The sequence below is a fragment of the Primulina eburnea genome, chromosome 14 (assembly GCF_022965805.1).
Source record: "Primulina eburnea isolate SZY01 chromosome 14, ASM2296580v1, whole genome shotgun sequence".
Taxonomy (NCBI): Eukaryota; Viridiplantae; Streptophyta; class Magnoliopsida; order Lamiales; family Gesneriaceae; genus Primulina; species Primulina eburnea.
This window is the reverse complement of record NC_133114.1, coordinates 2,631,542-2,703,630: the sequence shown is the minus strand read 5'-3', so window position 1 is coordinate 2,703,630 and position 72,089 is coordinate 2,631,542. Positions and strand designations below refer to the sequence as shown.

General features: G+C 37.2%; 2 protein-coding genes and 3 long non-coding RNA genes across 5 annotated transcripts; 4 read left to right on the top strand and 1 right to left on the bottom strand.

Annotated features, from left to right (window-relative positions):
• The first annotated feature begins 41,077 nt into the window (after positions 1-41,077).
• Positions 41,078-43,431, top strand: LOC140813064 (L-type lectin-domain containing receptor kinase IX.1-like). The gene has a single exon (XM_073171482.1). The coding sequence runs from the start codon at positions 41,190-41,192 to the stop codon at positions 43,281-43,283; it is 2,094 nt and encodes a 697-aa protein (XP_073027583.1). The 5' UTR covers positions 41,078-41,189; the 3' UTR covers positions 43,284-43,431.
• A 3,165-nt stretch (positions 43,432-46,596) lies between these two features.
• On the bottom strand, positions 46,597-54,636 carry LOC140812363 (uncharacterized). The gene is made up of 3 exons (XR_012113651.1): positions 53,587-54,636; positions 46,996-47,475; positions 46,597-46,819 (listed from the first exon to the last, which is right to left on the bottom strand). It is a non-coding gene; the product is annotated as an uncharacterized lncRNA (long non-coding RNA).
• A 4,184-nt stretch (positions 54,637-58,820) lies between these two features.
• Positions 58,821-59,414, top strand: LOC140813220 (uncharacterized). The gene is made up of 3 exons (XR_012113852.1): positions 58,821-59,060; positions 59,152-59,254; positions 59,390-59,414. It is a non-coding gene; the product is annotated as an uncharacterized lncRNA (long non-coding RNA).
• A 1,742-nt stretch (positions 59,415-61,156) lies between these two features.
• LOC140812467 (uncharacterized) lies at positions 61,157-64,348 on the top strand. Its single transcript, XM_073170733.1, has 3 exons — positions 61,157-62,708; positions 63,156-63,811; positions 63,923-64,348. The coding sequence occupies exons 1-3, from the start codon at positions 61,157-61,159 to the stop codon at positions 64,346-64,348; spliced, it is 2,634 nt and encodes an 877-aa protein (XP_073026834.1).
• Positions 64,349-65,787: 1,439 nt separating this feature from the next.
• LOC140812219 (uncharacterized) lies at positions 65,788-67,848 on the top strand. Its single transcript, XR_012113628.1, has 3 exons — positions 65,788-66,118; positions 66,212-66,721; positions 67,382-67,848. It is a non-coding gene; the product is annotated as an uncharacterized lncRNA (long non-coding RNA).
• The last annotated feature ends 4,241 nt before the right edge of the window (positions 67,849-72,089 follow it).

The window sequence follows — 72,089 nt, the reverse complement described above, 5'->3', positions numbered from 1 at the left end:
ATGTGAACCCACGGCTAGTTGTATCAATGAACCATTGAGGGCCACACAAGTACTGGCTTTCTAGAACCCGTTGAGAAGTTAAAATAGTTCAATGTGTTGAACGGCTTATAAATGAGTTTATAAGTGTAAATAAAATAGAAGTATGATTTCTATAAGGAGAATGTAACTTTTTATTTGAGTAAGTGTTCCTAAATTAAAAGTTGGTCAAACGAGTAATGTATTTGAAAATTGTGATTTTCATATACATTATGATGGACTAAATTAAATTAATTCAAGTGTTGAATTAATTAAACACTAATGGGCCTAGTAGAGTCCAAATAGAAATAATTAATTCAAGTGTTGAATTAAATTGCATTGGGCCTTGTAGAGTCTAATTAGAAATAATTATTAAACTAGTGTGTTGGAACATTTCATGTTCGTAATCTTGATTTTGATGTTAACAAAACTTGTTATTGTGTTTCTAACATATTTACTCAAGTGTGAAGTTGCAAACACAAGAAGCAAGCTGAAACTGAATTCTGCACAAACTAAATTTCTGGCAAGCTTCTGTATTTTGATGATATCTCTCAGCCGGATGATCCAAACGATAATCCGCCAACTGGACTGATCAGAAAACTCAATTTGGAACAAGTTGTATTTCACGTCAGTTGGACAAAATCGAATGTTATCAAGGGCTAACTGATCGCTGAAGTGACGAACTGACTGCACGAAAACAGCAATCAGTTGGGTTTGAGCAGCTGCGGTATTTTGGTCATATCTCTCAGCTCGGTTATCGAAACGAAGCGATTAAGAATGCGTTGGAAAGATAAGACAAAGATCTACAAATCATTCTTATAAGTCAAAGCCTGAATCGAAGCTTACGATGCTGATAAATGACGATGAAGCTACTGGTTCTGCACAAACTGAAATCAGCTAGACTGATTTCAGCACACCAGCTGAAACTGAACCAGCTGCTGACCAGTTGACCAACCAACTGAACTAGTTGAACTGAACCAGACCAGCTGAACTGAACCAGACCAGCTGAAATGAACCAGTTGAACTGAACCAGACCAGTTGAACCAGTCCAACTGAACCAGTTGAACTGAACCAGACCAACTGAACCAGTTGAACCGATTGACCAGTTGAGTTGACCAGAGTTGACCAGTTGGGAAATTTTCCAGCAAGACGAATTTGACCGTTGCACTTCCTGAAACAGTACAGAAACATTCCCAACGGTCATATTCTTGTGTCTAACGTATATATCATTGTTGGGGCTTATAAATACAACATATTGAAGATCAAACAAGAGCTTTTGAAGTGGATTCAAAGCATGGGCACTTAGCATGAATATATCAGCTAGTTGAGAGCACAAGCCCTTGTGTGAGGAAACATTTGAGATGTACACTGTAACTGATAAATTCCTCACATACAATCACTCACACATATACAGAGAGTTTGAGCTGAAAAGTTTAGTTGAGTGAGTCTTTACACAAAGACGTAAAACATTGTGTTTGAAGTCTTTGCATATGAGACATTAAACAATATGCTGATTGTGAGGTGCTGCCTACAATCTTGAGTGCTAGGAGTTCAGTTTTAGGCAGTGGGTAAGTCCTAGCTGAATGGGTTTGTACAATGAGTTGTATAAATCAAAGTCTTCTAGTGGATCCTTCCCAAGGGGAAGAAGGGGTGACGTAGGAGTGTTTGAAATCTCCGAACATCCATAAACAAATTCGTGTCTATTTCTTTATTGCATTTACTTATCATTTCATAGTTTTAAAGATGCATTGTTGAAGCATTTTATGTGTTCTTCAAATACCAAAATATTGTACACCAAGTGTTTGATAAAATGCTTCAACTGAATATTTTAACTCATTCAACGTGCATGTATTTTAAATGGTTTACAAAATATTTATTCGGTTTCTACGAAGGATTATTTCGAGTATTTTCTGCTTGGTTTGAACACCAAACTCGATTTAATTCATCGGTGTTCAATATTTCAAGAACCGAGCTATTTTAGCTCAACGATTACCCCCCTAATCGATCCTATCATAGTGGACTTGAGTAAAATCAAGTAAACTTTAAATGGGCTCAAATGTGTTTGAGACATTTAAATCAAAGTCCATGGGCCTTGTAATTGTTACAAGCCCAAGTCAACATTGCATGCATGGGAGGTGAAAGGTTGGGAGACAACTTTTGCAACATCCAAGGCATGGCATGCCTTTGGAATTCACAACACTTTTTACACTTCCAAGGCTAGTCTCCCTTCCCCCCCAAGATACATGAAATGGCCGAAATATTGAGAGGGGATTCTCCAAGTTTTTCTCTCATTTTTCTTCTTCAATAGTTGAGGAAAGAAAACTCTTCTCAAAGAAAAATGCTCTAATTTTTCTAGTGCAAAATTAGAGTGGTTCTATCTTGTTGGTGGTGGGCTTAATATTTGAGCAAGGTGGGCTTAAAGGGAAGCTTGTAGAAGGTCATCCTTTCAAGAGCCAAGTTGTTTACATCTTGGTTGGAGCCATCATCAACCTCAAGAGGTTGATAGGTATAATTTCTTAACACCCTATGTATGTCATAGTTTGTGTTTTTGTATATGCTACACCTAGTACATGTGGTGGCCGAAAATTCATGCTACATAAATATGATTTTCGAAAATTTTATTGCTTCCATTGCACTTTCGGTCACCTAAAATCGATCCCTTTCAAGTGGTATCAGAGCTAAGGGTACTAGTTTTTGTGTAGCATTTACATGATATTATATTGAGGTCAATTTCTAACCGCATGGGACAAATTTTTGCATCAAATCGTGGCCGGTTTTGGGGACGACTTTGGGCAGCAAGTTGCTGCCCATTTCGGGCACCTCGGGCGGCCCATTTCGGGCAGCAAGGGCAGCCCAAGGGGCTGCCCGAAACCCCCCTATGATTTAATAAAAAAAAATTTTTTTTGCTCAGTTGGCCGGAATCCGGCGACGGAGATCCGGCGACGGCGGTGACGACTAGGATTTTCAAAATGTGTTTTGAAATATCAAAGTGTCATGGGTCTTGAGTTGTTGGGCCATTGGATGGCTAACATATTTGTGAATTTTAAATGGGCCAAAATGTTTTTGGTGAAAAATGAGTTTTTGGGCCCTTAAGTTTAAAATTACGAAAGTTGCAAATATTTTCTCATGAAATAAATAATTGAAGTTGGACTTTAATTATTTATAGTAAATGGTGATTTACAAGAAATTCGGTTATAAATAAATTAATTTGAAAGTAGACAAAGGTGTTTGTATACTTTGTTAATTTAGTTTATAATCGTGGCGGTTAGTGATTGGATCAAGATATATAATATTGGATCAATTAATTATTGTGATAATTAATTGATGGTGTATGATATGTGATACTATGCATGAAGGATGATCAAAAGCCCAAGCCCAATTTGCTAGGTGTATGCTAGGATATTTTGTGTTGAATGATTGTAATACTTATCAATTTATAAAGTGTGCTTGGTTTATGGCCCGTTCTCACCCCCATGAGATGTATCCCTATTTGCCATGGATATTTATTTGTAAATATTAGTATAGTGGAAGATCAAGATTGGAAGATGGTGGCCTTGATGATTATGAAGATCGAAGACATGTAAATATTGGAAGCTAATGTAATAGTTGCATTTGCATCCCTTGCATTTCCCTAGGATTGGACCTAGGCCCGTGCTTAGCTCACACTGGCCATTAGTTTTGGGGCGATTGATCATCCTTGTTTTGTTTACTGTTTATAATATATGCATGATATGTTATAAATAATGAGTATGTGCGTTATTATTATGATAATAACAAAGTTGCATGAATCTGGCAAACATACGATCAAACATGGCGAGCTTTTAAATAAAATTAATGATGAGACCTTTCAAAATTAAAAACCCTCATTTTGAATAGGATTCAAAATTAATATCAAGCCCGAAAAGGGGAATTATAAATTTGTTTATAATTTCCATGTCTTCTCTCGACAATGGGTGCATGATGAACGCTACCCGTACTCGGGGCTCGGCTCATATTATTGGGGGGGCCCTGGGTGCCGGAAAGCTGTGACATCCATTGACATGGTGATGTGAACTACGTGGAACTCCCATGATTTCGGCTCATATTATTGGGGGAACTCATGGCGACCGTCCATTAAGGTTCAACATCGATGGGTAAGGCTTGACACATGAAGATGAACGACGTCATATTATTGGGTCCTAATCAAACGTGAGACAAAAGTTTACGTAGAGGGTTGCATGGAGATGCAATTGGAAACTACCTTTTAGGAATTGTGATTGGCTGATATTATTCGGGATCATAATTCGCTAATTGGACCTTACGTACCTACTGAGGAAAGGAGTTTCCCGTTTTCACTAGAGGGTAGTGAAAGATGTCAAAATAGTGGGAGTAAACATTTATAAAGTAAAAGTCCATACTTTATATCTTACTAAATATTTTAAAATAATCATCAGCATTTATATGTTCTTACTTATCAGTACAAATTGACAATGTCTTCGATACGCAAACCATTATCTGCAATACTCTAAAAACACATATTAACTGGACCTAATTACCTCACTTGGCTAAGAAACCTGAAAATCGTCTTGAATTCGGAAAGGATAGCATATACACTTACTGAGTCGCCCCCTGTTGAGGCTCCGACTGACTGCACTCCTGAGGAATTGCAGACTTACAAGGAATGGTGTGACCATGACTTGAAAGCCAAGTGTTATATGCACGCTTCTATGAATGATGGAAGACGGTTCTTTATGTGGGTTCTTCATCTGGTGCGAAGATTGATCCACGTGGGAAGGGAAAGAAGCGTTCTTTCCAACGTCCCAAGAAGAACGTGCCCTTGAAGAGGCAAGCTCCGAGTCCCGTTGTGGCAGCTACACCAGTTAAAGCTGACAAGACTGTTGACATATGTCATTACTGCAAGAAGCCTGGACATTGGAGGCGTAACTGCAAAGAATATCTTACCCAGAAAGGTTCTGGAAATGGTATGTTCTACATTTAAGTAAACATTTCAATTAACTCTACTTCTTGGGTATTAGATACCGGTTGTGGCTCACATCTCTGTAATGAGTTATAGGTGATGGGAAGAAGTAGAAGACTTAGTGAAGTTGTGACCTTCTTGAGGATGGGCAATGGAGCAAGAGTTGCTGCCAAGGCCGTAGGAGATGTTTACTTATTGTTGAACAATGATTTTAAGTTGATTTTAAGAGATTTTTTGTTTGTACCTGATTTGGTGAAAAACATTGTTTCCATTTCTATGCTAGATAAAGATGGATATTCTTGTTTATTTAGCAAAGGTGTTTGCAACATTTACAAGAATGAATGTTTAACTGGTACTGGAGAACTTGAAAACGATCTCTATAACTTAAAATTGAAAGATATTCCACTAAACAATGTCCAAGCTATAACAACAACAAACAAGCGAAAACAAGATACTCTAAATTCGGCACAATTATGGCATGCTCGATTAGGACATATTTCCCTAAGAAGCATGAACAAGCTAGTGGAAGTGGACATGTTTGATATGTCTGATATTAATGCTCTCACAACTTGTGAATCATGTCTAAAAAGAAAGATGACCAAAATTTCCTTTAAGGGCCATGTGGAGCGAGCCAAAGGGTTATTGGATTTGCTCCATACCGATGTGTGCGGTTCGCTTAGCATCACCACTAAGCATGGACATGCCTACTTCATCACCTTTACCGATGACTTTTCAAGGTATGGGTATGTGTATTTGATGAAATACAAGTCTGAAGCCTTTGAAAAGTTCAAAGAATTCAGAAGTGAAGTAGAGAAGCAGTTGGGACGAAGCATCAAGACACTTCGATCGGATCGAGGTGGTGAGTACTTGAGTGCCGAGTTCCAAGAGTATCTTAGGAAGAATGAGATTCTCTCGCAGTGGACTTTGCCTGCTACACCACAGTTGAATGGTGTTTCGGAGCGTCGCAACCGGACTTTGATGGACATGGTTCGGTCTATGATGGGGTTCACGGAGTTGCCGCCATCCTTTTGGGGATATGCGCTTGAGACAGCGGTACTGTTGTTGAACAATGTCCATTCAAAAGCAGTTGACAAGACTCCATATGAGATATGGATGGGTAAGCCACCCAAATATTCTTATCTTAGAATATGGGGATGCCCTGCTTATGTAAAGCATGTAGTGGGAGATAAATTGGATAATCGATCCATTTTATGTTACTTTGTGGGATATCCAAAGAATTCAGTTGGATATTACTTCTCTCATCCCCAAGAAACAAAGGTGTTTGTTTCTAGGAATGCAACCTTTTTGGAAAAGAAATTTCTATTGAATAGAAAAGGGGAGATGATAGAACTCGAAGAGGTTCGAGAGACACCCACCATTATAAAACCCATACCCGAAGAGCCAAGAGAGGAGATACAAGCTCCTAGAAGATCCGAGAGAGTCTCGAGACCACCTATGAGGTATGGTCTGCTTCTTGAAGAGGGCCATGATGAGCCTATCCATGGATGTGATCCAAGGACCTTCAAGGAAGCATTATCTGATGCCGATTCATCCAAGTGGCTTGAAGCGATAGAATCTGAGATGAATTCCATGCATTCGAACCAAGTGTGGAATCTTGTGGATCCACCTGAGGGAATTGTTCCCATAGGGTGTAAATAGATTTACAAGAGGAAACTTGGGGCGGATGGGAAGGTATTGACCTTCAAGGCGCGATTGGTCGCAAAAGGATATACTCAAAGACAAGGAGTTGACTTTGAGGAAACCTTTTTTCCAGTTGCAATGTTCAAGTCCATAAGGATATTGTTAGCCATAGCTGCATGGTATGACTATGAGATATGGCAGATGGATGTCAAGACAGCCTTTCTTAATGGGGATATTAAGGAAGAAATTTACATGTCTCAACCCGAAGGGTTTACATCTATCAGAAGTGAGCATATGGTATGCAAACTTCAAAGATCAATTTATGGTCTAAAGCAGGCATCTAGGAGTTGGAACCTTAGATTCGATAGTACAATCAAAGAGTTTGATTTTACTAAGAATCCTGAGGAACCCTGTGTGTATAAGAAGGTCAGTGGGAGTGCTGTGACATTCCTGGTGCTGTATGTTGATGACATTCTACTCATTAGGAATGTTACAATCAACTAAGGTATGGTTAGCAAGTAAGTTTTTGATGCAGGACTTGGGTGAAGCATCTTTTGTATTGGGAATACAGATCTATAGAGATAGATCAAAAAGATTGCTTGGTCTCACCCAGTCCACATGCATTGATACCATCCTGAAGCGGTTCTCGATGGATGAGTCCAAGAGAGGACATCTACCAATGTGTCATGGCGTGTCCCTATCCAAGTCTATGTCTCCCAAGACTGATGTAGAGATAGCGGCGATGACACGCATTCCATATGCATCTGCAATTGGTAGCATCATGTATGGGATGATATCTACACATCCTGACGTGGCTTTCGTACTAAGTATAGTGAGTAGATATCAATCGAACCCTGGTCTTCCACATTGGAAAGCTGTGAAAGACATCCTCAAGTACTTGAGGAGGACCGATAAATTGTTTTTGGTCTATGGGGGTGGAGAACTAAAATTGGAAGGCTATACCGACTCTAGCTTCCAAAGCGATATTGATGACTCAAAGTCAACCTCTGGATTCATATTCATGCTCAATGGTGCTGCTGTCTCTTGGAAGAGTTCCAAGCAAGACAGTACAGCGGATTCCACCACTGAGGCAGAATACATTGCTGCATCAGCTGCAGCAAAGGAGGCAGTTTGGATAAGGAATTTCGTCCAAGAGTTGGGCGTCATTCCTAATGGAGTTGCTCCTGTCCCGGTGTTTTGTGACAACACGGGAGCCATTGCTCAAGCAAAGGAGCCGAGGTCTCATCAGAAGTCCAAACACGTATTGAGAAAGTACCACATCCTAAGAGAGATCGTGGAAAGAGGAGATGTCATGATTGACAAAGTCGACTCCGCAGATAATGTTGCTGATCCGCTAACTAAGCCTTTACCTAGACCATTGTTCGAGAAGCATCGCGAATCGATGGGTTTGATGCATATGGGTAGTTGGCTCTAGTGCAAGTGGAAGATTGTTAGAGTAGGTGTCCGTCGAGCCAAGTGTTGGCCAAGTGTTCACAATGAAACTCTTTGTATGAATGATCTTTATTTTAATTGGTTATTTCCAATTACGTAAATCAATAGTTCAAACCGTAGGGAATTTACCATTTTTAGCTGTCCGTAGTGACCCTTGTTAGCTGTTGACAGCTCGGCGGTAGGATCCGTAGCTAGTGGCTCTCCTAAAACCCTTCATAAGGGATATGGCTATAATGAGAATCTCTTGCTTTCCGCATTTGAAATTATTTTTTGGCACTTCTTTATCTGTATACCCATGCTAGTTGCATAGATAAAGTCCATGAATATACAAATAGTAGAAAGAATATGAGATGCTCATATGATGAGTATCATGAAACTCATATTTGGAATACTGTATATTCTAAACAGTTCCTTATCGATTCAGCCGCCGCTAAGAAGGATACAGGCCGCTCGAGTTAGAGACTAGTTTCTGCGATGTGAGTACCATGTTTCATTGGTAAGGGACATTGTGATGTCCGAGCATGCAGATAGGTGCTCTGGTAGAATGCACTGAACAACCCTCCATGAAGGACTTTCCAAGTGGTTCTCACTTATCGAGTGGAAACGTCCTAGTTTATGGTTGTACACCATTAGTCCTTATGACCCGGGACAACATTGAGACTCTATGTGCTAGAATTACACTTTGACTTGTTTACCGACTCTCATGGGGTCATCTGGTGGCAAGGTTGGGTGTTCTGTCGAAACATATAGGAATCGATGCATTGTAGTCGGGGATTCACCGCTTACCTTCGGGTATGGATATCCTATGTGTTCTCATGTATATGTAGATTGAAATCTCTGATCAGAATATGGTGGTAATTATGAAAGGGGTTTCATAGATTACACCATCGATGCAACTACAACATGACACATAGCATCGATTCATTGACAACTCTCGGTAAACCAATGGTTGTCGAATCGGTCGGGATATATAAGTTGAAGGGACCGTACTGTACGCTAACCATAATTGAATGATTCTTGCAGGCACTATCATTTGATACCTAGGGAATCATGTAAGCGATGCTGCTAGGCGTTTAACATGATTCGTTGGGTACTATCAGACTTGAGTTCTGACGTTCTTGTTATCAAGGAGTTGATAATTAAGAATGAAGCAATTGGGGTATGCTCATATAAGGACATGTTTAGTCCGAATCACATGGAGATGTGAACCCACGGCTAGTTGTATCAATGAACCATTGAGGGCCACACAAGTACTGGCTTTCTAGAACCCGTTGAGAAGTTAAAATAGTTCAATGTGTTGAACGACTTATAAATGAGTTTATAAGTGTAAATAAAATAGAAGTATGATTTCTATAAGGAGAATGTAACTTTTTATTTGAGGAAGTGTTCCTAAATTAAAAGTTGGCCAAACGAGTAATGTATTTGAAAATTGTGATTTTCATATACATTATTATGGACTAAATTAAATTAATTCAAGTGTTGAATTAATTAAACACTAGTGGGCCTAGTAGAGTCCAAATAGAAATAATTAATTCAAGTGTTGAATTAAATTGCATTGGGCCTTGTAGAGTCCAATTAGAAATAATTATTAAATTGTGGACTTGAGTAAAATCAAGTAAACTTTAAATGGGCTCAAATGTGTTTGAGACATTTAAATCAAAGTCCATGGGCCTTGTAATTGTTACAAGCCCAAGCCAACATTGCATGCATGGGAGGTGAAAGGTTGGGAGACAACTTTTGCAACATCCAAGGCATGACATGCCTTTGGAATTCACAACACTTTTTACACTTCCAAGGCTAGTCTCCCTTCCCCCCAAGATACATGAAATGGCCGAAATATTGAGAGGGGATTCTCCAAGTTTTTCTCTCATTTTTCTTCTATAATAGTTGAGGAAAGAAAACTCTTCTCAAAGAAAAATGCTCTAATTTTTCTAGTGCAAAATTAGAGTGGTTCTAGCTTGTTGGTGGTGGGCTTAATATTTGAGCAAGGTGGGCTCAAAGGGAAGCTTGTAGAAGGTCATCCTTTCAAGAGCCAAGTTGTTTACATCTTGGTTGGAGCCATCATCAACCTCAAGAGGTTGATAGGTATAATTTCTTAACACCCTATGTATGTCATAGTTTGTGTTTTTGTATATGCTACACCTAGTACATGTGGTGGCCGAAAATTCATGCTACATAAATATGATTTTCGAAAATTTTATTGCTTCCGTTGCGCTTTCGGTCACCTAAAATCGATCCCTTTCATCAAAATGTTAGATCTCCAATATGTGAGCATAAAATCTTTAGTTCATTTTTATGCCGCATAACCCGATTAATGATCCAATATTGGGTCTCTTAAATATCTGCCCATCATTTCAATGATGTACACAATATCTAAATGGTGTTCTCTATAAATCCGAATGAGATTACCACATGATAAAATTTATACTACAACATACGTGGATATATACATCCATATATTCTTCTCAATGTTGACTTTCCAACTTACCCACTCCCACTAAAGTCAACATACGAAATCAATTTATATTTAATTTCATAATTTCATGCATGCATAATATCGATATCATTTAAAATATTGACGTTCAATTTATCAATCTTATCAATCAAAGAACTAATACTGAACATATTTGAATTTCGAAAAATTGAAAAGTTTCATTAGCACGTGGATAAAAGAAAAACTTGATTTGTCCAAACACGAAACTAAAATCGAATTTCGTCTAAAAAAATGTGTAACATAAGTGCTTTCCAAATTCAAATCAGAAAATAAAAAAAAATAGTTCCAAAACAAAGCTTTTAAAAAAAACACCAACAACCTTATTGTCAATTTCCATAAAATGTTTCTTTCACCATCAGTTGGCAATTGGCTCTTTAGGCAACCTTTTCTTTGCATGTCAATTGGCATATTTGAGACAATCATTCTTCACATGCATAATAATCAGCAGACTCATGCGATTTAATCGCTCCCATTTTCCCAAAGAACCATTTTGATCAGCAGTTCCTGAACTGGTCAAATGTGCGGGGCGATCTTCCCTTAGCGCATAATCCAAATCCATGCAACCGAACACTTTCATAACATGCTCTTTCCATTTCTTGAAGTTTGAGCCACTAAGCACTAGAATGTTGTTCAAATTGGCAGATACAGAAAATGCTATAACAAAAGAGTACAAAAAACTCACAATAAATTATAGTCCATGCATATGTTTGAATTAAATAAATCATAAAAAATATATTCATGCAGGTGGTGGGCCCATAAAGTACCTAGCACAACATTGATATTTAGTCTTTGAATTAAAATAACAACGTGTAAGTGGTACACTCAAATATCATAGTTATTAAATATTGATAATAAATCCGGCCAACAATATGCCTTTCTTTGGACCGAAAATTGCATGCATAGATAAATCCAAAATTATCGCATATTTAATAACTCATATTGTGCTAAAATTTGGCTAGAACATGACCTTCATTTGGGCCGATCATTTTCTGCATAAATTTAACACAATTTAATATCATATAATGTTTCTAAAATCTGGTAAAAAAATAATCTTCCTTTGGGCTGATTAATTTCTGCATAGTTTTGACATGCTTTAAGACCACATAATTATGTGCTTATAATCTGAAAAAAAATAACCTTCCTTTGAGCCGATTATTTTCTGCATAAATATAAACACATTTTTTTGTCACTTATTGTAAAGGCCCTAAACTCCTTGCTTGAAAATTTGCAGAAAATTTAAAATCTTCTTTTTAAAAAAAAATAAATGAAGTGCCCCATTCATAAAATCAACTGATAAATCAAGTTCAATGTTTAAAATATAGCAGCGGAAGAAAATAAAGTTTGCCAAAAACAACAATTTTAAAAAATATTCAACGACTGATAAAAATGTTTGCGGAATAAAATAACAACAGCTGCACTGAGGTCCTCGGGTGCCACTACTGCTGACCCAAGCTGGCTCACTGGTCCCCGCCCTCGGCCCTGGCCTCATCAGTACCTACAACAATCAAGTCTAGTGAGCCTAAAGACTCAGCATGCAAATATAGTAGGTAACGAGTAAATACTGAAGTAAAATGTGCATGGGATAAAATATCATGTCATGAGGCATGCTGAAAATAATCTGTACTGAGCAATTATATTACGTGCATAGCTGAACTGAAAATTATAGAAAAATGTTTGCTCCTCGGAGCCCTGTACTGAAATAACTGGTAAAAATTTTCTGTTGAGATTATGGTCTACGCCTGTGGTCCCTGCACTGAACTGAACTGATCGGTAACTGGCTATCAGGGAGTATAAAACTGAACTGAGCTGGCCGGTCACTGGAAACCGGGTGGTACCAAACTGAATTGATCGGTCACTGGTGACCGTATAAAATAATGCTCCCATAATAGTGAATTGACCACAAGCAATATCACATAAATCTCAAAAATAAGTATTTTCTAATTTCATGCACGTACTATAATTAAATGGCATAATGAAAAATCCTGTAATTTTACCAACTGGATTGGATCGTCCCCAGGCTCGCTGCAACCTAAATGCGTCATGAAAGAAATATGCAATTGCTTATACTTGTCCAACTATGCAATTTAAGTTCAAAAACGTGCGACTATGACGCCTAATGACTCCGTATTTAATCATGACTCCGAACCAACCTGAACCAACACTGAACCGACGTATAGTCATGATTAAAATACGCTGAAAATTATGAAATAATGCTCCTAAAATGATGAGGGTTGAAATCTAGGTGAAATGGAGGCCAAAACATGAAACGCTCTTTCGAGAGTCAATTTGGCACATCGCACCGTAAATTCTCGTACGACCTCAAAAATGATCCGAATCACGAACGGTCAAAAACATGACCTTTCCAACTCAAAGGGGCACTGTCCAGTCCAAGTCATAGGCTAAAACCCAACCGAGAACTCGAACGAGCCTCCGAACCGACACAGCAACTTGCTGTAAATTTCTAGCAGCTGCAACCTTGCTTGCATCGCGTCGTTTGCGAGACTTTTGTCCATTGGGGCTTGAACCACCGACCAAAGCCTCTCCACAACGTCCCAAGGAATGATTCGAACCATGGCTAAGGGCCCTAGGTCAGCCACAATCCGCATCACATCATAACTCAACCGAAGGTTCCAACCGAGAACACTTTGTATGCGTGAGGTGTTTATGCTTTGATCGATGTCTCATGTCGTTCCAGTGGCCATTTGATTGACCATGGCATGATCTAGACATCTAAGGGCATGGTATGAACCGTGGCTAAGGGCCATAGGCCAACCAAGATCCATACCAACCCAATAAAGCCGAAGCACAAGTGCTGTCCAACCGAAGGGGCCGCGAAGGGGAGGGGCTATTCTTGTTGTTTTGATTGAAAACCGATGAGCCATGGACCAAGCCACCAAAAGGGCAACTTAGTCACGTCTTAGACATGCTAGAGAAGTGATCTAACCATGGCTATAGGCCCTAGGGCAGCCAAGATCAGATCCAATCCCCTTGACATCAAAAACAGATTTTCGAAAAGCATAAATGGATAGAAGTGAAGTTGCTGTAAATTTCTGAATTTCCAGCAACAAGGGGCTTGAAAGAACGGACCAATATGATCCTAATGCATCCTATTACGTGTATAGATGTCACCTTGGGAGCCTGGAGTCGAACCAATCACCTGAAACCACAAAACTCAAAAAAACGTGAAGCTTGCCAAGGAAAGGGCCGAAATCTGCATGCTATAATTTTCTGAAAATTTCTGTCATGTTTCGGTTTTTTGCACATAAAAGATGATCATGTAATGTTAAATAGATGATAATAGGACTTGATTGAGGTTTTGAAAGAGTTCAGTTTTGTTACAAACTGAACTAGATATCCCAACGATAAAAAACAATCAGTTAAACTGAATATGCAGTTGCGGAAAATAAACTGACTGAATGATAGAGTATCTAACTGAAAATAAAAACTGAAGTAAAGATAACACGATATGTTTCTGGATGTTCGGAGATTTGAATAACTCCTACGTCACCCCTTCTATCACGAGGATATGATATTCACTAAAAGACTTTGATCAAATACAAGCAATGTACTGACCCACTTCAGTTATGGACTTATCACTTTGCCAAAACTGAAACTCTTAGTATACAACACTTTTCAAAGATCGTAACTGATCTTAGTACAACTTGAAAATCAAACAGCGATTACAAAGTGTTATGTAAGCTCGAAGATGTAGTCTGAATACTACTGATATGACTTGTGAGCGAGAGCTTTGATTTCTGATTGTGAGCAAGTATTTTCGCAGCGTAACAGCAAGTAGGATTTATAACTGAAGGTCTCTGCTTCTTCTCATGCTGTCTTCATCTATTTATAGTATTTCCTTGCAACGGTAACATTAAAGAATGTTTGAATATTCTAACCGTTGATTGCCACGTCGGTACGCTCTGACAGTCGTGCACTGCTCATTCTGAAATGCGGCGTTCCACTACCAGTTTGTAGATGACTGTACTATTTGTCGGTTGTCGTTTTCACTTGATGACGTGTACAGCTGAAGGATCAGCTGGTAACAAATCAGTTGGCGAGAATGAACTGGCGAGAATATCTGCTGAAATATCAGTTAAGTTTTGTTCAGTTACGTCGATTAGTTGGTTGCATTTAGTTGCTGAATTCAGTTGTGAGTCTTTTGTCAAACGCCGGAATTAAATTTCCAACAATTTCTCCCCTTTATGGTGTTTGACAAAACTTGGAATAAGAATCTCTAAGAAACTGAATTCTTCATAGTAGATAAAATAAGATGTAGGTAAACATCATCAACTGAATTAATAGATCAGATACAATCAATACTGCTACTAAGAATTCTTCTGCTGACTAAGAATTATTCTCTTCCCCCTTTTTGTCAAACTGCTCCATCTTGTCAGATAGCTTGCGAACGTGAGAAGAAAGAACCCTGACAGAGGATGACATATTTTCAATAGCAGTAGACATTGTGACTTGCAGTAGTTCAATTTTCCGAGACACAAGCGATTCCACACTGTTGACGCGTTGGTTAATTAGTTCTTGAGTGGCAGTCAGACTGGACATGATACCTCTATTTTTCTGAATGTCACCAACTGCAAAAGAAATAGCGGTAACAGCAGATTGGATATCCTTCAGTCTTTTCAAGGATTCCTGATTATCGTCCAACTTCAAACTGTGCGAAAGTTGTGTATTTTGAATCTTGGAAATGGCAGTAATGACTTGACTCATGCTGTCCTGCATATGTTGGACTTCTTCAAAATGAGATCAAAATATGCTGAAGATGGAGGATTGGATTGTCGAGAAGTGCTTGGTTCACTTGTCTTAAGTTCAGAAACGATTAAGGCTTGATCAGTGGAAATTGTTTCAGTAACATTGCGAACTGAAATATCAGCAGCAGAGATTTCTGCTTGATCCCGAGGTGGTGAGGAAGGATGTTGTTCAGTTGATGGTGACACAACCTGAACTGATGCCTCTAGTGAATGATCGATTGAGTCATCTTGCATATCAATTGGTATGAATTGATCAGCAGATTGGTCTGGTGGAACAATTTCGACTGAAGGAATAGTGACCTCTGGATTGGTTTGATCAGCAGAGTGATCAACTTTATAATTAACTGTTGCACTAAGATGGGATTCCTCTACCACGGCTTGAATCACTTCATCAATATGAGCGAAAGACAGCTCAGCTTCAGTATATAGTTGTTGTTCAACAGGCGGTGAAGGAAGCTTATCAGAAACTGGCTCTTCAGTTGGAACAAGAACTAAAGCTGATGATGGTTCTTTTTTGTCAGAGGATGCTTCTTCAACTAGTTCCTCATTGTCATCATCTGAATCTCCTTGGTAGACTACCAGTTCTTGATCCAATTCCCAAAATTTGATTCGAGACAGTAGTCCTATAAGGTCAGTGTCAAGCTGAGTAATTACAGCTTGATCAGCATATGCAGTAGGGTCAGTTGGCAAGTAGTTGTTTTTAAGCTTAGCAACAATTTGAGCCAACTTCTTCGCTCTCATCTGATCAAAGAAATAACTTTTCCTCTCCAAGGCTTGAGCAATAGAGGCAGCTTTGACAGTTCGGAGAACAAAGGCCTATAAATAAGAGTGAAGGGGTTAGCCAAAATTATCTCAGCAAGTAAGTTTCAAAGATAAGGAGAATGGCAGAAGCTGGAAGCTCAAGCGACGCTCAGTTTACTCTGCAGGCAAGGAAGCAGTTCATAGAGGATGAAGTCTTCTACGCTAGCCTTCGTTACTGGGAAGAGATGCAGGAACTGGAGTTCCTGTATTACTCTGGACGGGTCTCCACTTTCAGGTGGAAGGCCCAACTTCGAGAGGTGCGAGAGCTCTTAGAGGTTCCTGTGGGGGTGGACCTTTTTAAAGAAGGTTATCTCTACAAGCTCTTTCTTCTGAAGGAGCTGGAGATCCTCCGCCGCATCGCTGCCTCCCACAATTTCTGCAAAACCTCCTCCTCAGCACTAGCTGCATGGGTGAGTTTGTGGATAATTGCTGTGGAGGAAGAATATGAAATTGTAACCGGCTCCTCTTCTCTTCCTCAATAAAATATTTATTATGTTTTATCGTCGTTGTTCTTTTACTTCTGCCTGCAATGATCTGTTAGAGATATAAACATAAGAACAAACACTTGCTGACATCAGTTAAGAACTCATAAGAATAAGCAACTCACTTAAATATTCAGTAAAATAACAATAAAGCTTAACAACAAATTACGAACAATGATCATTAATTAAGATAAATCAATTAATCCAAGTATATTGCGAAAGTGAGAAAACTTAGTCTCAGCCAGTGGTTTGGTGAAAATGTCTGCTGCTTGTTGTTCCGTTGAGACATATTCCAATCTGATGTTCTTCTTTAGTGCATGATCCATGATGAAGTGATGTCTGACATCTATGTGCTTGGTTCTGGAGTGAAGAACTGGATTATACGTTATAGCGATTGTGCTCGTGTTGTCACAGAATATCGGTGATTCCTTTGCATCAACACCATAATCTTTCAGTTGTTGCTAAATCCAGAGCAGTTGGGCACAGCAGCTTCCAGCAGCAAGATATTCTGCTTCAGTTGTGGAAGTTGCTATGGATGTTTGCTTCTTACTGAACCAAGAGATCAGTCTGTCTCCTAGAAACTGACAAGATCCACTTGTGCTTTTCCAATCAAGCTTGCATCCTGCATAGTCTGCATCTGAATAGCCAACTAAACTGAAAGATGAGTCTTTAGGATACCAAAAACCAACATTTTGTGTGCATTTAAGATATTTAAGGATACGTTTGGCAGCTGCAAAATGTGATTGCATAGGATTTGCTTGGAATTTGGCACACATGCATACAGCAAATACGATATCAGGACGACTAGCAGTTAGGTACAATAATGAACCTATTAAACCTCTATAAAGTGTCGTCTCGACTGATGTTCCCCCTTGATCAGTGCCCAATTTAACTGATGAGCTCATTGGAGTGCTTGCTGCTGAACATGATTCCATGCCAAATTTCTTCAGCAGTTCCTTGGTATATTTGGTTTGACTGATAAAAGTTCCTGAATCCAATTGCTTCACTTGTAAACCCAGAAAGAATGTCAGCTCACCCATCATGCTCATTTCGAACTTATCATGCATCAACTTGGCAAATTTCTTACATAATTTGGGGTTAGTTGACCCAAAAATAATATCATCCACATAAATTTGAACAAGTAAGATATGATCATCCTTAGAAAATTTGAACAAAGTCTTATCGACTGATCCAACAGAAAAATCATGATCAGTTAGGAATTTTTGAAAGGGTTTCATACCAAGCTCTTGGAGCTTGTTTGAGGCCATACAATGCTTTGTTCAAATGATACACATGATCAGGAAGGTTATGGTTGATAAAACCTGGAGGTTGTTCGACGTAGACTTCTTCCTGCAACTGGCCGTTTAGAAAGGCACTTTTCACATCCATTTGGTAGACTTTAAAGTTCTTGAAGGATGCATAGGCAAGAAATATTATGATTGCCTCCAGTCTTGCAACTGGTGCATATGTCTCGTCATAATCAATCCCTTCTTCTTGCCTATAGCCTTGTGCTACTAGCCTTGCCTTGTTGCGCACAACTGAACCGTCTTCGTTCAGTTTGTTTCTGTACACCCACTTGGTACCTATAACAGTTTTAGAAATTGGTCTTGGAACTAAGTTCCAGACATTGTTATGGGTAAATTGGTTTAGCTCTTCTTGCATGGCATTTATCCAATTGGGATCAGCAAGAGCTTCGTCAGTTTTCTTTGGTTCTAATTGAGATACAAAAGCTGAATGAATGAATAAATTAAGCATCTGATTTCTGGTTCTTACTGGATCAGATGGGTTACCTATTACCAGGTCTGGAGGGTGTGATTTCTTCTATTTCAGTTCAGCATTTGGTGCTTCTTCATCAACAACTTCTTCGATGGGTAACTAAGTGTTCTCAGTTTCAGTTGGAGCTAATTCAGTTGGTAACGGATTCGCATTAGTTGGCTCCACTAACTGATTGTCAAAGTTTGCTTCCAATTCAGCTGATTGATCTAATATTTCAGGTTCAGGTGTTTGGAGGTTGCTTTGATTAACATGAACGTCTTCTTCTTCATCATCATCATCCAAGCTTATGTCTGTAAGTCTATCAGCTAGCTCAACTATATTAGTTGGCTTATCAGTTAGAGCAGATTCATCAAATACAACATGAATAGATTCCTCAACATTCAAGGTATTTTTGTTGAAGACTCTATACGCTTTACTCACTGAAGAATAACCAAGAAATATTCCCTCTGCAGATTTTGCATCAAAAGTTTTTAAATGGGTTTTACCATTGTCAAGTATAAAGCATCTGCAGCCGAATATTTTAAAATAAGAAACCACGCTTTTCTTTCCATGCCAGATCTCATAAGGTGTTTTCATATGATTCTTGTTAATCATATATCTGTTTTGAGTATAACACGAAGTGTTCACTGCTTCTGCCCAAAATCTTTGAGAGATACTAGAATCAGCAAGCATTGTTCTAGCAGCTTCTTTGAGGGTCCGATTTCTCCTTTCAGCTACACCATTTTGCTGAGGAGTTCTAGCTGCTGAAAGCTCATGCTTGATTCCGGTATTCTCTAAATAATTTGAAAGGGTTTTATTGATAAATTCAGTTCCTCGATCGGATCTGATTCTATCAATTCCAACTGATTTTTCATTTAATAATCTTTTGAAAAGTTTAATCAGTTGATCAGCAGTTTGGTCCTTGGATTTGAGAAATAAAACCCAAGTGAATCTTGAAAAATCATCAACCACCACCAGGGTGTATTTCATTCCCCCTAAGCTCAGTACTGGTATTGGACCAAACAAATCCATATGTAACAGCTCTAAGCATCGGGAAGAAGATTTACGACCCTTGTTTTTAAAAGAAGATTTGATTTGCTTACCAAACTGACATGCTGAGCAAATTTTGTCTTTGATAAAATCCATTTTGGGCAGTCCAGTAACAAGATCATGGTTACTCAAATATGCAATAGATTTGAAATTCAAGTGGTTTAACCTCTTATGCCATAACCAGTTTTTAGAAGTTTTAGAAGCAATGAGACATACTGGTGCATAAGGTTGATCATTCCAGCTGACTTTATAAGTGTTTCCACACCTTTTTCCAGTTAGAATGATTTCTTCAGTTGAGCGTTTGACTGAACAAGAGTGTTTGTCAAACTGGACTGAGAATCCATTATCGCATAACTGACTAATGCTTATCAGATTATACTTAAGATTCTCGACTAATAAAACATCATTAATGGTGAAGTTACCATGGATAAGCTTACCCTTACCCACAGTTTTACCTTTCGAGTTGTCTCCAAAACTGATGTTTGGACCGGTGTATTTGATTAGTTGAGATAATAAACTTGAATCTCCTGTCATGTGGCGTGAGCATCCACTGTCCAGATACCATATAGATCCAGTGCTTGTACCTGTTACCTGCAATCAAATACAAGATAAGATTGTGGTACCCTTTTTCTATTTGGGTCCAAAGTTGATTAGTCCTTTAGGAATCCAGACTTGGATCAGTCTGACTGACCGTCCAGTTGCTGTATTCCATATGGTCCTTCCTTGTCTGTGTGTGCTTGGTGTATGATGTGTGGGTGATACAACATGTGATTTGCCCTTTTTCAACTGATTGTTCAGCCAGTATCTTTTCTGAACTGGCTTACTGTTGTAGTAGTTTGAGTATCCATTTGAATAGTTTCTGCTAAAGGTTTTTGGTTGCTGACTCCATGAGTCAGTTTCACCCTTTGGGCTATACCCGATGCCACATCTCTTGCCCTTGTTCATATTCTAGACATGCCTGGTTTCGTTTGAAAGAAGAAACGAAAAGAAGAGGCGATCCGGCGCGGAGGAGGTGGAGCGCTTTGTTACCTAGCTTGCTCGATTTTTTTCTCCTATTCTTTCTAGCTATGGCTCACGGTTTTCCTCTCCACTTCTCTCTGATTTTCGAAATAATGGAGGGGGAGGAAATGGTTAGGGGAGTGAGGAAGATATGTGCAATATAGGTGGGATGCATGCAAGACCAAGTCTCCCTTTTTTGAAATTTGAATTCTTGTTTGATATCAAATGAGTTGGTGGATGTATCTAGAAGGGGGGGGGGGGGCGAAATCTTAAGCTTCTTAGACTAGGATAATGCTCAACAATTAATTAATTAAGGTGGACTAATAATAAATGAAAGATTAACATGCTAAAATTTACATGAAATGGGTCAAAGGGTGATGAGTTGGCAATGACTAGTCTAGGTACTACGGGGCCGAAAAATGCACTAATATATGGAGAGAAAATGTTGATTATCTAGTCTTAAGCTTCTTAGACTAGGATAATGCTCAACAATTAATTAATTAAGGTGGACTAATAATAAATGAAAGATTAACATGCTAAAATTTACATGAAATGGGTCAAAGGGTGATGAGTTGGCAATGACTAGTCTAGGTACTATGGGGCCGAAAAATGCACTAATATATGGAGAGAAAATGTTGATTATCTAGTAATTTAATAACTCTAAAAAGCCTCACTAATCCCTTAAATAATTTAGTGAGCTAACCCCTTAATTATGCAACTTAAATGAGCTTATTTCTTAATCATCTCAAGCAACTTAAATTAAATCCTCAAACCTTCTTACTAACTTTAATGAACTTAGTTGCTAGCTAAATTAACTTCTGGAAATATTTCTCGAATCTTAAATTCTATCTCAAAACTCCAACTCCAGTCCGGCCTTACTGAAATAACTGAAATGCTAAAAAATCAAACTACTGCATGAAATCGTAAAATAATTAACTTCAAAGAAATGCATTAAAATAATCATGCAATGAAGTCAATTTAAATTTAAAAATCTAGAATTATGCTTGGCTTATACGTAGACTGATTTACGGGTTCTACACTTATTATATATGCAATCTGGCCAAAAAATAGTCTTTCATTGGGTCGACTATTTTTCGCATAGATATAAATGAACTTGAATAAGATATATTGTACACAAAATCTGGCCAGAAAATAATCTTTCTCTGGATCGATTATTTTTCACATAGATCTAGATGCACTTTAAAATCATCTACTGTGTTTGTAATTTGGCCAAAAAAATTAATCTTTCTCCGGGTCGGCTATCTTTCGCATAAATTAAAATACAATTTATTCTGAACTTTAATAATATCTATATATCTCAAAAATCACTTTATTAACAAGTAATTTAAATTCAACTAAATTTGATATATAAGATATTAATTTAGCTTAAAATTTTCACAAGTAAATTTAATTTATTTTATTTGGGTCAAATAAAGCATAGAGACCAAATATGCAAAAAATAAAATATTTGTACCTTATAATTATTCATCCATAAATATTTTATCGAAATAAACAAAAGAGATAAAATAGTGAACAATTTCATATTAGTTTTATTTCATGCAATTAAATTTTGAAATGGTCGAATTTAATTTTCATAAATTAGAATTGCGGAAGACAAAATTTAATAAAAGTCAAAATTCTGGATTTCAAAATTTGGTTCAAAATTGGACAACCAAACAAGGCCTTAAATTAACCAAAAATCCCCAAATTCAGAAAACCCTAATCCTACAATAAAACCCGCCGCTACCCGCCCCCTGAACTCCAACCTACTGCCGGAAAAGACAACCCATTAGGCGGAGATCCCCATTGCACTGTCATCGGCCCCCGTTAGACCTGAAATCGGCCGGAATATGGCCACATAAAAATCGCCCATGAGATGGCGATTCATGAAGAAAATTCGATCGGTACAGAGGCTTTTGCGGCCAATTGATGGAGGGTTATGGAGCGCCTGACACCTAAGCATGCTCCGCCGGAAAGTTGCCGAAGGACGTCGAATTTGCCCTGAATTTGGCTGCTCTATCTCTAATTCGAAAAATTCGGTTTTTTTAAATTCGAAAATAAATCTGATTTTTTGGATGTAAAATTCGAAAAATACGAGATCCAAAGAGCATGAATTTATTCATATTCAAATTCATAATTTTTTTTTAAAAAAACAACATATATAAATCCAAAAATTTTATACACTAGAAATCTCATCAGATCTGAGAATAAAACATAATTTTCTTTTCCAATCTATCAATAAAAAATTCTCATAATTCAACATGAAGATGACTCTGATACCACTTGTTGAAGATTTAATAAAATAAATCTATAATTCATGTGATTAAATCCATATATCACAACATGTCAGGAATTCATGTCGAATTATCAGAAAATATAAATAACATTAAACACGTACCAGAATCCTTCGATTGATCGTAATAGATATATAAACCCGTGCTTGATTATTATATATAAATATATATTATGTCTATGGTGATTGAATTGGTCGTAATAGACATTTCCACACATGGACAAAAACTTGTGTGAGACGGTCTCACGGGTCGTATTTGTGAGACGGATCTCTTATTTGGGTTATCCATGAAAAAGTATCACTTTTTATGCTAAGAATATTAATTTATATTGTGAATATGGGTAGGATTGACCCGTCTCACAGATTAAGATCCGTGAGGCGGTCTCACATGAGACCTACTCCCACACATTTGAGAAATCCATTCCATGAATGTTCAAATCATCGAAATTTGTTTGGTTGTATTTGGATTAATGGATTTGAAATCCATATATTATTTATTAACTAATTAGTTACATAAATTAAAATGGATTTCAAATGTCTTCATTATTGGTTGAACTTGAAATTCATCTTAATTAACATGAAACATTGTATAAAAATTTAAGAAGTACATTTGAAGATTATGATCCTACTCGTCTACAATTAAAAGATACATTTGAATATCCAAAAACAATAGTTTTTTTTATTGCTAGTATGAAAAGATACCGAGACATGCATATAAATGAAAAAGTATTTTCCAATAAATAACAAAGAAGATGGTTGATTACCTGGAGAAAGCTATGTGAAGAGGAAAGTTTCTTTGATGAATTAATCATCCAAATATTAAAGTTGGTTTTTTTTAAAAAAAAAAAAATTCCGATGACTTATTCCCAATTTTGGGATGATGTCTCGGTATCAAGATCTAATTGTAACAAATAATTACCGTTTTACCAAAAGCTAACATGAATAATTATTGTACCACAACAGTCCCTCTTCTAGTAATCATGCTCTTTTCAATCAATGAGAACCAAACAGTGACATTGTCTCTGATACCAATTGTAGGACCGAGTGCTTGTCATTTTACCAAAAATTATAACATGTGGTAATGATATGACTTGAATCTTTTAAACTGTACATCAGTCAAAACAACAAAATTGGATCGTTCTCCTAGCAGTGATAATTATTCAACCCAACAAATCATAGAATTATTATACAGTAATTAATATCAATCATATTGACTAATTAATAACGTAACTCTTAACGCCTATACGCAAGACACCCCCCTTGACAAATTTTAACTTAACTACCTACCACAGATATATCAAATAGTTTACTATATTAATTACGTGCCTCTCGTTCATTTGTACTAATATCTGATATAAAAATCTCAATTTTAAAATAAGTTTCGAGTTCGAAAATAAATTATAATTGATCATCAAAAAATAAATTTATCTAATTTATTATCTATACTATATATAAAGGTTGAACCTAACAGCGACAAAAATGGACACCGACTTTTCTTTCAATTTTGCTTTTATTTAATATCAATATTACACTTTTGTTTTTATTTTTTTTAATTTCAGCAATGCAAATAGCACTTTAGTCCCTCGATAATTTGTCAAATTTTAATATAATCTCTCGATAATTATAAAAAAACTGTATACACACGTGCATAGTAACTAGTAATAATCAATGAGGTGAGTATGAAGTAGGATGTGACGAGTATGAAGTGGGCCGAATCTCGTAGACCGTGAGTCGGCAACGCGGTGATAAAAAATAAAATTTATTTATGTAATTAAATTTAAAATTAATTATTAGTGATCTTGAAATTTTTTATTAATATAAATAATGGCAGTTTATTATCTGTAAAGTCGACAAGATATACGCTGAATGGTGGATATATCAACCTTTCTTCGAGGCTATGAAACGGGCCTACCAAGTCAATATCGTTACACGTATAATTAATAATTTAATAACATATTAAGTATTCTAATTAAATAATCTTAATTTTATTTTTAAAAAAATCAAATACGAGATTGTTACGTAAAAAAAAAAAAAAAAGACTGCACAACTGATCAACGATTGACAAGAGTTACGCGGAAAAAATCAATTTAGAGATATATTCTATAAGTTCGATTTCATTTGATTATCCACTCTTTTTAATTCATATCAATGTATATATTATAAATTATTCTTCTTTATTAGTCAATAATCACTACAACAAAAACGCCAAACTACAACGGATTGGCCATTTTCGACTGTTGTAACTGAAGGTGTTGTTGAAATTGTCTTCAACGACAACGGTTTTAAACCGTTGTCTTTTCTATTAACGACAACGGTTTTGCAACGGTGTTAAACCGTTGTAATTTCGACCAACGACAACGGTTTTGCAACGGATTTAAACCGTTGTCTTATCTACCAACGACAATCGTTTAAAACTGTTATTAAAGCCAGTTTTGTTAAATGGTCCGCTCGTATTTTGAAAAAGTGTTGTCGAAGATATTTGCGACGGTCAGCATATAACCACCGTCGCTAATTAGCGACGGTTTACATATTCCGTCGCTAATAGTTTAGGTAAAATAAAAAAAAAATTTATTTTATTTAATAAATCTGTGTTTTGAATTGGTACAATCGTGTAAGAGATAAAAAAATTTAAAAGTCGTGCAGTGATAAAATCGTGTGTAAGAGATTAAAATTTTAATTGTATTGAAGTGGTAAAAAAATGGTGTAAGAGATAAAAATTTTAAGTGTTGTAAAGTGGTAAAAAAATCGTGTAAGAGATAAAAAATTTAATTGTTGTAAAGTGGTAAAATCGTGTAAGAGATAAAAAATTTTAAGTGTTGTGAAGTTGTAAAATTGTGTAAGTGAGAAAAATTTTAATTGTTTTGAAGTGAAGTGGAAGAAATTGAAGCAAATTTGCATGTATTTATAGAGAGTGGTGAAAGAAAATAGGGGGAAGTTTAGGTGGGAACGAATTCTTTTGAAAATGGAAACGGTTTTACATAACCCGTCGCAGAATTGTAAATCGACGACGGTTTAATTTAGCTTGGCGACGGTTTATATGTGATCGTCGCCAAATTTAGCAACGGTTTTATGAAAAACCGTCGCTAGTTTTAAACATGCGACAATTTTTCTTTAACCGTCGCTAAATTTAGCGACGGCTTATACTAAACCGTCGCCGATTTATAATTTCGCGACGGTACGGTTATTTAAAACCGTCGCTACTTTTTCGCTAAACAAAAAACACTTCTTACAACGGTTTTCTCTTAAACCGTTGTCGAATGTCCCAAAAAACTGTTGTCGTAGCCAGAAAAAAACTAAATAATAGACAACGGTTTTTAAAACCGTTGTCGTAGGCCAACAAAAAACAAGCTAATAGACAACGGTTTTTAAAAACCGTTGTCGTAGCCCGAAAAAAACACAATAATAGACAACGGTTTAGACAACGGTTTTTAAAAATCGTTGTCGTAGACCAAAAAAATACAATAATAGACAACGATTTTTAAAACCGTTGTCGTAGGCCAACAAAAAACAAGCTAATAGACAACTGTCGTAGGCAAAAAAAAAAACACGCAAATAGACAACGGTTTTTAAAAACCGTTGTCGTAGCCCAAAAAACAAGCTAATAGACAACGGTTACTAAAAACCGTTGTCGTAGTCCAAAAAAACACGCTAATAGACAACGGTTTTTAAAAACCGTTGTCGTAGACCAAAAAAACACGCTAATAGACAACGGTTTTTAAAAACTGTTGTCGTAGACATATCAATGACAACAATTTCTTAAAACTGTTGTCTATGAGCGGGTTTTTTGAGCCTACGACAACGGTTTTTCTTAAAACCGTTGTTAAAAGACAAAGCACAACGGTTTTTATAAAAAACCGTTGTCTTTGATGTGTTGTTGAATTAAGATTTTCTTGTAGTGAATTATCAATCTTTCATACTACATTTCCCAATTGTTAAATAGAAAATTTTGTTTATCTAATATTAATTTCAATATTCCTATTAAAAATCAAATACCAAATAATATAAACAACACAATAATTTTTGCAATCACTTCAATGGAGTTTTAGGCCTCACAAAATCTATAAACTATTACTAGCCTTAGAGCTAAAATATTCAAGTTCTCAAATCAAGGGTATGTGAGTATGTCTCGTGTCAGGTCCAAAATGCAATAACGTAATCCAACTGCATGCAAATATAATTAAATTATTTTAATTACATTAATTAAATGTGGTAGGTTTACATGTTTAAATTAGAGATTTCTATTATAATGCATAAATTAGTGTTTTCAAGGGTTATTCAAGACGCGATCGAGGAGCGGAGACCTAAGACTGTAAATGAAAAATATTTTTATTAAATAATTATTTTTAATTATTTAGTATATGGTATAATTAATATGTAAATTTTGCAAATAATGTTTTTTTGATATGTTTTTATATGTCGAGTCATATTTTAAACCAGTAATCGATTTTTAACTAAAATAAGGACTTTTTGGAGGCTCGGTTAATATTTCGAAAACTTTCTTAAACGAGATATTTTTCCTAAGTACTAATGGACCTATTATACTAGGATTATTGGGCCTAATTGTCTACTTTAATATTTATATCCAAAGCTTTGGCTTCCAAGCCCAAAATCTCCATCAAACTCACGCATAAATCAAAAGAAACCTAGGGTTTTCCTTCCCTAGCAGTAACCACACATACACCACGTCCCCAGGGCTTTCATACGTCGGCTTTTGAAGGCAAAAAAGGCAGCAAGAGTTCCCCGTGCTGCCGGCAACGCTCCTTTGTGTTTAGACTCGAATTTTTTCGTGTGTGAATCACGCAAAGGCACGCCTTATACCTTATTTTCTTATCATTCATGCCATATTACGTGTGAATGTTTATTTGTGCATGAAAAATCTGATATCATTTTATTATTTTCGTTTTTATGGTTTATGCATGGAAAAACTTGGAATTTTTGACATGAAACTCATGATCTTGATGCTGCACAAGGGGCTGTCAGGTTAGGGATAGTATGGACATGATTTAGGGGCTGTATAGGAGTCTTAGATGGAGCTGGACGGGTCTGGAAGGGAAGGGAGGAGAGGTTGTGCGAAATTGTGGATTGTAAGGGGCTAGGATTTCGATTTGTGGCTCTTGGAGGGTGCAGGCCGTGAGATGAGGTTGAGGCGCATCCAGAAGACCTAGGAGGGCTGTGTCGTGGTCCTAGAGGGGCGGAGCCGTGCTTAATCCGTGGGTTAGATGCTGGAGTCACGCGGCTTGGCCGCACGACCATGATATGCGCGGGTTGGGGGGATTCATGGAGCGTTAGGGCTGGTCTAGGTGAGTCATATGGGTTCGGTCATGGTCCTAGTTGTAGGTTGGTTAGGGTCTGGTCCCCTTGTTTTGGGGCTAGGGTCAAAGGACAGTGAGTTTGGGAGTGCTAGGGTTCGGTCGAACATGTGCAGAAAAATTCAGAAGGGTTCCAGGCGCTGCTAAGGGTTTTAAATGGTTTGAATTGGGTTGTAAAGGGTTTGGTTAGGTGTTAATAATCTATGGTTAAAATTTGGGAAAGTTTGGTTAAGTTTTGAGATGATTCGGGTTAAAACCAGACTCTGGTCGAAGTTTTAAAACGAATTAAGAAACGTAGATGGTGGGCTGGAGTTTACGTCTAAGAAAGGATTAAGGGTGTGTTTTAAGGTGTTATGATAAGTTTGGATGGGTTTGGATAAAAGTTTTAAGGTCCAAGGATAAAATGGAAAAGTTAAGGTTTCATGGATAAAACAGTCATTTTACACCTGAAAAATGTTAGGAGTCCTGGCAGTGTCCTGATAATTGTAATAAATGTTAAAAATGTTTATTTTGAAAGGTTATGGAATTTTATGATGAGAAATGTTAAATGCTAACAGACGTGTTGCATGCTTAGTTTAAAAAAATGGTATTATGCATGTATTTTTATAAAGTGATGGAAATGATGAAAATGTTTTGAATGAAGTGATTTGATTGTGACGGTAAGGAAATGACGATTTGTGATGGACAAAGCCCTAATGGAACCTATTTACCAGACAAAGCCCTGAGAGAACCCAACACTGGATTTCCAAAGGTCACGGGCTAGTAATGGAAAAGTGGTTGCTGGTGTCCCCGCCAACTATAGGTCAAGGCACAGAACGAAAAAGTGGTTACTGTTGCCCTGTCGTTTGGTACCATGGTTACAGCTCAGATTGATCAATCAACCGAAAGATGAAAGGATTATCACAATTAATGAATTGATTTCCCCCTAAATGGAAATGTATATGTATAATGATGGAAGGAAATGTTTAAGATTATGCTAATATTCATGTTAAAGTTATTTTATAAATGTAATTTTCAGTGTTGCATGTGGATATATACGTATTACTTGTTATTATGGTTAAGGCTTGCTGAGTCATTAGACTCGCTAGATGTGAATGATGCAGGTGAAGATATTTCTGTTGACACAGGAGGACTTGATGATTGAACTGGTTGGGCTAATAGTGCACTGAAACCCGAGAACCTTGCTAGTTTTCCTCACAGTTGATGATTTATCAGTACTTTAAATATTTTGATGATTTATATGCGAAGAAGTGGTTTTTGAGATGATTTATGATGTTCATAGTACTTTTGAAAAATGCTAGTTTCAGGTTTAGTTGAACGTTTACGATTTTACGAAGCCTTAGTTTTTTTTTTTAAAGATCCTTCCAATTTAAAAGCAATATATAAGTTAGGGACATTTCATCGCATCTACTCAAAAATTCATATGTGTGTGTGATTTGTCAATTTAAATAGTGTGAAATGTGTGTGTGTGTGTGTGTGTGTGTGTGTGTTTTTTAAACTACATATGTGAGAACTTTAAGCTAATCAAATAATTTGTAAATAGTGTGAAATGCTTGTAAAAAATTAAATATTAAAGATCAAATATATTATTTAAAATTAAACTATTTTTTTGTATGTTGGTAAAACTTTTTTGTCATTCAAAAATTCCATTTACCCGAATAACTTTATATTACATTTTTTTATTATCATATTTTCTTTCCTATCATTTTAATTTCAAAATTGATAAATTTCATTTTAATTTTTTTTTAAAAAAAAACAACGGACTCCATTCTCTATATTTCGGATTATACATTCTCTATCTTTTAGATTATATATATAAAGTTTTTTTAAATTTTTTTAAAATTCAAATTTAAATTTGATGTTTTTTAAAATAAAAAATATATTTAAGTATCTACATCGATTATATTGTTTAATTTAATTTTATTTACGATTTTTATTTTTGTGTTACTTTCAAATATTTAGTGCTCACTACTCTATCTCATATTAAATAAAGTATAAATTTTTTATATATAATATTACATTTTTCAATTTTTAAAAGAACGTCGTCGTGAATTTTAAAGTTCAACAAAATTTTTTTAAAAAAAGAATATCATATTGCTCTATATCACATTGGGTTTGACCAAAAAATTTGAAAAATATTTATTTATTGTTTAAAATTTTGATAAACAAAATAATATATGATTTTTTAAAATTTTTTTATTAGTAATAGTAGGGATATCAATTCGGGTGAGTTGGGTGGGTTCAGGTCGGGTTGAAGCATGGGTATCACAAAATTTTTCACAACCCGAACCCAAGCCGAACCAATCCGAAACATATGAATATGATCCCGAATACGAATCAGCCCGACTAACTCGACCCACCCAATCAACCTGAAAAGTTTTTTTAATAAAATATTATTTTTAAATATATATATATATATATATATGATTTGTTTAAAATATATATGAGTTTTTTAATAAACAAGTATGCAAAAAGTATTATTTTATTATTTGCAAAATTATTATTTAAGAAAATAATTAAATAAAAATTCAAAACACATAATAAATATTTTAATTTAAATACACAATAACAAAATATTGCCTAAATATATGATAATTATGTTTTGTAAATTTAAATATTTAAATTTAAGAGTAAAAGTTGTGTAAACTATTAATTACTTCATAAAAGAGGCAATTGTTTAGGAAATGTAAATATTTCACAAAATAAATATTATTTAAAAATTAATGAGATCAATAACAATAAAAAAAATGTATAAGCATATCAATATAAGTTTCAATAAATTGTTTTAAAAATAAATATTTTACAAAATAAATATTTGATCAAACACATCATTTATGAATAAATTCATAAATTTGAAAGTCAACTTATAGAAAATTTAAGTATAATTAATACAACAAATAAACAATTGTTTACACAATCAATATTTTACAAAATAATTATCATATGAAAAAAATTTATGATATCGATATACAGTATAAAAATATAGCCAATGTTTCTTAATTTGATAAAAAAAATTAAAAAAATCGAATCAACCTACTTTGCCAAACTAATTTTTCCGGATCTGATTTTGGTTCTAACCCGATTTGACCCATACCTTAAAACCCCCAACCCTAGCCTAGATTTTTTCGGGTCGAATCGAGTTCGGTTTGGTTTTGACAGCCCAAGTAACAGTCCCACTCAACCAAGCTAAAATGTCAATTTAACTACAGAATAATTGTGGGGACCCGGACGCTAATCAAGTTCTTAATCATAATTGGGACTAATTAATCAATTAAAACAGGGTCTAAATTTTTTTTTTTTTTGAAAAATACGGAACGTAGTGAAATGAAAACATATATACATATCAGTATATAAAATACAAGTCCTGTATCACAAACATTTATTCAAACTAGGGTTTGACAACTACTATCAAGTGTTCAACCCTATCTCTAGTCCAAGTCCGGTGCCACCACTCTAATCACGATCTCTCTCTTCATCTCCTGGACCCTGATCCTGTCCCACCTGTTGTCAAGTACACATACAGACAAGACAACAGCCGGATAAACCGGTGAGAATATACTCCCAGTATAAATCAACGAAACATGCAATCATATAAACAATATAAAGCATGTAATCAGGTAACATATATATGTAACAAAGTCTGAAACATAATCAATATCAAACTGTCGACAATACTCGTAGCTACATCATTCAGACTAGACTCAATCCTAGTCTAGGGATCCCGATTCCAGAAGTTGGCATGCGTATATCGACTAGCAGTAATAGAAAAGACTCCAGTTCTATCCACGCCGATATGGTATCGATCAACAGTAATAGAAAAGACTCCAGTTCTATTCACATCGATACGGTATCGATTAACAGTAATAGAGGAAGCTATTATTCTATCCACATCAATATAGTACCGATTAACAGTAATAGAAGCAACTCTAATTCTATCCACATCGATATGACATCGATTACCAGTAATAGAAGAGCTACTAATCTATCCACATCGATACAATACTGATTAACAGTAATAGAAAAAGCCACCATCCTATCCACATCGATAGCCAAACATCCAGTGACAGTCTTTGGCACATCCGCCAATACACCATCTTATGACATCGTGCAATGTGCCCGTGGTGATCCCACCACTAACGGCACTTCTGTCATAAGACTACTCGTCTAATACATGTAATCTATAACTCCAGAAAACAAGTATATCATCAATCAATGCAAATATCAATGCAATAAAGTAAAGTATGTGATTTAGGGAAACCCAAGTCTAAACCGACTCAAGTCCATCTCCCAATACCACATTGACTTATACCTTTCTTTCGTCGGTTTCTGGCTCAGTAGAAGTCCTGAACTCACAATCTGTCTGGTACTGACAATATCAATAATCTCATATCAATATACTAGTCAATTCCATAACAATCTGATCAATCTGGATTTAATTCAAAATCAACGGTATAACGGTACAATCTCAGTATTCCCGTCAATACCATATCATCAGATATTAATTACCAATCATAACTCATATCCATTACAGTCTGTACTTCATTCATAATCCAAATCTGTCCGGTATAAATCAATATACCCTAAAAATTCATAACAATTCCTTAATCAGTCTATTTCTTAATCTGACTTCGATTCTACGATGTCTAACATGTCAAGAACATCATATATGAGTTCCATTCAATTCTGACAATATCATAATTTCAAAGCATGTCAAAACGTAGCAAAACTTACGTCAAGTTGTAGCCTACGTTGCAAGGAACTCGTTACCGAAGTCGGATTCAAGATCAGACGGACGGATTTCTCAGAAAAGGCGTAAGGATTTTCGGTGAACTTCCACTGAACCCTTTCTCGATTTTCCCTTGTTCTGAATCTTCAAAACTGAAGGATATACGTATATATATATCCTATCTTGCATGTAAAGAAACGTGGCTCATTCCCATACAATTTAGGCGGCGCTCGAGCGGTAATAAACTACCGCTCGAGCGCGGCAGTTTCTGTCCGAACTCTTCCGAATTGCACATTGGCGCTCGGGCGGTGATATCTTACCGCTCGGGCGCGGAACTCTCTGCCCGAAGCATTCCCCTACAGAACATTGGCGCTCGGGCGGTCGTAATCCACCGCTCGGGCGCCACTACTTCTGTCCAAAACTTACACAAATTATATGAACTCTTATTTCGTGTCCCGATTAATCCTTTCGTAATCATATCAAATTATAAATCAATAATTACCGATTACTAGGATTAAATTTCCGGGCATTACATTTCTCCCCCCCTAAGATACGATTTCGTCCTCGAAATCACAGGCATTTCATTCGTATCAACAAGGAGTATATATACAAAACTGTATAAGAAAATTTACATCAGTGGAATAATGCTGGGAATTCTTGTCTCATATCAGACTCAGTCTGCCACGTAGCTTCTTCAACACCATGACGAGTCCATTGAACTTTCACTAATGGAATAGTTTTCGTTCTGAGCTGTTTTTCTTTACGATCGATAATCCGGATCGGTTTCTCGACATAACTCAATGTCTCATCCAGCTCAGTCTCGTCTGGCGGAATAACGTGAGAATCATCGGGGAGATATTTCCGCAGCATCGATACATGAAAGACATCATGTATCTCGGACAATGAAGGCGGCAATGCAAGTCGATAGGCACGATCTCCTATCTTTTCTAGAATTTCATATGGACCGACGTATCGTGGAGACAACTTCCCTTTCTTGCCAAATCTGACAACACCGCTGAAAGGTGAAATCTTCAGGAATACTCGGTCTCTTATCTCAAATACCAACGGTCGTCGTCTGAGGTTGGCATATTTGGCTTGTCTGTCCTGAGCTGCCTTCATTTTCTTCTGAATCAGCTTTACTTTCTCCGTCATATCTCTGATCATATCAGGTCCAGTCTCAGGAACTTCAGAGATATCATCCCAGTAAAGAGGGGATCTGCATTTCTTTCCGTACAACGCTTCAAATGGTGCCATCTCAATACTCGTTTGATAGCTGTTGTTGTACGAAAACTCACAAAGTGGCAATGCATCTTGCCATCCAGTGCTAAAATCAAGCACTACAGCTCTCAGCATATCTTCCAATGTCTGAATCGTACGCTCTGACTGTCCGTCAGTCTGTGGATGATATGCGGTACTAAGATGTAACTTCGTACCAAGAGCTTGCTGCAGGCTCTGCCAGAAGTGCGAAGTAAACCGAGGATCACGGTCTGAAACAATCGACTTCGGCACTCCGTGCAATCTTACCACTTCCCGGACATAAATATCGGCCATCTGATCGTATCGGTACGTCATCTTGTATGGAATAAAACATGCAGATTTGGTCAGTCAATCAATCACGACCCAAATCGCATCACAACCTCGGGAGGATCTCGGTAACTGTGTCACAAAATCCATGGAAATGTGGTCCCATTTCCATTCAAGAATGGACAAACTCTGTAGTAATCCTCCTGGTTTCTTTCTCTCAGCTTTCACCTGTTGGCAATTCAGACACTTGGCTACAAATTTAGTAACATCAGATTTCATTTGTTTCCACCAATACTGTGTCTTTAAATCGTTATACATTTTCCTGCCACCAGGATGAACGCTAAAACGACTGTTGTGCGCTTCTGTCAGTATTCGCTGCCTCAAATCCGAAACATTCGGCACAACAAGACGATTGTTCACATACAAAATACCATTTTGAACCTGGTATTCCGATCGATGTCCCGTTCTAACCATAGCATTCGACTTCTGTATATTCTGATCACCTTTCTGAGCCGCTTTAATTTTCAAAATCAGCTCTGGTTCCGCTTGAATAGCACATAATCTCATGGGTTTCTGATCTGTCTCAAATACTAATCCAGATAAACAGCAGTCTTCAATCAAACTCGATACACCAATCGTCGATAAGGATAGTGCACATACCTTTCGACTCAGTGCATCCGCTGCTGCATTGGACTTCCCTGGATAATACTTGATTTCACAATCAAAATCTTTCAATAAATCCAGCCATCTCCGCTGTCTCATATTCAATTCTGACTGTGAAAAGAGATATTTCAAGCTCTTATGATCAGAATAGATTTCGAATTTCTCACCGTAGAGGTAATGTCGCCATATCTTCAAGGCAAAGACAATGGCTGCCAATTCAAGATCATGAATTGGGTAACGAGTTTCATGGGGTTTCAGCTGTCTTGAGGCATAAGCAATCACATGCCCTCGCTGCATCAACACACAACCCAATCCTCGGTGAGATGCATCACAATAAACTACAAAGTCACCAGTACCTGAAGGAATCGTCAACACAGGCGCACTGGTCAATCTCTTCTTTAGTTCAAGAAAACTGGTCTCACAGTCTTCGGACCAATTAATTGGAGCATTCTTCTGAGTTAACTGTGTAATAGGCTTGGCAATACTCGAAAAATCTTGGATAAAACGTCGGTAATATCCTGCCAAACCCATAAAAATGCGAATTTCCGGCACAGAGGTAGGTCTTGGCCAAGAAATCACTGCCTCAACCTTACTAGGATCAACAGCTATACCGTCTCCGGATATAATATGTCCCAGAAATACCACCTGTTTCAACCAGAACTCGCATTTCGACAGTTTAGCATATAATTTCTCCGCCCTCAAAATTCTTAACACCGTCCTCAGATGATTTGCATGCTCAATCATATTCTTTGAATAAATCAATATATCATCAATGAATATGATAACAAAATCATCCAAATATTTCTGAAAGACGCGGTTCATCAATCCCATAAATACTGCTGGTGCATTCGTCAAACCAAATGGCATGACAATAAACTCATAGTGTCCATACCTGGTTCTGAATGCTGTCTTTGAGATATCAGAATCCCTGACTCTCAGTTGATGGTATCCAGATCTCAAGTCGATCTTGGAATAAACAGATGAACCTTGCAACTGATCAAACAGATCATCAATACGAGGCAATGGATATTTATTCTTTACCGTTGCCTTGTTCAGCTGCCGATAGTCGATACAAAGTCTCATCGACCCGTCTTTCTTCCTCACGAACAGTACTGGAGCACCGCAAGGAGATACACTCGGTCTGATATATCCCTTGGCCAGTAAATCCTCCAACTGTTCTTTCAACTCTTTCAACTCGATTGGTGCCATCCGGTAAGGAGCTCTCGAAATCGGAACTGTTCCTGGCATTAACTCAATGCTGAAGTCTATCTCTCGAATCGGAGGCAATCCAGGAATCTCATCTGGAAAGACATCAGCAAACTCACACACCACTGGCAAGTCCGCCAATGATGGACTCGACTTCAGTAAATCAACTGAATATACCAGGAATCCATCCGTTCCTTTCTGCAATAATCGTGTCATATTCATTGCAGATATCAAAGGAATTCTGGCTCGAGAACCCTTACCGTAAAATTTCCACTCCTCAGCCATTTCAGGTCTGAATCGAACTATCTTGTGGAAACAATCAACTGTAGCTCTGTACTGGGTTAATGTATCAATACCAATAATACAATCAAAGTCAGATAAACCAAGTACAATACAGTCTAGCTCAATCTTATGACCATCATACTGCAGTATACAAAATTTCACAGACTTCACTGATATCAAACCTGTCCCTAACGGAGACGAGACAGATACTACAGTAGCTAAAGATTCAACAGGCAAAGAATACATCAAAGCAAATCGCTCAGATATAAAAGTATGCGATGCGCCAGTGTCAATCAGTACATATGCAGGATAACCGGAAATAAAACAGTTACCTGCCACGACATCATCAGGTGCATCCTGAGCTTGCTCCTCAGTCAAAGCAAACAATTGGGCCTGCTGTCTAGGAGGCTGGCTCGCTGTCTGGCCCCCTCCTGGCCTCTGCTGTGACAGAGTAGACGGTGCTGGCTGAAAGGTATGAACGGCAGAGGGTCGTCTACCTGCCTGAGCCACTGATCCCGATGACTCAGCTGCCTGTGATCCCTGGGCACCTCTCTGTGGACACACTCGAGCAAAGTGTCCATGCTGCTTACAGATGCGGCAATTGCCGAACACTCCTCTGCACTGCTCTGTGGAATGCTTCCCTTCACAGGTGCTACAGTATGGTCCTGTATAACTCTGACCCTGACTAGTCTGTCTAGAGCCACTCGAACTAGAGGAGCTACTCCCAGCTTTCTTGAATTTCTTCCCCTTAGCCTTCAGGAAGTCTTTCTTCCCACTTCCACCGCCGCTCTCAAATCGAGGAAATGGTGGAGGCATCTGTGAACTCGGTACTGAAGGCACAAACGAAGCCTCTTTCTGTCTTATCAATCCGGCTTCAGCTCCCTTAGCTCGATTCAAGGCATCAGTGAAATTGTTTGGCCTTCCGGTATTCACCAGGGTAAAGATTTCAGGATTTAGACCATTTATGAACTGGTCTGCAACGGCCTCATCACTCCCAGCCACATGAGGGGCAAATCGGAGCAGAGTAGAGAATTTAGCCACATAATCCTCAATGTTTAACTGGCCCTGTCTCAAGTTAGCGAACTCGGATCCCTTGTCCTTCCTATATGAATCTGGAAAGAACCGTAGATAAAATTCAGTCTTAAACACATTCCAGGTAATGGCCGTACCTCGTAATTCCAAAGCCCGTTTTGTCGTGTTCCACCAGTGTTTAGCAACGTCATGCATCTGGTGTCCGATCAGTTTCACCCTCTTTTCCTCAGTATATTCCAAAGATTCGAACAACAATTCAATATCGTCCAACCAACTTTCACATTCCACGGAATTCTCCATCCCTTTCAAAGTCGGTAGATGGAATGACTGAAATCTTTTCAGCAATGTCTCCATTGCTGTAGGTGTCACATCCATGGGAGGATTCGAGGTACTCCCCTGTTCTGGCATTCTTCTCGGAGGCATATCTGATAACCAAAAGGGTTAGCAATTCCAACAATAATCATGTTTCAAGCCTCCTCGGATCATCTTACAGCTGATCCATTCCAATAATATACAATACCATATCAATATCAAATAATTCAGGTAGCATATATTAAAACAGGAATCATGCTAGCAATCAAAAGCAGGAAAGAAAATCAATCTACCCCGCTCCCTAGCTTCTATCTCAGTCTAAGGGATCTATCGCTCTGATACCACATGTTGTGGGGACCCGGACGCTAATCAAGTTCTTAATCATAATTGGGACTAATTAATCAATTAAAACATGGTCTAAATTTTTTTTTTTTTAAAATGCGGAACGTAGTGAAATGAAAACATATATACATATCAGTATATAAAATAAAAGTCCTGTATCACAAACATTTATTCAAACTAGGGTTTGACAACTACTATCAAGTGTTCAACCCTATCTCTAGTCCAAGTCCGGTGCCACCACTCTAATCACGATCTCTCTCTTCATCTCCTGGACCCTGATCCTGTCCCACCTGTTGTCAAGTACACATACAGACAAGACAACAGCCGGATAAACCGGTGAGAATATACTCCCAGTATAAATCAACGAAACATGCAATCATATAAACAATATAAAGCATGTAATCAGGTAACATATATATGTAACAAAGTCTGAAACATAATCAATATCAAACTGTCGACAATACTCGTAGCTACATCATTCAGACTAGACTCAATCCTAGTCTAGGGATCCCGATTCCAGAAGTTGGCATGCGTATATCGACTAGCAGTAATAGAAAAGACTCCAGTTCTATCCACGCCGATATGGTATCGATCAACAGTAATAGAAAAGACTCCAGTTCTATTCACATCGATACGGTATCGATTACCAGTAATAGAGGAAGCTATTGTTCTATCCACATCAATATAGTACCGATTAACAGTAATAGAAGCAACTCTAATTCTATCCACATCGATATGACATCGATTACCAGTAATAGAAGAGCTACTAATCTATCCACATCGATACAATACTGATTAACAGTAATAGAAAAAGCCACCATCCTATCCACATCGATAGCCAAACATCCAGTGACAGTCTTTGGCACATCCGCCAATACACCATCTTATGACATCGTGCAATGTGCCCGTGGTGATCCCACCACTAACGGCACTTCTGTCATAAGACTACTCGTCTAATACATGTAATCTATAACTCCAGAAAACAAGTATATCATCAATCAATGCAAATATCAATGCAATAAAGTAAAGTATGTGATTTAGGGAAACTTAAGTCTAAACCGACTCAAGTCCATCTCCCAATACCACATTGACTTATACCTTTCTTTCGTCGGTTTCTGGCTCAGTAGAAGTCCTGAACTCACAATCTGTCTGGTACTGACAATATCAATAATCTCATATCAATATACTAGTCTATTCCATAACAATCTGATCAATCTGGATTTAATTCAAAATCAACGGTATAACGGTACAATCTCAGTATTCCCGTCAATACCATATCATCAGATATTAATTACCAATCATAACTCATATCCATTACAGTCTGTACTTCATTCATAATCCAAATCTGTCCGGTATAAATCAATATACCCTAAAAATTCATAACAATTCCTTAATCAGTCTATTTCTTAATCTGACTTCGATTCTACGATTTCTAACATGTCAAGAACATCATATATGAGTTCCATTCAATTCTGACAATATCATAATTTCAAAGCATGTCAAAACGTAGCAAAACTTACGTCAAGTTGTAGCCTACGTTGCTAGGAACTCGTTACCGAAGTCGGATTCAAGATCAGACAGACGGATTTCTCAGAAAAGGCGTAAGGATTTTCGGTGAACTTCCACTGAACCCTTTCTCGATTTTCCCTTGTTCTGAATCTTCAAAACTGAAGGATATACGTATATATATATCCTATCTTGCATGTAAAGAAACGTGGCTCATTCCCATACAATTTAGGCGGCGCTCGAGCGGTAATAAACTACCGCTCGAGCGCGGCAGTTTCTGTCCGAACTCTTCCGAATTGCACATTGGCGCTCGGGCGGTGATATCTTACCGCTCGGGCGCGGAACTCTCTGCCCGAAGCATTCCCCTACAGAACATTGGCGTTCGGGCGGTCGTAATCCACCGCTCGGGCGCCACTACTTCTGTCCAAAACTTACACAAATTATATGAACTCTTATTTCGTGTCCCGATTAATCCTTTCGTAATCATATCAAATTATAAATCAATAATTACCGATTACTAGGATTAAATTTCCGGGCATTACAATAATGTTATTTTTTTTAAATGTTATCTCAACTTATATAAATATTTTTTATATAATAATATTTAAATGTTAAATATATTCATTATATTATATTAATAATTTTAATAATTATTTAAACACTAATATTTGCTAATTTTTGTAATTATTTACATAAAATAACACTTTATATTAAAAATAATTATTATATTAGTAGATGTAAAATTTTCATGAAGTAATATTTCTCAAAATAAAATAAAAAATGAAACCATGATTAGTTGCATTACTTTTAAAAACAGAAAAATGTTATTAAAAAAGATAGAAAAAATGTTTACTAAAATGTTACTAATATTTCTCTCCCTGTCATATTTATTTCAAATGATTTTTTTTATGAGAAGGAATAAGCAATTAATACACTTTTGTGTATCTATTGGATAAACTCCAGGCCTGACACATAAACCACCATATGCCAGAAGAACACATCTAAATGTTCTTATAATATATACTTTTAACATATATTTTTTCTTTTCTTCGTCGAGTTGTTAGCATAATTTTTTCTGATTCTAAATATTTGTACAATATATATGATGATGTTTAAAAAAATACACTTCATATTCCAGGATAAATTTTTACTGCTTTATCAAAAATTACTAATAATATGCTTCAAATATTTTAAATAATACAACATCGGGAAAATACTTGTAGTGAAAATCACATTTTCCCCATCTTCCGACCATGCAAGAGTCCGATGACAATGGAAACTTGTTGATATACCAAAGGAAATTGATTATACACAAGTCGTAGCCATAACCAATCGAAAAAAAAGACAGTTTAGTGGAGATTAGAAAATAAATGGAGGAGGAAATGGTAAAGCTTTTCAATAAAAAAAAAAAAAAAAAGACAGCCTTTTTGTAAAGCTAAAGAAATATGTTGGAAGACTCTTTCGACGAATTTGCTAAAGAAATATGGCAGACTCTTTCGACGAAGAAAGTTGTTGTGCTGCATGAAATCCACATTTATAAGCACTTTCTTGATTCTTACACGACCAAAACAGAGTATCAGCAACCATGCATTGTTTCACCATTGGGATTTACTTCTTCTTCTTCTTGCTCTTCTCCACCCCCGCAAGTACTATTTCGGTTTCGTTATCCTTCAACTTTGCCAGCTTCGGGTCTAACGAGAACAATCACTTCATCAACACCCAAGGAGATGCTTACATCTCACCCCAAGGGATTGAGCTCACCCCGAATGAGTTCAATGTTTCACGGGTATCAAGAGTGGGTCGCGCCACTTATGTCGAGCCGCTGCATCTGTGGGACAAGAATTCCGGGAATTTGAGTGATTTTTCGACTCATTTTTCGTTTGTGATAGATTCAAGCGGGAGAAGAGATTTTGCGGATGGAATCACCTTTTTCTTTGCTCCTGTCAATTCATCCGTGAGGACTGCCTCTTATGGTGCAAGCATAGGCCTTAATAATAATACAGACGGTGTTTATTCAAATTCATCTGCGGAGACGTTTTTTGCAGTTGAATTCGATACGTACCAGAATCCTTTCGATCCAGTTGCCCCACATGTTGGGATTGATGTAAATTCGATGGTGTCTGTTGCAACCGCTTATTGGCAGAATGATTTTACTCGGGGGAGGCAAAATGAAGCTTGGATTAGCTACACCGGCAGTTCAAAGCTTCTCACTGTTAATTTTACAAATACTTATAATAATACAATCAGACCAGGTAGCCTCAGCCGCGTGGTTGATCTCAGAGATTACATGCCTGAAAAAGTTGTGTTTGGCTTTTCTGGTGCAACAGGAGATTTTTTCGAGAGAAATACTGTTAAGTCTTGGGATTTTTATTCAAATTTAATTTTCGATGTTACTTCTAATGTGCCAGCTCCGAGCCCAACACCGGATCCCCCGGTCAACTTAATTACTGTAGATGGAAACCGGAAAAGGAAGCGGGGAGTCTGGAGATTAGCTTTCGGATTAGGCGCTGCGGGATTGCTGATTGTACTTCTTGTTTTGGGATTTGCCGGCTGTTTCTTGAAGAAGAAAAATGATATCAAGTCGTCGATGGAGAAGGAATTTGAAAGGAGCGCTGGGGCTAAGAGGTTTTCGTACAAAAAACTGGCCCGTGGAACTGATGATTTTGCAGAGAAATTAAAGCTTGGAGAAGGAGGATTTGGTGGAGTTTACAGAGGTTACTTTAAAGAAACCGATTCATATGTTGCTGTAAAAAGGATATCGAAGGGATCACGTCAAGGGCTGAAAGAGTATGCATCAGAAGTGAAGATCATTAGTCAACTAAGACACAGAAACCTCGTCCAACTCATCGGTTGGTGCCACGAAAAAGGTGAACTCCTCCTTGTTTACGAGTTCTTGCCAAATGGGAGCTTAGATTCACATCTCTTTAAACATAATTCGGTGTTGACATGGGAAGTTAGATACAAAATTGCACAAGGATTAGCCTCAGCTTTGTTGTATCTACATGAAGAATGGAAACAATGTGTAGTCCATAGAGATATCAAATCAAGCAACATTATCTTGGATTCAAACTTCGATGCCAAACTCGGTGATTTCGGCCTAGCTCGACTCGTCGATCACGAGAATGGGTCACAAACCACGAAGATTGTGGGGACTAGAGGATACATGGCACCCGAATACGCGATCTCTGGCAGGGCCAGGAAAGAATCTGACATATTCAGTTTCGGAGTCGTTTTATTAGAGATCACTTGTGGGAGAAGTGCCATTGATGCTATATTTCAAGAAGATGATCAGCTCCGATTAGTGGAATGGGTGTGGCAACTTTATGGTGCCGGAAAAATACTAGATTCAGCGGAGCAAGATTTAGGAACCGAGCAAAATTGTGGAGAAATGGAGACATTGTTGGTTTTGGGGCTATGGTGTGCTCATCCTGATTGTCGGCATCGGCCCACAATACGACAGGCGATTAATGTGATGAATTTTGAGGCTCCATTGCCAGTTCTTCCAGAAGTAATGCCGGTGCCGGTATATCAGAGTCCTTCCATGCACGTGGGGGAAAGTTCTGGTGTGAATCACAGTACTAGTGGGAGTGATTCTATGGGCTGCAGCAGCCATTACGGCAACCCCTCAAAATTTACCACTTATTCTAATGCATTAGCTCCGTTGCTTAAGACTGTTTGATCCGTTATTATGTTTTCTTTTAATTTCTTTTGAGTGGTTTGATTGATTAAAAGATTGTATCGTTCATGGTTGTATGAATCCTTATGTGATATATAACTAAAACCGATCATTGTAACAAATATCATGCTTAAAAGATCTAACTATTACTTTATGAATAATTTCTCTTGATATCTAAATTAATTGGGATAATCTTAATCAATGTGAATGATTCCTTCACATAAATTCGACTTTTATTTGATCACCGAGGAGCATGTATTGATATGATCAATTGTGTTGGAATTTATTGAAACGAGACAGGAGCAAAGGAAGAGAAATGTATGATTTTGGAGAGGGATTGTGCGTGGAAGAGTGTATGGCCTTTGGCCAAATATATATTCGTAAGTTTTTCGTCAATGATTTTATCGAATGAAACAACATATAGTGGTACTAGTGGAATGGGTGTGGAAACTTTACGGTGCCGGAAAAATACACGACGCGGTGGATAAAGATCTAGGAATCGAGCAAAATGGTGAAGAAATGGAGAGATTGCTGGTTGTGGGGCTATGGTGTGTTCATCCAGATAATAGGCGTCGGCCCACAATACGACAGGCGATGAATGTGATGAATTTTGAGGAACAATTGCCCGTTCTTCCAGCAATGATGCCGGTGCCAATATATTACAGTCCTTCCATGAATATGGTTACGAATTCTGGTGTGAATAACATGTTGGAGATTTAATAAAATAAATAATCTATAATTTATGTGATTAAATTCATTGTAACGTCCGAAAATTAGTACACGCAAACCACATGCACGAAAAATATTTGAATTGCTTATTTATTTTAAATACTTAAATGATATATTTTATATGATTAAATGTTTAAATTACATGATTTCATGAAATTTAGGATTTTGCTCGGATATTCGATATCAGGCCGAGGAAAGGAGACCGAGGACAACCAAGATGAAAATAATTTTCGATAAATATTTTTAAGGCTCGATAATACGATTATATAGGATGAATTTTTTTGAAAATACTAGAGTCCAATTTATTTTACGAGTCGAGCCTCATTTTATCCAGGAAGCCGGTTTTAGTAAGACAAATGACTTTTATAGACCCGAAAGTTATTATTTTTGAAAATAATTTTGTAAACCTTTATTTTATAATTAATTGGGTCTTAATGAGCTTAATTTACTAGGGGTGTCAATCGGGGCGGGTGGGTCGGGTTTCGGGTCAACCCGCGAAATTTTTTTTTTCCCCAACCCGAACCCGAAGCAACCCGAAAAACCCCAACCCGAACACAAACCCGTCTAACCCGACTCAACCCGTCTAACCCGCCTAACCCGAATTTTTTTTTTATTTTTAAAAAAAATTAATGAAAAAAATCGAAAAAAATAAAAATAATAATAAATATAGAAAAAAATTTCAAATTTAAAAGTTTCAGAAAGTGTCTATGTTGAAAATCAACGTGAAATGTTAGGGGGAAAAAGTTTTTAAAAAAAATTACATGGTACGTGTCTTTTTGGTATTTTGAAATGAAACTTTTATCTTTATTTTTAAAAAATTTAAATGTGAAATTATATTTCAAAAAAATTAAAGAGATTGGGACTAGCATTACCCGATATTTTCAAGGCACATATGGCTACTCCTACTTGCTTTTTTATTAAATTTTGAGTATGATACAGACTTTTATTTTTGGCTCATAGACATTTTAATTCTCCAAAGTATATTGATTTCATTCAATTTTTAAACCTTAGTGCATGGTAATAGAAGTAATTTAATATAAAAAATTTAAGTAATATGTACCACAAACTGGTTCTTGTAAAAATACAAAATAAAACATAAATTATTTCAAGTGAAGAAAAAAAAACACGGTATGCTATAATATACTGAGATATGTGAGTATATAGCTAATAATTTCTAATAATATCCTCACAAGTTTCTCATTAAGAATGTGTAATGTTGTGATTGTGTGTAATAGAATTTTAGTTGTCTATGTGTAGTATTAATTTTTCAACACAATAATTAGATAAATATTCAAAACACATAATGATAATAATAACATTTAATTCAAACACATAATAACAAAATCTATTCAAAAAGTCTTCAAACATAACAAAATAATTTTCAACTTTCAAGTGACAATAATCAAGCTCCACTTCTGTCTTCTGACTTCTTCATTGTTCTACATTTATTTGTAGAAGTCAAACCTTTAAATAACATTTAAAAAATTAAAATAGGAAAGGGTGAAAGTTTTCAAAAATTTTGAATTTATAAAATTTAACTTACTTTTCAATACTAGGTATCATAGCATTGTTAGAATCATCAATCATCCGTTGCAGCATTGTTTGATATTTTCCGGGTGGGTCGGGTGGGTTCGGATCACTGGGTGGGTTGGGTGGGTTCGGGTCATTGGGTCGGTCGGGTGGGTTCGGGTCACTGGGTGACCTGATGTTTTTTTCAGGTCAACCTGGGTCAACCCAACCCACCCGGGAATTTTTTTTTCACGGGTTTGCGTTCGGGTCCGACCCGTTTCGACCCGAACCCGAAAATCATAAACTCAAACCCGATATTTTTCGTGTCGTCCCGTGTCGGGTTAGCGTGTCGGGTTAATTTTTGACACCCCTATAATTTACCTAGTATTAATGAGTCTAATTACTCCTAAACCCAAAAACCCTAACTTTTAAACCACTAGAATTTGAAAATTATAAAATAAAAAACCTAGGGTTCTAAACTCGTAGGGCAAGTTAAAAACACACACACACAATTTTTGAAAAATTTGAGAGCCAAAATCCAAGGTTGTTCGTCGCCCGTTCGTTCTTCTTTGCAACCCGCGCCAACGATCGAATATTTGAGCGTTTTTAACGCAAAGACACGTTTCTAAACTTTCTTTTTGTACCATTCAAATCATAATATGCGCGTTTATTGTTTTTAAGCATGAAAAATTTATCGTTCAAATAATTTAACGTTGAGATGATTATTTTAAACGTTTTGACGTTTTATGCGTGTTTGAGATGCGATATGAATTGTGTTATGAGTTCTAGGGAGAACGCTGCCAGAGGAAGATGTTAAAGGACTAGGAAAAGGGTCGTCTAAGTGAAGGACGTAGGCTGGAACCGTGCGTGGCTAAAATGGCAGAAGCTAGGGTTTTTGCATGGGCCGTTGGACGTTGGTCTTGGCTAAGAAGTGCGGATAGACAGGGGCTCGACCAGGCGTGGTCATGACCCTGCGCTAGCTATGTCTAGAGGCTAGAAGGTGTGAAGGCCCGAAAATCCTCGCTTTGAAAATTTGCGGAAAATTAAAAATTTTCTTTTTAAAAGAACTTAAACGGCCTCATTCATAAAATCATTGGTTAATAAAGTTCAATGTTTAAAATAAAAGCAGCGGAATAAAATAATTGTTTTGCCACAATAACAATTTAAAAAATGTCCAATGACTGATAAAAATTTGGTTGCGGAATAAAATAAACACTGCTGCACTGAGGTCCTCGGGTGCCACTACTGCCGGCCCAAGCTGACTCACTGGTCCCCGTCCTCGGCCCTGACCTCATCAGTACCTACAACAATCAAGTCTAGTGAGCCTAAAGACTCAGCATGCATATATCGCAGGTAACGAGTAAAATATAAAGTAAAATATGCATGGGATAAAATATCATGTCATGAGGCGTGCTGAAAATAATCTGTACTGATGCTGAAAATAATCTGTACTGAGCAATTATAATACGTACATAACTGAACTGGTAATCACGGTAAAAACGTTTGCTCCTTGGAGCCCTGTACTGAAATAACTGGTAAAATTTTCTGTTGAGATTATGTTTTACGCCTGTGGCCACTGCACTAAGCTGAACTGATCGGTAACTGACTACCGGGGAGGCTGAAACTGAACTGAGCTGTCCGATCACTTGCGACCGGGTGGTACCATACTGAACTGATCGGTCACTGGCGACCGTATAAAATAACCCTCCCACATAGTGAATGAACCACAAGCCATATCGCATAAATCTCAAAAATAAATATTTTCTATGCACGTAATATAATTAACCAACATAATTAAATATGAACAATTAAAATCATGTACTTGCGATATTTAAAAATACCTATATGACTTGATTGAGGTTTAGAAAAAGTATATACATGCCTTGGTTTGTTTTGACAGAAAACAAATAAAATAACGACGCGGCGCGGCGGAGACGGAGTGCTCTTCATTTTCTTACTTTTTCTCTCTTAATTCCTTTAAACCAAGAATGCACCATAATTATTATAATAGCGTAAAAATCGTAAACGTGATGCATGAACATTTAAAAATATTATGATTTGTGCTCAGGGCGCTGCTAGGACTAAAATCTCACCCCGGGTGCAAAATTACCATTTTTCCCTTGGAAACCCGAAAATTACCATTTTACCCCTTGACGTAAAATTTCTCGTTTGTGACCTTTTCTTAATTCCATTGACTCTAACATGTCCCAAATAATTATTTAAGCCTACATGAATTTTCCCATATTTTTATTTGGCTTAAATCGATAACTTTAAAATTAATCTATAAATATAACATATTAATGCGTTTTAATCCCGAATTAAACCAAACCTTAGCATAAAATTCCCAAATTAAAAACTTAGACTTCTAATAATTATTTGAGCTTAAGTATAATTTTCCATAATTTTATTAAGCTAAAATCTAAACGTTTCAATTAATTCTTTAATTAATGTTTCGTGCGGCGACTAAATCCCGGATAAATCCAAAACTTATTATTTTGATCTGAAGCTTACCAAACTCCTAAAAATGTCCCAAAACATATTTAAAAGCATTCCTAGACTTAAACTCGAACTCATACTCAAACTTAATTGATTCGTATTAAAGCTTGGACCGGGATCCCGATTTTAACCCGATTCGATTCAACATTTATCTAAATATTTCCCAACTTTTACCATATTTTATAAAACACTTAATGGGCCCTAAAACAATGTCATTAAGCTGCTACCCCACGGCTGCAAACTTCAAGAATCTAAAATCCACTCTCGGTCATATCCCATTACCCCACTTCATGTGCACATATCTCTCAAAAACTCACACCTCAAGTTACCCCCATCGTGCCAACCATGAACCAGCATATTGTGGACCTAAACCAGACTCCAAAGAACCTACCTTAACCACACAATCAGCCCCATGCAGCTTACCACACAGCACCGATCGTGATCTCTCAAGCCACCCTACCCGAGTTCCTCCCTTGTCTCGTGTGGTCGGCTAGCCAGGAGGTTCCAGCGATGTCTTGGCCTTCCTGAGCTGTGACCCAGACCCAACAGTGTCTGGTACATGCCCTGGTACAGCCCTCACACCACCCGTCCCGCCTCCTATCCGAACACGGCCCCCTCCCCAAACGTGCACTACCGAGAAGAAACCCCTCGATCTCCCATCCTACAGCATCGGTGCTTGATCTAAACCCTCAAACCACCTCTTGACCCTCACCTTGATCACTTACCAGTCCTGACATCGCAACCCTTTACACAAAACCAGAAAAATACATGAGCAGCAAAGAAATAATGCAAGAGGCATATCAAAACCGAAAATCTTTTTTCACACATGCTTTAGATCTTGAGTTTCCGTGCATGAATGCACACACAACAGATATATGATCGTGATGTATTATTTGTAAGCTATTTTGGTGGAGAGGAGAGAGATAGGAGCTCAATATTCTTTTAACTTTTAATATATATATTCCACTTAATTGCTCATCTCCAAACGTAAAATAACAAGACCTTTATATAGATACTACTCTGCCTAGGAATAACCAAGAACCAATAAATCCTATTAAAAGACCACTATCTCATGCATCACCCCTTGGCCTTTCATCTACAAAATATCTCTTGACCTTTTATTTTCCAACTACCCACAAAAATAACATTTAATTTTTATTCAACAAAACCCCCCCATAAACTTAAATGCTTCTGCCATCCGTCATGCCAATCATCTTCTTGCATTTGTCCAGAAGTATTTTTGATAGTGGTTTTGTAAAGATATCCGCAGCTTGATCTTGACTTGCCACATGCACCAATTCCACACTTCCTTCCTTCACACGATCTCGGATAAAGTGAAAACGAACGTCGATATGTTTGCTTCTTTCATGGTTTACTGGGTTCTTTGCCAATTCAATTGCTGACTTGTTGTCAACTTGAATCACGGTTGCACCTAGTTGCTTTAGCTCCATCTCGCTCAACAAATTTCTAATCCATATCGCATGACATACACACCAAGATGCTGCTACATATTCAGCTTCACACGTCGAGAGCGTCACGATCGGTTGTTTCTTTGAAAGCCAAGTGAATGCAGTATCTCCCATAAAGAATACATATCCCGAGGTACTTTTCCGATCATCTATGTCTCCGCACCAATCACTGTCAGAGTAGCCAACTAACTTGTACTCTTCTACTTTTGAGTAGAACAACCCCAATGACACCGTTCCTTGGATGTACCGTAGGATTCGCTTCAACGCCTTCCAATGTGAATAAACTGGCTCCTCCATGAACCGACTTACAATGCCGATACTTAAAGAAAGATCCGGCCTTGTGCATGTGAGATAGCGAAGGCTTCCTATTAAACTCCGGTATCTACTCGCATCAACACGTTCTCCTCCATCGAACTTCGAGAGTTTTGCACCTGGTTCCATTGGTGTTGATACCGGGTTGCAGTCTGCCATCTTGTACTTTTTCAAAATCTCTTTTGCATATGTCTCCTGTGATATAAAAATACCCGTCTCTACTTGTCTAACCTCCAAACCAAGAAAAAACTTCACCAAGCCCAAATCTGTCATCTCAAATTCCCGTGTCATTGTGTCCTTAAACTCTTCTATCATCTCATCATTGTTACCCATAAAAATGAGATCATCGACATAAAGAGCAACAAATAACACGTTACCTCCATTCTTCTTCACGTAAAGGGCATGCTCGTAGGGACATTGCTTGAACCCGTTCTTCTTGAAATATGAATCGATACGTGTATTCCATGCTCGAGGTGCTTGCTTTAACCCGTAAAGAGCCTTCTTCAATTTTAGCACCTTCTTTTCTTCTCCAACTTTCACGTACCCGGGTGGTTGTTCGATGTAAATATCTTCTTCGAGCACACCATTCAAGAATGCCGATTTGACATCCATTTGAAATATCGGCCATTTGAATTGAGCAGCTTGTGAAATGAGTAATCGGATTGTCTCCATTCTTGCAACAGGAGCAAATATCTCGTCATAGTCAATTCCCGCCTTTTGCTTGTATCCCTTCGCAACAAGTCGCGCCTTGTACCGTTCTATCTCGCCATGAGCATTCATCTTTTTCTTGAACACCCACTTTACACCAATAGGCTGACTTCCTTTCGGCAATTTTGATAACTCCCATGTGTTGTTTTGGTCAATCGCCTTAATTTCTTCGTTCATGGCAGTTTGCCACTTCTTGTCTCGTACCGCCTCTTCAAAGCTGATATTTTCAGCATCTGCCAAAAGACACACAATGTGCACCTCATTTGTCGAATCATACAAATCTTGCAAACTTCGCACTTTGGGTTGTCTTGATTCATCTTCATTATTGGTAGTTTCAGAGTTTGTTGGTGTGCTTGTTGGTACAATGACTGATGATTCTCCAACTTTGATGATACCCTCTATCAAATTGTTCCAGTCCTACTCGCTTGCTTCGTTTACTCGCACATCACGACTCACCATCACCTTTTTACTTATCGGGTCGAGTAGCTTGTACCCTTTTGTCTTCTCATCATACCCAATAAAAATATACCTTTTGCTTTTGTCTTCGAGCTTCGTTCTTTGTTGATCCGGTACATGTGCATAAGCCACACTACCAAATACTTTGAGATGGGAAACTGTCGGCTTTTGTCCGCTCCATGCCTCTTGTGGTGTTTGATCATCTAACTTCACATGTGGACATCGATTTTGTACATAGATAGCACATTGCACGGCTTCTGCCCAGAATTCCTTCGGCATTTTCTTGCTCTTGAGCATTGATCGAACCATGTCGAGAATTGTCCGGTTCTTCCTCTCGGCCACGCCATTTTGTTGAGGAGTGTATGGTGCAGTCAGGAATCTCCTTATGCCTTGCTCTTCGCAATACTTCATAAAAGCCGTCGAAGTATACTCTCCACCTCTATCGGATCGTATGGCTTTGATGTGTCTACCAGTTGCCTTCTCCACCATTACTTTGAACTTTTTGAACACCTCGAATGCCTCGGATTTTTCTTTCAAAAAATAAACCCAAGTTTTTCGTGAGAAATCATCGATAAAGGAAATGAAGTATCTTTTACCACTAAAAGATTCGGGGGTGATTGGTCCACATATGTCGGTATGAATCAACTCGAGAGTATGTTTAGCTCGATATTCTGCCGTCTTTTGAAACGAGGTCCTTGCTTGCTTGCCAAGCACACATTCTTCACAAAATTTGCCCTCATAGTCCAAGTCCGGCAGCCCGTGCACCATGTTCTTCTTTACTAACTTTTTTAGACCATCATGATGTAGGTGACCAAAGCGGAAATTCCATAACGACGCCTTGTCTTCTATGTTGACTTGCAAACATTTTTCTCGCACGTTTCTCAAATTCAATTTGTACATCCGATTTTTTTCCATTTCGACTCGTGCTACCAAGCGCCCTCGATTGTCTTTTATTTGGAGTACTTGGTTTTTCATGAATACCGAGTATCCCTTCTCCATGAGTTGCCCCATACTCAAAATATTGCTCTTAAGATCAGGTACATAATAAACATCCTCGATTGATCCTTCCGTACCATCTTTTTGTAAATAATGAACAGTACCTTGGCCTTTTACTTGTATCTTTGATGCGTCTCCGAATGACACGTGTCCATCCTCAACCTTTCGCATCTCCTTAAATAGGTGCTTGTGCCCACACATGTGGTTGCTAGCGCCAGTATCGAGATACCACACCATATCGCTATCGAGAGTGGTATTTTTGTAGGCCATTAAGAGTACACCATCTTCTCTTGTCTCCTCTTCCGCTACTAGATTTGCATTTTCTTCTACCTTTTTCTCGGAATAACATTCCTTTGAATAGTGCCCATACTTATCGCAATTATAACACTTGACATTTGATTTGCACTCTTTTGCGTAGTGCCCAGGCTTCCCACACTTGAAGCACTCAATATTCGAAGGATTTGATCGTCCGCCTCTTCCACGACCTCGTCCTCTACCTCGCCAATTTTGTTGGCTTGACTGCACCTTTTCTTCATAGTATCCACCTCGACCGCGGCCTTTACCACCACGACTATTGTTGTAACCTCCACGGTCACGTCCTCTACCACGAATATTTTGAGTATATAAGACCTTTTCGTCTTTGATAGATACCTTGGCTTGCATCGCTTCTTCAAGCGACTCGTTTTTCTTCTTCTTGCGTTGTTCATGCCCCTCAAGAGAACTAGAAAGCTCTTCAATGGTCATCTCTCCCAAATTTTTTGACTCCTCAATTGCACAAACGACATTCTCAAAATTTTCGGTCAGTGACCGCAAAATTTTCTCCACCACCCTTGCATCAGTTAGAGTTTCTCCATTTCGTTTAAGTTGATTTACCACTGTTTGCACACGCGAGATGTAGTCGGATACCCCTTCTGACATCTTCATCTTCATACTTTCCAACTCGCCGCGTAGAGTTTGGAGTCTTACTTGCTTTACTCGGTCGGCGCCCTTGAACACCTTTTCCAAAGTGTCCCATGCTTCCTTCGAAGTTTCTGCACCGGCAATCATCTCGAAACCCGATTCATCCACAGCTTGGAACAAGAAATAGAGAGCAGTCTTGTCTTTCATACGCGTTTCTTTCAACGCCTTCAACTGATTCGCGGTTTGATTTCCTGTTGCATCCGGCTCGTCATAGCCCTTTTCGACTACTTCCCATGCATCCTGCGCACCGAGCAATGCACGCATCTGAATACTCCAATTGTCGTAGTTTGATTTTGTGAGTCGTGGCAGTGGCATACCTCCTATTGATATTCTCCCGGAATTTTCCATCGGCTCTGATACCAATTTGTATTATTTGTAAGCTATTTTGGTGGAGAGGAGAGAGATAGGAGCTCAATATTCTTTTAACTTTTAATATATATATTCCACTTAATTGCTCATCTCCAAACGTAAAATAACAAGACCTTTATATAGATACTACTCTGCCTAGGAATAACCAAGAACCACTAAATCCTATTAAAAGACCACTATCTCATGTATCACCCCTTGGCCTTTCATCTACAAAATATCTCTTGACCTTTTATTTTCCAACTACCCACAAAAATAACATTTAATGTTTATTCAACACGTGAATGATGCAGAAAGGGTGTTACAAGCGTGCCTGATGATGGGAGAACCAAACGATGCAAAGAAAGGAGGCCCGGGTGAAGTTTACTTTAAAAAAAAACAAACCAACAACCAAAGCTTTCGGCTGCTGGGTTCAGAAACTGAGAGAGGATGTTTGAGGGAGGTGGGAGACGGCTGATGCACAAATAATGGTGTAAGGCATGCCATGTGATGATCTTTAATGATAGAAAAACACACGAGCCGGACTATTTCTTTCAAGATGGAGAGGAAACCAATGGGGCCTCAATCTTTAATATGAAAATGAGGGTGTGTTTGATGCTGAGGGGAGTGTCGTCTACTTGGGATCATTAGGTGTAGGGTAAATGGTATTTAAGGATTAATTAAGTAGATAACAAATTAATTTATGAGCTTAAATTGTTTAATTAAAAGATTAAAAAAATAATTAATCCCTATAAACTCAAAAGTAAGTTCATTAAGCTCAAACTCACTAACGAAAAATATTCCGAGTTGAAAAGATTTTGAAATGATTAGTCGAACCCTTAAAAAGTCCCCCGATTCGATAAAATTTGAGTACCGATTAAAAATAAAATCTTACGGGTAAAAATACCCAAAAATTCCCATTTTTGTAAAATAAACTTAAAAATGCTTTACCTTAATTTATAAAAATAACTCATGTAATAAAATAATTTTTCTGAAAATTCTCCGGTCTCCAATCCTCGTCCGAACATGAAACGCAACTTAAAAATCTTAATGCACGAACTTTTAAAATTTCATGAACTAAATTCCATCATGCATTAATTATGCATAAATTACATAAAATAATTAAAAACATAATTTAATGAAATAACATGCTAAATTACCACTTCTTAAATAAGTTTTTATTAACTTATCTCAATACTCCATCTCCAGTCCGGCCTCACTGAAATAACTGAAATGCTAAAAAAATCAACTACTGAACTGAACTAATAAAATAATTAACTTCAAAGAAATGCATTTAAAATAATCATGCAATGAAGTTAAATAAAATTTAAAAATCTAGAATTATGCATGACTTATACGTAGACTGATTTACGGGTTCTACAGAAGGAGTCCTAGGGTGGCTGGATGAGTGGCACGATGGTAGGAGGCGACCGCGAGCCTTGAAATAAAAGCTAGGATGAGTGCGGCTCGGTTGCAGGCGGAGGGGCCGCACGACATTGCTAAGGCTGTCAAGGACTGTCTTGCAGGGTCCTACGAGGGTGGTTAGGGGTTTGGTGCAGGCTTGGATAGGGCCTAGACGAGGGTGGCTCGATGGATGAGTGAGCCGTGACCTTGGGGAATAGAGGAGAGGGGCACATGGCTTAGGGCGAGGGGCAGGTTTAGGGTTCGAATATGGCTAGGGAGAAGTAAGGGACTCAAACTGTGGTCTACGGGGGTCGAATCGTGGTTCACGGGGTATTTTAGGGATGAAAAGTTTATGTTTAAAATTTGGGAAGAAAATATTAAGTTTTGAATTAATTTGGGTTCGAAATGCTTCACGGTTTAGCTATTAAGTTATTAAATCGAAAGGCTCGGGTTTACAATTAAAAAAATATTAGAAGTTAAATTTAAGCTTATATGATTGTTCGGGATAGGCTCGAGTCAAGAAAAGTAAGAAAAAGTCAAAATCGGGAAGTTGGGATCCAGGGGTAAAATGATCATTTTACGTCCCAGGTAGTTCGAGAGGTCTGGCAGTGTCCCGAAGAATCATAATATATGCTAAATGATATTTTAAAATGTTTATAATGAAAATATGATATTTTTATGATATACGCAAAGAGTGCACGATTTTCACGAAATGCAATTTTTACGATTTTTGAATGACACAATATTTTATAAATAAAAGGAAAGAGAAAAATATTTTGAAGGATGTGAATTGACTGTGATATAGAGGATAAAAGTGAGAATATCGTGAGGAAAAAGGCCTCAGAAGGATTTCGTTTACGGGAGAAGGTCCCAGAGCGAGCCCAACGATCGTATTTCTATATTTGGCCACGACCCAGTGACGAGAGTTGCTGACGCAGACGCCCCCAGGTACTTGTTGTATATAGACTGATCAGTCGACCAGAGCATGAATGATAAAGGATAAATGATAGTCGCTTTCAAGAATCAAACTTCACTCAAAATGATATACGATGACGAAATGCTTTATGATTTAATGATTTTGATTTATTTACGCTTACAAGTTTTATGCCAATTTATTTTAAATAATCATATGATTTTTAAATGCATGTTCATGTATATGTATTATTTTCTACATATGGTTAGGGCGTGCTGAATCATTAGACTCGCTAGGCTTGAATGGTTGCAGGTGAGGATGATTTTAAGGGAGGCGCTGACGCTTGAGTGAATCGGGTCCGATAGTACTCTCCCGATGGACTTTTATTTTTCCACACTAATAGACTTAAGTTTAAAGTTTTTAAATTAAAGTTTTGAGAATTATGCTAGTAAAGAGTTTATGCTATGGTTTTGAAGTTTTAATGTTGAGTTTTCTTTAAAATTGACGTACGACTTTGTAGTTGACGATTTATGGATTTTTATGCATGTAAGGTTTTTAAATATTAGTTTTTATGTTAGATGGTTTTGAAGTTAGAGGAAAATGTTTATAAAAGAAAAAAAAATTAGTAGTATTTTAAAGTTAAAAGTAAGGGACATTTCATCCATATATCATAACATGCCAGGAATTTATGTAGAATTATCTGAAAATATAAAAAACAGTAAACATGTACCAGAATCTACCGATTGATCTAGCGTCAGAATTATGGATCTTCTAAGACATAAGTGAATCGAACACTTTATTCTTGCCTTAGATGAGAGAAGGAGAAAGATATAGAATATGTGCACTGTATATATTATGTATTATTCTCTGTGTCTCGGTGACCATAACCTTAGCTGTCTTCGACCCATCATAAAAGACTTAATTGGACTGAGTTTCTACACATAAGGTGGACCATATTAATTTATTTAATACTTTGGAAACTCATAATTAATTAGATCACTTTATTGGGTCCTTTATTAGATAGTTTGTCCATGTACAATCAATTAAATTATGTGAGCCTACAAAATAATTCCAACAATCTATCACTTGGGCCACATAAGTTATCTGTATATTGTACATGCAAATACTGGATTGAGCTCTTGCTATCTAAACCAAAATATTCCTTAACAATCTGGTCTATCAATTATACCAATATTGAACCAAAGCAGTCATCGCTACATTTAAAATCACTAGACTCATCAATGGTCACGATATTAGCATAATCAATAACATAGATCAAGTATGGATGTGTAGCATGGAAATACATAAATGTGATCTAAGAATAAAATCTGTATTTCCAACTGGTCCTCCTAATGACTCAAAGAGTCCAATAACTGACTTTCAACCAAATGCTAAACCACAATGAAAGTCATAACTTTATTTCAGAGTAATTCAAATAAACCTTAGTCTGTACAAAAACTTAAATCATGTTAAATGAGTCAATGCTCAAACCGAATACAAACTCCCACTGTACAGACATATCATCTATATGGACAACATCAATGCGTGTCACATGCCCATAAACATCTTGGGTGGCCAACCCATGACAAACGAATCAGGAATTACAGCGTTTGCAATAACATGCTCAATTGACATACAACCACTCTGAATTATTTTCTTACAACTAGAAACTCCATGTCAATATATTTTGGCTTTGACAAGTTCCAGTTGTTCTTTAAATATAATATAGCGGCTTTATTATCACAATTGATCATCAATGGTTTCTTAGACCAATGATCATTGCCGGTGATAAAACTCCATAACTTTATTCGGAATCCAAATATCTAACTATTTCAAAATGTTAGATCTCCGATATATGAGAATGAAATCCTTAGTTCACTTTATATACTGCATAACCCGATTAATGATCCAATGTCGGGTTTCTTAAATATCTGCCCATCATTCCAATGATGTACACAATATCTAATTGGTGTTCTATATAAATCGGAATGCGATTAACACATGATAAAATTTATACTACGATATATGTGGACATAAACATTCATATATTCTTCTCAATGTTGACTTACCAACTTACACATTCCCACTAAAGTCAACATACGAAATCAATTTGCATTTAATTTCATATATGCATAATATCGATATCAATTAAAATATTGATGTTCAATTTATCAAAATTATCAATCAAGGAACTCATACCAAACATATTTGAATTTTGAAAAATTGAAAAGTTTCATTGTCACGTGGATAAAGAAAAAACTTGATTTGTCCAAACATGAAACTAAAATTAAATTTCGTCTAAAAAAAACAGTGCAACAAAAGTGTTTTCCAAATTTAAATACCAAAAAATAAAAATAAAAAAATAGTTCCTAAATAAATCTTTTTAAAAAAACACCAACTGTCTTATTGCCATTTTCCATAAGATGTTTCTTTCACCATTAGTTGGCAATCGATTGTTTAGGCAACCCTTTCTTTGCATGTCAATTGGCGTATTTGGGACAATCTTTCTTCACATGCCCATCAGTCCTTTTGCAAAAGAAACAAGTGATCACTTTATCTTGTTTCTGTTGCTCCATATGCTGTGAAGTCATGAGCTTCCTTCCTTATTGCACCATTTCTTTTTCTTATTGGTGCAATTATCTTGATAGTTAGATGCCAAGTGAGCACTTTCAATCACATCTTGTTTCAATCTCTCTTCCTCCTGAACGCACTGTGCTGTAAGCTCATTCAAAGTCCACTTTTACTTTTGAGTATTATAACTTATTTTGAATTGATTAAATTGCGCAGGCAAATAGATCAAGACTAAATACACGACTATATCTTCCGACAATTCCAACTTGAATGCTTTTAGTCGAGTGACAAGATTTGACATTTCCATTATGTATGTCATTATGTTCTCTTTTTCTTTGTACCGCATTGAGACAAGTTTAGTCAAAATAGTATTTGTCTCGACCTTTTTATTTGCAGCGAAATGATCTGCTATTTGAGTAAAGAACTTGTAAGGCCCTGTAATTAATTATCCGGTAATTTGGCATAATTAGAATAATTATTGAGTTGTAAATTAAAATAATTATTTTTGCCAAATAAATTCAAGAAGTGTGTTAAAAATATGTATTTTAGAATATCGGAGAATTTAACGATATAAAATACATATAGAATTTAAATAACACACGAGAACAAAATAAATACAAACGGAGATTATTGGGCATGTGTTATTATTTTTTTTAGTAACTAAATAGAAGAAGCCAATTTCCCAAACCATTCCCGTAATCCATCTCCATTTTCGTCACTTTCAACACCTTCATATTGGAGAAGCCATAACTTTCCCGTCCGGCGTCGAAATCTCGAACGGTTTGAGGGGTTTTCTTCCTTATTTCAATAGCTTCATTTTGAACCATGAATCGCTACTTTTGATGCTCGTTTCAGCCCCAATCGAACCCAGTATCGTGGCTGCTCCTGTTCGAGTTTCTTGTTCGATTTTAGGTGAGCTATTGCTTGGTTTTTCTTGGTTCTTTGGAGTATATTGAGCAAGGATTTGAAGCTTAACTCTTACTTGCTGTTCCTGCGTTTTCAGCTGGTTTTTAGTTCGGTTTTTGGTCGTGAATAGTGTTTTCCGGCGTCATCTCCGACGAGCATCACCTTGAAAACCGATAGCGAGTAGTTAAACTCCGATCTTGGTAAATTTTTGCTAATTCCAGCGTTTATTTGATATATATAGGCTGCCCGGGTTGGGTTTTTAGCCATTTTGATTTAAATTGTTTTCGTCGTTCAAATAGCGTTCTATTGAAGTATTTATTGGATAATTGTTGTAGGTTCGGTCATTGGAAATCTTCGAGGTATAATTCGGCGAGCCTATTAATTATGTCGAATCGTTTTGTATGATATTGAAAGATATTACAGTATGGTTGATATCGTTGGAATTAATCTAAGTATTATCGAGTTGATAATGGTTGGAATGTAAATAATGATGAGTTGGGGAATTATTCGGCTTATTTTGTAATTCTAGGCTGAGGGAGTTTAGTTGATCATTCTTGAAGATCGTTTTCGTGATACAGGTATGTTACAGTTCGGTAACATATGACGGTAAAACATAAATTATGTGTAATTGTCATTCTGTGTTACATGGATCATGTTTATGACTGGTGTAAATTGTTAAATGCCGTTGTTGTGATCTATGTTTATTATTATGACATATTATTGGCATTTAGCATCGGGCATACATTTATGACATTCATGTTGAGCCCTATCATTCTTGTTAGCTCATTGTTGATATCCGTTGTTATCTGGCACTGTTGTTTATCTCGGGATCATAGTGAAGCTGATAGGCCTATACACATGAGACCGTAGATGTGATTGAACAATTCCGTTGTTAGTTCAGCCTTTTGAGGTGAGCGCTGGGATTGTGTCATCTAGTTCGTTCTGTTGTGCCATCCTGTTATAGCGTATCAGCTGTATGGAGGCCGAGTCAGGGGTGTTATTCATCACAGCTTAGCATACCTCGCATACTTGGCAGAGCGGTTTAGCTGCATGATGATGTAGCTCCCCTGTGTTGTTGCTCGAGCATTATTCCAGTTGTTATCATACCGTTTGTTGGCTCCTGTTATCCCGGTTATTCGTCGAGCCTTTCATGCATTGCATATCACATTTCATTATATGATTATGCATGATTTATGTTATTGTTGGACTGTTTAATACCAGAATCCTAACCTCAGTTGTTTTCTGGGGGGGCTGCTGTGGTTGCTATTGGGCACCATGGTAGATCTCCCGAGTCGTTTTGCAGCATCAGGCCGAGGTTCCGCCAGTGGAGCTCGGGATTGAGGTTGGATTGCTTGGTTTTAGTTCGTTGGAGTCTCCCAGCTAGTCTTTTTGGTTGTCTTGGAGTTGTGTCAGTTCTGTGTCGTATTTTATTTGCCGGGGAGATGCCCCGAGTATCTGTTTGGGTGTTTGACATGTTATTATTTAGTTTGGATTGGTTTTAGTATATTTTAAAGCCTTGCCGGCTTAGTTGAATTGATGTTTGAGAATTGTTGATGTGTGTCTGGCCGGTACTTGCATGTGACTGTATATGTTTATCGCAGCATCAGTTTTGAGTCATTTTATTATTTTCTGATGCTTGAGTTTTTCGGGATGTTCTATTTACGGGGAGGTCATGTCGAAACTTTTTCTAGGCCCTGAGGTCCATTTTAAATTATTTTAAACCATTTCTGCTGCAAATCTAAATCGAACCATTATTGTTTGATCATTAATTGTCATTAGAGTAAATGGGCCTCACATCTGGTATCAGAGCGTAAACTGGGATACGCTCGAACTAGAGTCTAGGACGCTTGAGTCTTGACACTAAAATGGTTGTTGCGCCTGTGTATGCTACTTGACAACATACTTATGTGGTTATATGTTTTGTTTACTTCCATTCTAATTGTTTTGGTGTTTTATCGTATAGAATGGAGGGAGTCGGAGAAATTCCTGTTGATGAGATTCCTTTAGCTTGAGGTTGAGGTCGTGGACGTGGTAGACCTCGTGTCCGTGTTGTTGATGATACTTTTGTTGAGCAAGCTGCTGATCAATTAGAGCAGCTTAGGATGGATGAGTTAGTTGCGCGTTTCCATTCTATGCATCCTCCTCGATTAAGTGGTTCGGAGGGAGCTGAGAAAGCTGAATTATGGATTTCTGAGATTGAGGAATTGTTTGATTTGATTGAGTATCCTCCAGAGTGTCGATTGAGATTAGATGTGCATCAATTGAAAGATCGTGCCAAAATGTGGTGGTCTACTACATTGATGACCTTAGATGCTCAGAGGATCATTCCATCATGTGATATATTCAAGCTGAAGTTTAAGGAGAGTTATTGTCCTCCATCATTCTACAGTTCTAAGGCTTTTGAGTTTCATAACATGAAAGAAGGCGATATGTCAGTTGCGGAGTATGCAGATTCTTTTTATGCTATGGTGAGATATGCTCCTCATGTTGCTGCAAGTCAGGTTGCGGTTGTTGAAATTTTTATTGAAGGATTGAACAATCATCTGCACCCTTTTGTTTCTACCGGTAAGCCACTGAATTATCTTGAAGCAGTGGAAATAACAAAAAGGGCTGAAGCTAGTCTTAAAAGGAGTGGGAATCGAGTTCCTACCCAACATCATCAGTCGGGGAGGCAACAATTCAGTTCATCTGGTTCTCCATCTCTTCGTCCACGTGGAAAACAATTTAAGAAGCCTGGTTCTAGTTCTTCGAGTTCAGGGAACCGTGGTGGATATCGTTATAGTGGACCTTATTGTGATCACTGTCGGGGCAAGCATTCCAGTAATCAGTGTATTGGAGTTCAAGGGGTTTGTAATAATTGTGTTCGGCCGGGTTATTTTACTAGAGTATGTCCTAGTAAGACGGGGAAATCAGCCAAGGCAGGTAGTGGAGCTCAAAGTAATAGAATTTCTGCAGCGTCCCAGTCTTCCCATCAGCCTAGTCGCCCTTCGCATCAGAGCAAAGGGCAAGGTGGTCAACAGAATCAGTCATCTGTTCATGTATTTGCCTTGACTGAGGATGAGGCTCAAGCAGCTCCAGGTACTGTCATTACTGGTAACTGTACTCTATGTGGTTTTATAGCACGAGTGTTATTTGATACTGGAGCATCTCATTCCTTTGTTTCTCATGCATTCATTGTTTTGCATGATCTTCGCACCACTAGTGTGAATTCCAATCTATCTGTTGCTACTCCGATGGGAAAAATGATTATCACTGATAATGTGGTGTTCAATGCGGTTTTGTTTCACGATGAAAATGTTCTATATCTGAATCTCATAGTTCTACCTATGCATGACTTTGATTGCATCATTGGTATGGATGTTTTGACTGCAAATCGTGCCACTGTTGACTGTTATCGAGGAATAGTTCGTTTCAGGCCTAGCTTTGCTCCTAAATGGAATTTCTATGGTCGTGGTTCTCAAGCCAAGATTCCTCTAGTTTCTGCCATTGAGATGAATAGATTGTTAGATTCTGCTCATGAAGGTTTTCTGGTTTATGCTGTGGATCTATCGCAAAATGAGCGACAGATTTCTGATATTCCTGTAGCCTGTGAGTTTCCTAATGTGTTTCCAGAAGAGATTCCTGGTTTTCCACCAGAACGAGAAGTTGAGTTCAGTATTAAATTAATGCCAGAAACTGAACCCATATCTCGAGCACCATATCGTTTAGCCCCTGTTGAGCTGAAAGAACTGAAAGAACAATTACAGGATTTGTTGAGTAAAGGTTATATTCGTCCGAGTTCTTCACCATGGGGTGCACCGATTCTATTTTTCAAGAATAAAGATGGTCCGATGCGGATGTGTATTGATTATCGGCAACTGAATAAGTTTCATGTAAAGAATAAATATCCACTCCCTAGGATTGATGACTTATTTGATCAGTTGCAAGGTACTTCGGTGTACTCTAAGATTGATCTCCGTTCTGGGTACCATCAAGTGCGAGTTAGACAAGAAGATGTGCCGAAAACAGCTTTTCGCACGAGATACGGACACTTTGAATTTTTGGTTATGCCTTTTGGTTTGACCAATGCTCCTTCTGCGTTTATGGACTTGATGAATCTAGTATTTCGTAAATATCTCGATCATTTTGTGATTGTATTCATTGATGATATTCTTGTTTATTCCAAGTCTGAGGAAGAGCATGCCAAACACTTGAGGATAGTTCTTCGAATTCTTCAAAAGAAGCAGTTGTACGCCAAACTATCCAAGTGTGAGTTTTGGTTAGATAGAGTTGTGTTTCTGGGCCATGTCATATCTCAACATGGTATTTCTGTCGATCCAAGTAAAGTGGAAGCCGTTCTGAACTGGGCACGACCGACCAATGTGCCAGAGATTCGTAGTTTCATGGGTTTAGCTGGTTATTACCGGAGATTTATCGAAAATTTCTCAAAGATTGCTAGACCTATCACTCAACTGACTCAGAAAAATCAGAGATTCATTTGGTCTGATGAATGTGAGTCAAGTTTTGTCGAGTTGAAGAAGAGATTGAATTCTGCACCAGTTCTTACCATTTCAAGTGGTTCTGGAGCATTTGTGGTTTGCACTGATGCATCTAATCGAGGTCTAGGTTGTGTTCTGATGCAGCATGGCAGAGTTGTGGCCTATGGTTCTCGTCAGTTGAAACCGCATGAGTCTAAGTATCCTGTTCATGACTTGGAGTTAGCTGCTATCATTTTTGCTCTCAAGATTTGGAGACATTATTTGTTTGGGGAGCAATTTGTAATCTATTCTGATCACAAAAGCTTGAAGTATCTGTTATCTCAGTCAGATCTGGATATGAGACAGAGACGTTGGATGGATCTTTTGAAAGATTATGATTGTGAGATCCAGTATCATTCGGGAAAAGTGAATGTCATTGCCTATGCTTTGAGTCGTAAGGTTGTTGATGTTAATTTATCCTCGATTCATGTTTCTAAGTTACGAGAGAATATTTGCACTTCTGGGTTGGATTTTCAAATCCAAGGTAATGCTGTTTGTGTATCTCAGATTTCTGTTGAGCCAGAGTTGATTCAGATTGTAAAGCCAGCTCAGAAAACTGATGATCGAGTTCTGAAATCTTATGAGTTAGTATCTCAAGGACACCAATCTGGTTTCTCAATTCACTCAGATGATTCTCTTCGGTTGAATGGTAAATTGGTTGTCCCAGATATTCCTGAATTGCGTACAGCCATCCTTAAAGAAGCTCATTGTACTCGATATAGTATCCACCCAGAAGCCTCAGTTTTGGTGGAAGAATATGAAAAAGGATGTGGCTGAGTTTGTGTCTTGTTGTATGATCTGTCAGCAAGTCAAAGCGGAACGAATGAGACCGGGAGGATTACTGCATAGCCTTGAGGTTCCTCAGTGGAACTGGGAGCACGTGGCTATGGATTTTGTCACGCATTTGCCACGTACTTCTCGTCATTTTGATGCCATTTGGATGATTGTCGATAGGTTATCTAAATCGGCACACTTTATTCCATATGAGGGGACGTATTCGTACAAGAAGATGGCTCGTCTGTATATTGAAAATGTTGTGAGACTTCATGGAGTTCCAGTTGCAATAGTCTCAGATCGTGACCCTAGATTCATATCAAATTTTTGGACTAGTTTCCAAAAAGAAATGGGTACACGACTTGCGATGAATACTGCGTACCATCCTCAGACAGATGGTCAGATAGAACGCACAATCCAGACACTCGAGGATCTGCTTCGAGCTGTAGTCATGGATTTTAAAGATAGTTGGCAGGAAGCTTTACCACTGGTAGAATTTTCATATAACAACAGTTTCTAGGTGACTATTGGTATGGCTCGTTTTGAAGCTTTGTACGGCAGACGGTGTCGATCACCTCTTTGTTGGGATGAATTTGGTGAAAAGCAGTTGGATGGACCTGAGATTGTTCAGGAAATGCATGATAAAGTCCAGTTGATTCGTCAGAGAATGAAAGCTGCCCAAGATCGTCAAGCTAGTTATGCTAACAGAAGTCGTCGACCTCTAGAATTTCAAGTTGGAGATTTTGTATTTCTGAGGATCTCTCCGTTTAGAGGCGTTGTTCGTTTTGATATGAGAGGTAAGTTGTCACCTCGTTTCGTTGGCCCCTATGAGATTGTTGAGCATATTGGGACTTGCTCTTATCGTTTGGATTTGCCCCAGTCATTGTCTGGCATCCACGATGTTTTCCATGTTTCTATGTTGCGTAAGTATGAGCCCGATCCGTCTCATGTGATTCAGCCTGATGAGGTTGAACTCGACCCTTCTCTATCGTATACTGAATATCCTGTTTGTATCTTGGATCGTAAAGATAAAGTTTTATGCAATAAAGTTATACCACTTGTACGTGTTCAGTGGTCGAGGCATGGTGTAGAAGAATCAACGTGGGAAACAGAATAGAAGATGAGAACGTCTTATCCATATCTGTTTGATTCTTAATATTGTATTGTTGATTTCGTATCGTATGTAAGATGTATGTGTATAAACAGAAATTTCGAGAACGAAATTTGTTTCAAGGGGTTAAGAAGTGTAAGGTCCTATAATTAATTATCCGGTAATTTGGCATAATTATAATAATTATTGAGTTGTAAATTAGAATAATTATTTATGCCAAATAAATTCAATAAGTGTGTTAAAAATATCTATTTTAGAATATCAGAGAATTTAATGATATAAAATACATATAGAGTTTAAATAACATGCGAGAACAAAATAAATACAAACCGGGATTATTGGGCATGTGTTGCTATTTTTTTAGTAACTAAATATACATATACATACACACAACTTATCTTATGGGAGAGAGAAGAGGAAGAAGCCAATTTCCCAAATCATTCCCGTAGCCCATCTCCATTTTCGTCACTTTCATTACCTTCATATTGGAGAAGCCATAACTTTCCCGTCCGGCGTCGAAATCTCGAACGATTTGAGGGGTTTTCTTCCTTACTTCAGTAGCTTCATTTTGAACCATGAATCGCTACTTTTGATGCTCGTTTCAGCCCCAATCGAACCCTGTTTCGTGGCTGCTCCTGTTCGAGTTTCTTGTTCGATTTTAGGTGAGCTATTGCTTGGTTTTTCTTGGTTCTTTGGAGTATATTGAGCAAGGATTTGAAGCTTAACTCTTACCTTGCTGTTCCTGCGCTTTCCAGCTGGTTTTTAGTTCGTTTTTTGGTCGTGAATAGTGTTTTCCGGCGTCATCTCCGGCGAGCATCACCTTGAAAACCGATAGCGAGTAGTTAAACTCCGATCTTGGTAAATTTTTGCTAATTCCAGCCTTTATTTGATATATATAGGCTGCCCGGGGTTGGGTTTTTAGCCATTTTGATTTAAATTGTTTTCGTCGTTCGAATAGCGTTCTATTGACGTATTTATTGGATAATTGTTGTAGGTTCGGTCATTGGAAATCTTCGAGGTATAATTCGGCGAGCCTATTAATTATGTCGAATCGTTTTGTATGATATTGAAAGATATTATAGTATGGTTGTTATCGTTGGAATTAATCTAAGGATTATCGAGTTGATAATGGTTGGAATGTAAATAATGATGAGTTGTGGAATTATTCGGCTTAATTTGTAATTCTAGGCTGAGGGAGTTTAGTTGATCATTCTTAAAGATCGTTTTCGTGATATAGGTATGTTACAGCTCGGTAACATACGACGGTAAAACATAAATTATGTGTAATTGTCATTCTGTGTTACATGGATCATGTTTATGACTTGTTGACTGTTGTAAATTGTTAAATGTCGTTGTTTTGATCTATGTTTATTATTATGACATATTATTGACATTTAGCATCGGGCATACAGTTATGACATTCATGTTGAGCCATATCGTTCTTGTTAGCCCATTGTTGATATCCGTTGTTATCTGGCACTGTTGTTTATCTCGAGATCATAGTGTGGCTGATAGGCCTATACACATGATTCCGTAGATGTGATTGAATAATTCCATGGTTAGTGCAGCCTTTTGAGGTGAGCGCTGGATTGTGTCATCTAGTTCGTTCTGTTGTGCCATCCTGTTATAGCGTATCAGCTGTATGGAGGCCGAGTCAGGGGTGTTATTCAGCACATCTTGGCATACCTCGCATACTTAGCAGGGCGGTTTAGCTGCATGACGATGTAGCTCCCATGTGTTGTTGCTCGAGCATTATTCCAGTTGTTATCTTACCGTTTGTTGGCTTCTGTTATCCAGGTTACTCGTTGAGCCTTTCATGCATTGCTGATCACATTTCATTATATGATTGTGCATGATTTATGTTATTGTTGTTATTGTTGGACTGTTTAATACCAGAATCCTAACCTCAGTTGTTTTCTGGGGAGGGCTGCTGTGGTTGCTATTGGGCACCATGGTAGATCTCCCGAGTCGTTTTTCAGCATCAAGCCGAGGTTCCGCCAGTGGAGCTCGGGATTGAGGTTGGATTGCTTGGTTTTAGTTCGTTGGAGTTTCCCAGCTAGTCTTTTTGGTTGTCTTGGAGTTGTGTCAGTTCTGTGTCGTATTTTATTTGCCGGGGAGATATCCCGAGTATCTGTATGGGTGTTTGAAATGTTATTATTTAGTTTGGATCAGTTTTAGTATATTTTAAAGCCTTGTCGGCTTAGTTGAATTGATGTTTGAGAATTGTTGATGTGTGCCTGGCCGGTACTTGCATGTGACTGTATATGTTTATCGCAGCGTCAGTTTTGAGTCATTTTATTATTTTCTGATGCTTGAGTTTTTCGGGATGTCCTATTTATGGGGAGGTCATGCCGAAATTTTTTCTAGGCCTTGAGGTTCGTTTTAAATTATTTTAAACCATTTCCACTGCAAATCTAAATCAAACCATTATTGTTTGATCATTAATTGTCATTAGAGTAAATGGGCCTCACAGAACTTTTTAGCATCATTTTCTTCCGGAATTGCACCCCTTATAGTATCTGGAATAATCATCAGACTCATGCGATTTGATCGCTCCCACTTTACCAAATAACCATTTTGATCAGCAGTTCCTAAACTGGTCAAAGGTGCATGGCGATCTTCCCTTAGCGCATAGTCCATATCCATGCAGCCGAGCACTAACATAACATGCTCTTTCCATTCCTTGAAGTTTGAGCCATTAAGTACTGGAATGTTGTTCAAGTTGGCAGATATAGAAAATGCTATAACAAAATAGAACAAAAAACTCACAATAATTATAGTCCATGCACATGTTTGAATTAAATAAATCACAAAAATATATTCATGCAGGTGGTGGGCCCATAAAGTACCTAGCACAACATTGATATTTAGTCTTTGAACTAAAATAACAATGTGTAAATATAACACTCAAATATCATGGTTATTAAATATTGATAATAAATCTGACCAACAATATACCATTCTTTAGACCGAAAATTGCATGCATGGATAAATCCAAAATTATCACATATTTAATACCACATATTGTGCAAAATTTAACAAGAAAATGACCTTCATTTGGACCGATCATTTTCTGCATAAATTTAACACAATTTAATATCATATAATGTGTATACAATTTGGCAAGAAAACAATCTTTATTTGGGTTGACTAATTTATGCATATTTTTGATATGCTTTAAGACCACATAATTATGTGGGCACAAAAATAATCTTCCTTTGAGCCGATTATTTTCTGCATAGATATAAGCACATTTTTTTGTCACTTATTATGTACGCAAGCTAACCAAAAAATAGTCTTCCATTGGGTAGATTATTTTTCGTATAGATATAAATGCACATGAATAAGATATATTGTACACAAAATCTGGCCAGAAAATAATCTTTCTTTGGACCGATTATTTTTCACATAGATCTAGATGTACTTTAAAATCATCTATTGTGTTTGCAATTTGGCCAAAAAAATATCTTCCTTTGGGTCGGCTATCTTTCCCATAAATTAAAATACAATTTATTTTGAACTTTAATAATATCTATATATCTCAAAAATCACTTTATTAACAAGTAATTTAAATTTAATCAAATTTGAGATACAAGATATTAATTTAGCTTAAAATTTTCACAAGAAAATTTAATTTACTTTAACTTGGTCAAATAAAGCATAGATACCAAATATGCAAGAAATAAAATATTTGTACCTTAGAATTATTCATCCATAAATATTTTATCGAAATAAACAAAAGCGATAAAATAATGAATAATTTCATATTAATTTTATTTCATGCAATTAAATTTTGAAATGGTCGAATTTAATTTTCACAAATGAGAATTGCAGAAGTCAAAATTTAATAAAAGCTCAAAATTCTGGATTTCAAAATTTTGGTTCAAAATTGGACAGCCAAACAAGGCCTTAAATTAACCAAAAATCCCCCATTCGGAAAACCCTAATCCTACAATAAAATCCACTGCTACCCGCCGCCTAAACTCCGACATACCTCCAGAAAAGACAACCCATAAGGCGGCGATCCCCCTTGCATTGTCATCGGCCCGCATTAGGCCTGAAATCGGTCGGAATATGGCCACATAAAAATCGCGCATGAGATGGCGATTCATGAAGAAAACTCGACCAAATTCGATCGGTACAGAGGCTTTTACGGCCAATTGATGGAGGGTTTAGGGATGTCAATGGGTCCGGATTTTACCCAGACCCACAGTGGACCCACCCCGTCTGGGGCGGATTTGGGCATACTAAATGGGTCGAGGGATGGGCATCGTGTCCAATTTTTCAGACCCGTCCTGGTATGGGGTGGGTTATGGGTCGTATAATACCCGTCCCTTACCCGTCCCATATATATGGATATAAATTGATGTGCTCGCGAAGATGGTTGTGGGGTGAGGTAGAAGGTAAATAAATTACAGTTTTATTTTGTTATTGTACTTTCTTTTAATTTTGTTACTGTACTTTCTCTTTTTAAATTACATTTTTGACGGTTTTAAATTACAGTTTTATTTTTTCAATGTACTTTCTCTCTTTAATTTTGTAGATAATTCTTCAAGTAATTTATCAACTTGTCCCATCATTCTTGTTGAAGAGGAAGATGATCCTGAAGAATGTGTCTGAAATATTGCTTACTCGCTGATTTTATATTAATCTGTTTAAGTTCTGTTATTAGTTATTTTTGGGGATGTCAAGACTTTTTTTGGAGAGCTAGTAACTTTTTTTGTGTAATTCATTATGTCATGAAAATACTTTGTTTGTTATTATTAAGTCTGGTCGAAGACATGAATTAGTTTTCTATTGTGTTGTATTTAGATGCTTGTTTGTTTCATAATTCAGTCATGTGATAAGAATATTACTGTTTTCATTTTAAAAAAACGGGTCTCACAGGTCTACCCGGCCCCATTTCGTATTCGAGGTGGGGCGAGTCCGAAGAATCTTTAACCAGGGTGGGATGGGTAACAGATCAAAGTTTTCTTCATGGGGCGGGTCTTAGGTTTAACCATACCCGCCCCATTGACATCTCTAGGAGAGTTGTGGAGCGCCTGAATGTGGCGAACAGAACACCTATGCATTATCCGCCGGAAGGTTGCCGGAAGACATCCAATTTGCCCTGAATTTGGCTGCTCTATCTCTAATTCGAGAAAAATCGAATTTTCGGTTTTTATTTTAATTCAAAAATTATTCTAAATTTTGGATGTAAAATTCGAAAAATACTAGATCCAAAAAGCATGAATTTATTCAGATCCAGATTCATAATTTTTTTTATTTAAAAAAAAACAGATCTAAATCCAAAAATTTTATACTCTAGAAATCGTATCAGATCTGATAATAAAACATAATTTCTGTTCCGATCTATCAATAAACAATTCTCATAATTCAACATGAACATGGCTCTGATACGACTTGTTGAAGATTTAATAAAATAAATATATAATTAATGTGATTAAATATATATATTACAACATGTCAGGAATTCATGTCGAGTTATCAGAAAATTTAAATAACGGTAAGCACGTACCAGAATCCATCGATTGATCTAACGTCGGAATTATGGATCTTCCAAGACAACAGAGAATCGATCACCTTATTCTTGTCTTAGATTGGAGAATGAGAGAGACCTAAAATATGTCCGTCGTATATATTCTGTATTATTTTCTGTATCTCAAGGACCATAACCTTGCATAACCTTAGCAGTCTTCGACTCATCATAGAAGATTTAATTGAGCTGAGTTTCTATACATAAGGTGAACCATACCAATTTATTTAATACTTTGGAAACACATAATTAATTAGATAACTTTATTGGCTCCTTTATTATAGAGCTTGTACATGTACAATCAATTAAAAGATACATTTGAATATATTTGAAATTAATCAATCCAAAAACAATAGTTTTTTTATTGCTAGTATGAAAAGATACCGAGACATGCATATAAATGAAAAAGTATTTTCCAAATAAATAACAAAGAAGATGGTTGATTACCTGGAGAAAGCTGTGTGTAGAGGAAAGTTTCTTTGATGAATTAATTATCCAAATATTAAATTTGGTTTTTTTTTTTTAAATCCCAATTTTGGGATGAGGTCTCGGTATCAAGATCTAATCGTAACAAATAATTACCGCTTTACCAAAAGCTAACGTGAATAATTATTGTACAACAACAATCACCCTTCCAGTAATCATGCTCCTTTCAATCAATGAAAATCAAACAGTGACATTGGCTCTGATACCAATTGTAGGATAAAGTGCAATTGTCAGTTTACCAAAAAAATAAATTTATCTAATTTATTATAATAATTAATAAATAATGTAAGTTTATTATCTGTAAAGTCGACAAGATATATGCTGAACAGTGATGATATATGTATCGTGAGTGTATGATGTCAAATTTAAGTATTTGATTGAGTATAAATCTCGTTTCACAAAATAATGAATAATTTAATATTATATTAAGTATTGTAATTAAATAATCTTAATTTTATTTTTTTAGAAAATCAAATACGAGTTTGTTACGTAAAAGAGTTACGCGGAGAAAATCAATTTAGAGATATATTTTATAGGTTCGATTTCATTTGATTATCCACTATTTTTAATCCCTATCAATGTCTATATTATAAATTCTTCTTCTTTATTAG

Excerpts from the sequence above, each read along its gene's own strand:
- LOC140812467 (XM_073170733.1), top strand. The coding sequence starts at position 61,157 with ATGGATGAGTTAGTTGCGCGTTTCCATTCTATGCATCCTCCTCGATTA. Across the intron at positions 62,709-63,155 it reads AGAACGAGAAGTTGAGTTCA|TATTTCGTAAATATCTCGAT; the intron begins GTATTAAATTAA and ends TGATGAATCTAG. Across the intron at positions 63,812-63,922 it reads ATTTGTTTGGGGAGCAATTT|TATCATTCGGGAAAAGTGAA; the intron begins GTAATCTATTCT and ends TGTGAGATCCAG.
- LOC140813064 (XM_073171482.1), top strand. The coding sequence starts at position 41,190 with ATGCATTGTTTCACCATTGGGATTTACTTCTTCTTCTTCTTGCTCTTC.